Genomic DNA, 72,089 nt, shown 5'->3' with positions numbered 1-72,089 from the left:
AACCTTTTTTTTTTAACATCAGATTCCGTATGACATAGTAAGATTTGCGGTAACACCATGTAATCATAATCTCTAAATGAGTTGGGATGATTCTGAAAAGAATCGTAGGTTTCAATGGGACGTTTCAGTCAGTATGCTCTGATCGTCTTCTGGAGAATTCAAACTACATGTATATCGTATTTCCAACATGCAAAGTTTCAAATCCTACTTAGAATCTGTAGGGTTAGTTCTGTATGGCTAATTGCAACAAATGTGTAGGGCGTTTCACAATTGAGAACGAAGGTGAAACTTTTTTAGGTTGCTTGTGTTTTATTTCCAATTCTTTATGTCTAACTACATCCTCAGAATTTCTGAGTTAACCACAGTTTTAAGTAAACAAGTTGGTGTTTTTGTAGGGAAATTGGGAACCATACAGTAGCCCCTGCCCTTGATCGTGTTGATGGACAATCATAAAAGAATGTCCTGCGCCACAAAACACAATATTTTGTGAAAGAGATGAGGACGTTAACCGCTTCATTGATATTGAAAAATGAGGAAAGATTTTAACAATATGTTTTTGTATTTTTCAGTCTGGTCATGGTTGGTTCAATATTATTGCAATCAGTATACCTATGACGTTGGTTGAGCTCTGCTCTTATGAGACTATTGTCCACCAAAACTTGTCAAAAGAAAACTTTTAAAAGGCTGATACAAGTTACAAAGTGGAAGTAAAATTGAACTCCTTTCAATTTATTAAGTATGGCTAAAAGGCCATGTACAAAAAAACTAATTGTTTAGCATCCTTCCGGTTTAAAAATCTGAAGCTCAGGATTTTTTTTTTTTTAAGGGCAACTGGGCATTTTCTCCTCGGTAAAGGGTAACCTATGTATGAGGAAATTATAAATTTCTACTGGAGTATTTCAAGTTTCCAGGGCACAAAGGCAATGACCAAGGGGCATGGAGGCAATCGCGTGGTGTGTTGTGAACCAAGGCTATACTTTGTGACGGAGGTACGATTGCATGCGTACACCATCAATTGCATTGCCTGCAATTACCAAGCAGATGTACATTGTAACGAGTGCCTACGAAAACAATCTGGTACCCAGACTACCACAATGTAGAGAATCACTAGTTATAGTCAGGTGCTGCTATAATACAGTATGCTGCCAATCAAACAAGGAACACCAGGGCGTACCCCTTCTCTTTTTGATAACTTTAAGTGCACATGGGTTCTGTTACGCTCGTTACACAACACACGAGACAATCGGCTTTATGTCCCTTCCGAAGGCAAAAGGATACAAATGTCATGACTGGGACTCGAACCCACACTCTGCTTAACAAAAACACCAGTACTTGAGTCCGGTGTTCTTATCCGCATGGCCATGGCGCTCCTAAATGATGCTAGCCATTGGTAAAATGTACTGTATAAAATGTGCATGTATCATCCATTGCAGTTTGTACCAAGTTTCAATCTTTTTGTGAAAGGAGTTTTAATCATGTACAATACATCCATGACTGATACTTGCACTAAGGGTATAAAAAGGTCTCTTACCATTTGGAAAACATTCCTTCATATAATTTAAGTGTAATCAAAGATTGTGCATACACTAAAGCACTGAATACTCTACCTGTTTACTTTAAATTGATGGGTCAATGTGGAGCTCCTAACCATTGAAACTTGATGACCCCAAACCAACCGAAGAATGTTCTTTATTATGACTATGTGAAACTAGAGACCCATGCCTTTTAAAAGCCTTTTCTCTGAAGGGGGTGGGGGGTCGGAAAGAAATAGTCCGGGAGAGTAAATTAGAAAAATTCTTGATGTTCACGACCACAGGATGGTTGGTTTATTAATTCACATCATGCTGATTATTAGCATTAAATTAAAAAAAATTGTTAGTCCTGCATTGGATTAAACTTGTAAAGAAGTTTATTAGTCTTTAAAGGGAAGATGTTGGTAATCACTCGTGGAATCAATGGCACTAAAAACCTTTGTTAGAAGCCTACCTTTCGATTAGTAAAGCATTTTGAGAAATGTTTCTTTTTGAAGTAATGTTGTAATGGGAAAAGATACATTGTTTTGATCTCCCGGAGTTTGAACTGAGAAACAATTCTGTTAGATACGGTTCTCAGACTGTGTATTCCGACTGCAGATTATTCTCCCTGCGTGGGCATTTTTCGCTCCAGATTTTTCGGCAATCTCAAAAACGCTACCAGCCTGATAGCAGACCTGAGAATGTGGGCAAACCAACGGCACTTTGCTAAATCCCTCAAGAAAAAAGAAATTGGTAATGGGTGGTCCAAAGAAGGCTTATGGTATGATCATTGTGTTGTTGTTTTTCTCTAAAAAGGATTTCTGTAGCAAGTAAAAAATGCCACAAGTTGGGTTGTTAGGAAAGTTCATTTGTAGAGAAAAACTAATAAATTTGACAGAACGTGTAGGTAAGGCTTACGTGTAGATGTAGGTTTCTTTCATCCCAGATGTAAAAGAAACTTTAAAAAGCACACCCAAAAATCCCCCATTACAACCTGTTTCTTCACAGTCTCACTCTGTGAGCGACTAAACATGTACGTGTGTACATGTAGTAAAAGATCCATTTACTGCGGAAACAGTAAAGTTAGCACAAACAGCCTTGTTTTTACAGTTGGTGTTGCACTTGGGCTGCAGCACAGAAAGGCGTCCTTCTTTTTATAGCAGACAGCAGGGTATTTAGTCTGTCAAGTTGGTTAAGTCGGGCCATAATCTGGTTAAAACTGATCTGTAAGTGCCTTAAGTCTGGTGCCAAGTTATTTTGCTTTAGTTGTGAAATGTTGGTTTGCAAAATTCCTGGTTGTGCATCTCTCGAATTAACACCAAACCCCCTATAAAAAATTTTTTTTTTTTTTATAATTCATAATGTGCAGTGCTGGCCTGCATGCTTGATTTTTGATAGGGCAAGGGCATCGAGGCATTTTCTTCTTGGTAAAGGGCACCCTATGAGGAAATTGTAAATGTCTATTTCACGGACACCAAAGCAATGATGACCAGGGGGCACGAAGGCAATCGCCTTCGCTGTCTTCATGAAGTAGCAGGCCTGGCCAGTGCTTGAATCTTGTTATCCATATTGTAATTTCAACATTGATTCAAGAATTACACTTTAAACCCTCCCAGAAAAATAAGTGTTCTGTTTACCAATTGGGGATGTGTGCCGTGCACGGGCCAAATTTTGTCAAATCTGTATTTGTGTGCCCGCATTGTCAGCCGCCGGAACTGGTATTCTGTTGGTATGCTCGCTCTGTGGCTCACTCCAGTGTCAACGATTCTATAGACTTTGTGATAAACTTGATTGATAAGGACAGTCAGGGTCATCGAAAGATGTCATCCCAGCTATAGATTAAAAAATGTTCTTAGGCCATGTTACCTGATTGGTACACAGTGGAGTGGGATTGCATCTAATTAAAGGCACTGGACCTATTGCTCACCTAATTACTCAAAATAATTGTTAGCATAAAAACTTACTTGGTAAAGACCAATGGAGAGCTGTTGATAGTACAGTACATTGTGAGAAATGGCTCCCTCAGAAGTATCTTAGTTTTTGAGAAAAAGATAATTTCTCACTCAAATTGAATAAATTCAACGGAATTTTTTATGCATCGGAAAGCACACTAAGTATTGCACCAAGATTGTTTTGTTAAGCAATATTTTTTAAGCAGCTCTCAGTTAAGCACATTGTACCATTGGACTCAACAGTCATTTATACAAGTTTGTTATCAGATCTTATAAAATTTAAAATAGACATGAACTTTGTGTTCAAATATTAAACTTCCTCCCTAACCACTCCCCATTGATGTCTTTTAACTCTACAGAGTATAATATGGGGTGTACTTGTTTTGAACAGTGATATATGTCAAATTTTCGACTCAAGAAAATGGCCGACCGTGTTAGTTCACAAAGTAAAAGGAAAAACATGCAATTGCGAGGCATATTTGTGTGGATCAATATATTCTACTTTTAAAACACCTTTCTAACCATTATGTATTTTATAATAAACGGTTACAATCCCTTTTTTATAGACCAACTTGCCGATCCGTTGCAACGTGTCCCGTGCGCATGCTTAGACGTATATGCGCGCAATACTGAGCATGTGCGTGCACGCTCAGAGCCGCAAAAAGGACAGTTATGTCTGCTGCCGTCAGCGTCTCAAAAGTGTCCCATTGAGGTTGGCGTTTGAATGACAATGCTGTTGTTTGTTTTGTCAGTTCAAAATATGTACTAAAAATACTGTTTGCACATGTTAACAGATCTTATTTTGTTTCTGTCCTTTTTTAGGTACCTCCTGTGTGGTAACGCCATGCTTAAATAATGGTTACTGTGCTACCACTCCTGGAAGTGTGCCCCATTGCCAGTAAGTATTTTTTTTCTTCTTCATTTAATTGGTTAGTTTTTGGGTGAACAGCCACATGGTTCTTCCGATGATATTTTCAAAAGTTGGGGGGGGGGGTGGGTGCTGGGGCATTCTGAATTCAGAAAAGTTTGCCAAAGGGCGCTTAATTAATGGAAGACTTTTTGGGACACTAGGTGGCGGTAGACTCTCCAGGTAAATCCATTGTTCTTGGTAATGTGCGCAAGCTCAGAAATACTCTAGCAATGGAAATTTCCTTGAGAAGTCTGCTGCCACCTAGCGTTCCAAAGTCTCCCATTGAAACAAGTCCCTTGGAAAATTTTGTAATCGGTGTATTTTTTAATTTTTTATTTTTTGTAATCTGGGCAGTATTATCTTAATGATCTGTTGTGAATTTGATTTAATGTAGATTTTGTTTTCTTTATTGCCTGCAATTAATAAATTCTGCAAATTCATTCAACATTATTGGGATAGTGCCAAAACATGTTTATCGTACTACGTACAGATGCTGATGTAACTTTTTTCTTGCCATCATTTCCGTGATTATCCCACGCAATTAATTTTAACAAACAGGAAGGCGAACGATCAAATAACCACTTGTTTATTTGGAATTGACAAAAGTAAATTCATCCCTTCATATAGATTACTGACACATTTTATCTACAACATCCTGTAATGACCAGCAGGAAATGTCAACCATAATAAATTTGGAGCACATTTTACATAAAACTCTTATTAGTTGGTTTTGATCTTTCGTTTGTTAAATTGTTCCAGTGGAGTATCTTGATTTAATTATTTGTCCCGAGTCACATCTGCTTGTTAAATTTAATTGGCAGATTTCTTTAGCAATACCATAGTTTGCCTTGGAGTTACATGTGTCATCTAATATCAATTGACCCCCAGACTATAAGAGATCCCAAGCTTTAACCAATCAAATTTCACGATATATCTCATTGACAAACGAGTACATCAGTAAAGTGACTTATTACTCTGTTTGTTGCTCTGTTTAAAACTCTACTTTGAAGAGCCAAAATCGAATTTAATAAGTTCCCAAGGACGACCATCTATTAACAACATCCGCAATACGTGGTTTGTTTTGTTTACAAATTGGATAATGTTTATGACCTCAGTTTAGATGTGTACTTGCAATTTAATATTATCAGGTTTTACTTTGTAGCCTTGCACAAGTTTTGTTCTTCTTTAGATGTGACGCCAACCAACTTGGCGTCATTATTCAACACTCTATCCTGAAATATATTAACGATTAATTTTAGAAGCTGTTATAAAAGAGAGTCCTTCTTAACACCCACATGCTGGGATCAACTCCTATGCACTGCCCTTGTACTGGAGTGGAAATTTAACAATGCTTTTGATTGGCCTAACAATGACCTACTTACTACCCTTTCAAACCCCTAAGGCCAATTAAATAACCTCTTAAAAAAAAAGTTTCCACGTTCACAAGAGTTCATTGCGAATTCTCCTAGCAACTGGCTTGACTGTACTTTGTTATTACAGGATTATCTTTTTTTGTAACGGGGGATCCTATTGGCTGCTGGTCATAAAAGGCTGGTTTTCATTGGCCAGCTTTGTTGACCTTCTTTGTGAATGAGAATTAAAGTCCCAACTGTGCTGAATGGAAAAATTAAGCTGCTTTGATTTTGTGCAAATAGGGTCTTGAGTTTTTTTTTAAGTGCTTGCCAAGAGAAATTATCCTGACCTTAAAGTGTACAAGGACCAAGGTAATTATTTATTTAAAGCTGAAATGTGAAGAGGTGTGTCACAACTGACCACAATTCCGGAAGAAAATATCAAACTAGACACGTATTAGGCATCGTTGAATACAAATTTGTTATCAATGAATTTTCATAAAATGGGAAGATCAGACTTAAAAGGAGTAGGAAATTAATAAGTTTTAGTATCGTTCTCCAGTTGGTTGATCATTCGTAATCATAGCTTTATAGAGTTATTCATCCGAGTTCCATTTTGTTTTTGTTTGGTTTTTTTTGTTGGGGGGGGGGGGCTGGTAGGGTTGCAAGGGACTGCAATATTGCAGGAATTGTAGCTCAAAACTTTTACTGGACCAGAACTTTGTGTACAGACCACAATAAAAAAGAGAAGAAGAACAAAATACTTGCTTAGGCACTAAAAGAGAAGACTAAGAAGTTGTCAATATTCAACAGATCTAAAAAAAACAACCAAAAAACACAAGACTGCAGGAACTTCTCGTCTCGTCATAAGTTTACTGGCCCAAAGCTAAAAACACTGGCCTCGGCCTGCGGTCCGGTGAACAATCCAAGCCCTGATTCATGTGAAATTTATAAACCTAAGGAGTTTTCCCTAAATACACATGTTTTGATCATGACCTTTATTGCGTGCCTTGAGTTTTCCTTTTTTATTGTAATCACTACAATCATTGGCAAGGGCTTTCTTTCATCTCCGTCCACAAACATCCTGGTGCTTAAATTATGTGTTTTTACAATAACAGTGTCTTTTGTGTTTGTTCGGACATCCTTGTTTTTGTATTCCAGTTTAATAAAGTGCATAATGTAGACATTATGTTGACACAGACTGGTTAAATGAGGCAGTATCCCCACTCAATGCTGACGCAGCAAGTCTATTTGGTTAGGGGGAGGTCAGCTATAGTGTAGCCAGTGTGGCAGCTTTTCCTGGACATTCTTCGAGCTATCTGACCCTCAAATTAAGGCCACTATCACTTGGTCATTCATGGTCAGTCTCTGGTTACTGAACTCAATCAAGTCATTTCCAAGTTAAAGGCACATTACAGAATTAGGTTTTGCTAACAAAATAGTTGCTGGCAGTGTAAGCACTTTATGTAATCCACCTTTATACATGAACTGACAAACCTGTTGAAGTTTGAAACCATCTGGGTCACGACAAAATAGTGAAAAAACATTTTGCGCGACATAAATTTTAAAACAAAAAATGAATATAACACTAACTGAGCGATTAACTTCAAAAGGGTTTTGTTGATTTAAGACAGGCTCAAATCTCGCTCAAGTAAATTTGTTTTTGTTTAACCACAAATCCTAAAAAATTTGCATCAAGTCAGTTTCCCTTGTGGTTTATTATTTTGATAAACAATAAAAAAATTCATACAAATTGCACTTGTCACGCATAAAGCGTGGTCAAGACGACCCTTTTTAAGGAATTTTGTAAAAAGTAAAATGGCTGTTAAGGACAAAGTTTCAAAATCTGTTTTTATGTTCCAGACTTTTCAGGATATTAATTGACACCAGTGAAGCCCCTTTAAGTAAAAAGTCCCGCGCTGCGCTTGCACAGTGTGATACTAGCACAGTAGTCTTCGGTACTAGTGACCCAGAAACTTCATAATGGTACATTATAAAGGAGAAGTTTAGAAAGTATAACCTTGTATTGCATGAGTTCGGAGTGTGGGTCTGTGATTGCAATGAGTTTGTAATTTCCGGCTTCTGAACATTTGTCATGCAATCCAAACATCCATCACAACTAAATAAAAACCCACCTTTTATAAAGTAATAAACCACATTTTTTAAAAGCTGTGTTCCATTTGGTTTAATGCTGAGAAAAACAAGTTTTGTATCAGACCTCAAAATGACCCATGGTACAGCATCTGTCGTGCCCTTTGCAAAATTACATTTTTGCATAAATTAATTTCCCTTTTAAAAGTTACCCTTTTCAAAAGAAAATTACTATACCCAGTCAAAGCCTGCTATTAAATTTCATTTGGTCGAGTGTTTCATTCAAGGTGTTGAACAAAAGGGTTTGGTAGCTTGAGTTGACATTATCAGAAAGAAAATCCTATAGAAAAGAAAAATTTTAAAGTGAAAAACTTTAGTGGTTCAATTGTGAGTACTTGTTGTGGGTTCACTCGTGCATGAATGACAAATTTCTCTTCCACATTCGTATGAAAAGTACAAATTCCATTGCCAATATGCTTTATAGCTACATTATTGTATGAATGGATGCTGTTGTACAGTCTTCCACATTGTTTATTTTCCAAACATGTTGGTTGAGGTTAACCGCCAAAAATGTACACCACAGCATACAACTTTGGTGTGAAAAAATGTAATTTTATCGACATGTCATACCAGTCTCATTTTGATTTTTTTACCCATACATGTATACACCGATGTGTGTTAGCACTGTATAGGGCCTCGTCAGTACTTTCCGGACTTCTGTTGAAAAAAATCACAGGCATATTACCCGGGTGGGATTCGAACCTACTACCGTTGCATTCTAGAGCAGTGTCTTACCAACTAGACTACCGAGATTGTCTGGTAGCTACATCTAGAGGCAGTTCTCGAATCCTATGTTTTAGCAGCTGGTACCGCACTGATTTAATACTTGTTAAATTTGCATCTCCAGGGATAAGGAATCATTTAAGAACAGGTTTTTACGCTTGCTAGGGTTGAAATAGTTAATCCAATTTTACCTCTCCGTGTTTGTGACTATCTTTTTGTTTAGACTCGGGTTTTCCCCAATCGCTAAATATTTTTTATTTCAACTGATAAATGTCCATGAGATTCTGCTTACTGGACTCTTCTCAGATTCACCAACGCTCTTGTTATGAGATTAACAAGAATGTTGTTGTACATCTCACACATCCAAACCCAAGACTTGAAATGGATCGTTTTACAGACAATACATTTTGTTGTCTACTTTCACATAACATACAACCAACCTTTGGTCTATTTTTCGAGGCGATAAAAATGCCGGTTAGTTCTTACTTGTAATTGTCATAGACCAGTCTTCTCACTTGGTGTATCTCAACATATGCATAAAATCACAAACCTGTGAAAATTTGAGCTCAATTGGCAAGATAATAATGAAAGAAGAAACACCCATGTCACACGACGTTGTGTGCTTTCAGATGCTTGATTTCAAGACCTCAAATTCTAAATCTGAGGTCGCGAAATCAAATTCGTGGAACCGTTTCTCACAATGTTTTATACTATCAACAGCTCTGGTTTGCTTGTTGCCAAGTAAGTTGTTATGCTAACAATTATTTTGAGTAACTACCAATAGTTTCCAGTGCCTTTAAAGTTCAAGTGAGTTAAGGACGGAAGACAAGCAATCCAATATTATTCCAAGCAGACATATGAACTACATTAAGATAACAGTTACATTACAGTCCTATAATAATAACATAACATATCCGGAACACATGTACTAAGGACTCAACTTCCTTCTTAACAACCCTGTCATTAATAAGGCAGTATGGATTTAAAGGAAGGGTATTTATTTTGATAAGTGCTCCATTAAAGGCAGTGCACACTATTGGTAATTACTCAAAATAATTATTAGCATAAAAACTTACTTGGTAATGAGTAACGGGGAGAGGTTGAGAGTATAAAACATTGTGATAAACAGCTCCCTCTGAAGTAATGTACTTTTCGAGAAAGAGGTTATTTTCCACGAATTTGATTTTGAGACCTCAGATTTAGAATTTAAGGTCTCGTAATCAAGCATCTGAAAGCACACAACTTCGTTTGACAATTATCTCGCAACTTCGATAACCGATTGAGCTTAAATTCTCACAGGTGTGTTATTTTGTGCATATGTTGAGATACACCAAGTGAGAAGATTGGTCTTTGACAACTACATGTACCAATAGTGTGCAGTGTCTTTTAAAATGACTATAAAATTTACTTGCCTCGTAAGAAGCACTGCAGCCATTGATAATGTTTAACATTTTGAGAAAAAATTCCCTTTTTGTTGAAGGGAGTGGGCTTCAAAAACATTTTAATCTGAGAAACATTTTCTGCTCAAAACCTTTTTGGATTGTGTGTTCCAATAAGGTCTGCATGCTACAGTGCAGGGTTGGGACTAGTCCTAGGTCCTAAGATTAGTCTTACATGTAAGTTAGGAAGAGTTTTGTGAAATTGGCGTCTGGGTATTGGGGTTGGCATAGTGGTATCGTTCCTTGCCTTCCACGACCCGGTTCCAATCACATGTAGGCACTACGTGGATCCGGTTGTCAGTCCCCACCTGACTGCGTGGGTTTTTCCCTCACTTGAGTAATTCTCTGGGGTTTTCCTCCCACATCTAAAACTGAAACCACCTTCCTTGTCTTCTCACCATTAGGTCTGGCTAGTAACAGTGATTAAGTGCCCTTTTCAGAGAGTCCTTTGGCTTCACAACCAAATGTAATGAAATCTACACTTTCAAATAATTTTTTTTCTCTCTTGACAATCTTATATTTCCCTGTGAATTCCAAACTGAATGGGTAATTCTTTTAAGGGTTAGGGGTCTCTGGGGATTGATGTCAACAAGAGGAAGTAATTATTTAGCAATGAATTTAAGAAAGTATTTCTCCAATTACTAGTCACATGATCCAGGAAGTGTTTTTGAATTGTTGAGTAGATGGTGTCTAGTACGTGGGGAATTGTATTTAATGTGAACAAGTATATTAACCTAGCAGTCTGGTGTTGGGCTTGCAATTAACACTGGACCTCAGCCCCCGGGGCCAGTGAATTTAGCATTAGGCCAGTAAAAAATCGTGGTCGTGTGTTTTGCAATTGAGTAAAATGGGCTGATAACAAAGAGATCTACATGTTTAGTGATTGAATCTAGTCTTGTAAAATAAATTTGTACGTTCTACTATGAGTAAGACTATTTAGCTTCATGCCCTGTGGTACTGTTGACCCCCTCCCCCCACAAAAAAAAACAACAACCTCAAGTCCTGACTGTTTTAAAACAATTTTACAATTCTGCTACTGAATTAATCACAAAGTACTTTTAATCCCTTACATGTTGTTTTAATACATAGTTTTTAAAAGTAATTACAAAGTCCATCTTTTAATATCATGTTTTCAGGTAGACATTATCACCAAATTGTAGAAATACGTTTTGTTTTAATACAAAGTTTTTAAAAATAAACACCAAGTCCATTTCTTAATATTTTACAAAGGACCATGTTTTCAGGGAGACTTTTTCACAAAATCATCCGTTAAAAATGTATACTAAAGATTATAAGAAATGACGTCCTCGCAATGCAGACATTGTGCCGATTCTGTCAACATTTCAACAGATCAAGCTCCTGCATTATCTAGGTTGCTGAAACCCTGTGATACTCAACTCGCATCCAATTATCACCGACAAAATCATTCCATGAATTGTTTCCCGTTGATTTACGACGTCCAATGCCATGTGAAATGAGTCAATACCAGCCAGATTTACCGACCCTAGGGTTTGGGAAGAGTTGCCTCTTTGCCAACTCTCCCATGATATGTAAAAGCGCACAAGATTTATGCACACCAGTTGATAGTTGCTGTCGTCGGTGAAACTGTCAGCTATAAGTCTTAGGTTTCATTGTGCCGCAAGTTTTGTACAGACAAACAAACTAAATATAAACAGATTTGAATTTGCAAACAGCCTTTGAAACTATCATGTACACTGTAGTCGTACATTGTTTTCATATTAAAACAACAATTTTAGGATTGAACAATTTGTTTCTTGATACTTTGGACATAATTGCTATACATGGTCCACATTCAAGAATATCTCCCAAATGTATCATAGGTTTCCTTTGATATTTTTAAGAGGTAACAAATCTTAAACGAAACCGAAACTAAAAATCTTGGAAAAGAATCTGGTAAGAGCAGCCCGGGTGGATTTCACAAAAAGTTAAGACTAGTCTTACCTCGAGTTAGACTTAGGACTAGCCTTAAGTTTTTTATAACTCCTAGGACTATAGTCCTTAACTACATACGTACATGTACATATGACTATCTTTGTGTATGCGATATTAGAGCATCCTTGTAAACTAATACATGTATGCCTGTGGATATTTGTACAAAACAAAGTACCAAGTATGCTTATTACATTGCGTTGTACAGGCGTAAGGGTAACACAAAGCAATAGATATTAGAACGATACGCAGTTAGCATATTTGTGCGGATGATCGTTTTGAATGTCACACTAATAATGATTTACATCTCACTCATATTACCTCTGGATGACATCACTTAAAGCGCTGATGAATTGTGATTGGTTAACTGGCCCGTGTACATTCCATTCATACAATGTATTAATATTAATAGTCTAATCGTAGGTTGGATACAGTGTGCCTTGTCACCCGACTCACAGGATTGGAATTCAGTTTGAGATATGACAGGCCAGGCCCAATAGTGATACTTAACAAGAACGCAGTGTTAAAGGCATTGGACACTATTAGTAATTACTCCAAATTAAATTGTTAGCATCAAAACTTACTTGGTAGCAAACAATGGAGAGCTGTTGGTTGTATAAAACATTGTGAGAAACGGCTCCCTCTGAAGTGACAAAGTTTTTGAGATAGTAGTTTTTTAATTAAAAAATATTTGAATTGAATAAGAGACCTCAGCTGAGGTCTCGAATTCAAGCATCTCAAAGTGAAAGCACACAACTTGTGCAACAAGGGTGTATTTTCTTCCAGTCTCTCGCAAGTTTGTCAACCAATTGAGTCCAAATATTTACAGGTTTGATATTTTTATGCATCTGTTGAGATACTCCATGTGAGAAGACGGGTGTTTGACAATTACCAAAGTTGTCCAGTGCCTTTAACCATGGTTTAACACTGTACGTGGTTACCATTCCAACTTATCATTGCCAAGTCTAGACACAAAAACAAGGGGCCAGTGGGTTAATGGAGCATAGTGGGGTCTGATGTAAGACAGATATTATAAGTTACTGGAAATGCACAAAATTGTATTTATTGAGTTCTTTTTAATTGCAGGACTCGAAATAACCAATGGCACCCACAGCAATTGATAACAGTACTACTACTACTAATAATAATAATGGGCATTTAATTTAAAGATGCTCATGGCGCAGTGACACAATAAACGAGAAAAAGTTATGAGGTCCTCATTAGATGAGTCTTGAGAGGGATGTTTTGAACAAAGCTATTGATGGAGAAAGTTTTTAACATGATCTGGCAAGTCGTTCCACAATGAAGGGGCAGCAGAAGTAAATGATCTTTCACCGCAGTGCTTTGGCTGTGGTGCTCTTCTTTGCAAAGTTCCAATACAAACTTACCAGAGGAAAATGTTGGTGTCCCTTCAAGAACAACATTCAAGGCCTTTAGTTGTACTGATTTTGTTTATTGAACCATCATTTTTTTTCAAGTATCCAGATATCAAAGAGTCATAAATGTATTTTTTTTTATGACAAGTTGACAAAAATTACTTGTGGATTACATATTTTTGAGTGCATTTTTTCAAGTCCAATACTGGACTCTCAATAAAAATTCTGCGTCCCACAAAACATTCAATGGAAATCTGATCGGCATAGTTTTTTATTATGACTCAAAATTGTATTAGTTTTTATGATTCCTTTTTGTAAGACGAAGTCTTCATAGGTTTGCATTGTAGACTCCGTTTGTTGTGCCGTCTTCCTTTCAATTAGACACAATTTTAATACATCGTTTATAAATCCATTTTGTTTAATCACCACTAAGTGGATGATGAAATTGACTCAAATATTATACTGGTTCAAAACTTTCAATGGTACAGAGGATTAGTTAATACTTGCTCAATACAAAGAGCAAGCTGCTCTTTATGTTTCCAAGGGAGTGATTTTCCGTCCAGCAATTTTTCATATGCTCAAGAAATTTTGACCGAATGCTTATATTGAGCAGCAACTCCGGAAATTTTAGTAGCATTTGAAACATTCCTGAAACATTTTACTCTGATGTACTGACAAGGGAAATGTTCCATTGTTTACCATGTATCCACTTCAATTAAGATTTTTGAAAATATATACGCAATTTTATTTGATTGTGAAAATGATTTTATTACCATACTGAAACATTGGATCTTTGAGTGTTTGCTTGCTCGTTTTAAAGCAATGGAGAGCTTCTGTAACACATGTACACTAACAAAGCCAAACTATGTATAATACATCCTGTACCAGACAAACAATTGCCATCCTGAAACACACTTTTCCCGCTCGACCCAAAACAAAACAAACTTGGCCCATGGTCAGAGAAGCAATCAATGGCGGCAAACAAAGGAAGGAGTCTCCACCCTATGGTTGTCTTTGTCAGGGTTGTCTATATGCCTCATCGGTCTTAAACAAAGACCCCACTGACTAGGGGGCCGCCGGTGGGCCCAGGGAACAATCTCATGCCTTGTGCGGTGAAATCCTTGAACTTGAGGGCGGCCCCTCGTCCAGTGCAGCTGTGCACGGTTGATTTTCACAGGAGATGGTTTTGGTATTAGCAGAAAGCCCCTTTTGGGCGAAGTGGTGGCTCGTATGGCCTGCCAAAAGGGCAACATGTTTGTGTTTTACATCACTGATGTGAAGTTACTTATGAAGAAACGTGTTTTTTTTGGTTGGGTCTGACTAGAGACGGATGAACTCAACCTGCTGCCGATTTCACGAAATGCTACGATTTATCCTATCTTGAGTTAGTTTGAGTTACTCGTCCTAACTTAGGATGGGTTCAATGCATACTAACGTCTATGGATACGGAACTTAACTGGTCCTAAGTCCTTAGATTAATCCTAAGTAAGGAAGAGTTTGGTGAAATCGTCGGCTGTACCTATACCAGTACACGGTATTGGAAGTTTGAGTATTTTATATTGGTTAATCGATATTGTGATCACAGATGTTAGCATGGTATATGAACACCTCCGTTCTGGTTGGTATGCCGTAATGCGGGAATCGTGACACTAGCCATTCAATAGCGACGATCAGATGTGGCGGGGTTTATTGAGTGGGGGGGCGATCGTACAACGCCGGCAAGTGCGTGTAATCAAGTCCGTTGCCATTTTCTCATGAGTCCCGGCCTGTTAAAAAATGCGTGTAATCGTGATCGCTAGTAGTTTCCCATCAGTAGGCATGTGTTTTAGATATTGGACATTCACGCAGCGGGTATTGATCGCAAACAATGTATTGATTAGGAAACAATGGTGATTAGTTCAGCGAAGTTTCATCTTTTGATCGCTGTGCTGGAAAAGTAGATTGATTAGATGGGAGGGTAGGCTCTTTGACTATTATTGTTGATAGTCTCTGTGTTTTTACTGAAACATGCAATAGCGGTGCAATAATGTTGTTCTTTAAAGTACACTGGTCGTTCACTCTGGGAATTTTAAGATTTGGTAATCACTCTTTAAATAATAGTGGCAATTAAAACTGTTGGCTTGAGGTAAAGTCACCTTTCAATAGTATCGAGGATTTTAGACTTATTTCGCTTTGAGGTAATGCCGCTATTGACAAATTTATCAGTTTGTATGCCCAAATATTTGAATCTGAGATTCATTACTTTTAGTAATGTTCACAGATTGTGTATTGCAATTGCGTATTTTTTCTTCGTGCATGGACACAATCGCTCCTAATTTTCGCGGATTTCACATCAAAAAAAGACCACCTGATATGAAACGTTCACAGGCTTAGTTTTATTGTATCTGTATTTATAGGGGTCGATGATAGCATAACAAAAATCGGGTGTTGTCTGTAGACCATTCATCCATGCCAAAACCAATGGTATACTTTGCCTTAAAATCGTACTTTCCATTGAAGTAGTTTCTTATTCTTTGATCTCATTCAAGTATGAACTGAAAAATAGTCTGACACACACAAGACCCAATGTACTCATCTGACACTTGTAGAGTTGTACAACATTTGGCTCTTCATATAAATTGTCATTATCCTTGGCCCTCCGTTACGCACAACCATCTTGTATTCAGTTTAACTCCTAATACACTGAGATACCTATACCAGGGGGACAAAAATAAAACCATGAATTTAAAGGAGTTTGAAACGATGAGAACAAGTTTTCTTGTCTGATCTTGCGAGACCTCTGAACAATCCATCTGTTCATGGAGGGATAATCCAATACATTCACAAGACTAATCTGACGGAGGGATTTCCATATGGGGGTGGATATAAGACACATCCTGAGTGAAGAAGACAAGTTGGGATCGGTGATTGACGAAATCTGAAATGCAGGCAGACATACATGTACAGTAGGGCCCCACCACGCAGTTTGTCCAATTATTGTCCTATGGTTGGAGCCGAGAAATCTTTAGATCCCAGAATTTTTTTTTTGAAGTGGCTAGTTAAAAGAAACTCATGCAGTTTGAAAAGGAAGACCAAGCAGTTGTCCAATTGTTGTCTGATACAGGGATAGTGTAGAGAAGAAATCCTTGTAGATCCCAGAAAAAAGTTGAAGTGGCCATTTTGAAAAGAACTCTTGGAGTTTAAAAATGGAAGAATTAGACAATCAGTATAGTCCCATCCAAATAGTCAGTCTGATCCAATCCAGGGACAGTGTAGCTGAGTAACCTCTGTAGATCAAAGGAAAAAAATGCTGAAGTGGCCAAAAGAACTCTTGTAGTTTGAAAATGGAAGACCCATACATGTACAATCAGTGTGTTCCCACGAAGCAGTTAGTCCAATTGTTGTCGAATGCAGAATGGGTGTAGCCAAGAAATTGTGTAGATCCCAGAACAAAAATTGAAGTGGCCATTATGAAAGGAATTCTTGGAGTTTGAAAATGGAAGACTTATACATGTAGAATCAGTATGTTCCCACGAAGCAGTTAGTCCAATTGTGGTCAAATGCAGAATGGGTGTAGCCAAGAAATTGTGTAGATCCCAGAACAAAAATTGAAGTGGCCATTTTGAAAAGAATTCTTGGAGTTTGAAAATGGGAGACTTACATTGAGCCAAGTTTTAGTAGCAGTTGCAAGTTTAGAAGATTATCATCATGCAGGTATCATTTCATGATAAAAGTGATGAGTGCTTTCTTAGGCTGACTTTGAAACGCAGTGTAGTTATTTCCAAAGTTTGCAAGCAGTCGAAGTTTGACAATCTGTCACACAATGATGGAAACGGAGCCCTAAATACAATATTCGCCTGTTTTTAAACCAACAAACAACCACGAGTGATACATTGTGACGGCACGTGTTGTCTGAGAAATAATTTAAAATTTTGATTGCATCGCAACAAAATATTCCCAAGGTTTTATTGTGCAACAGGCCCACGCACTTGATAACATCAGTCCCTGCTAAGCTTAGCATACAAATTGAAGAACATTCTACTAAGCAGGTATCCCATTTAGCTGATACTCGGCTGTTTTTTTTTAGGTTAACATATCTGCTTAGCACGATCTACTTAGTTTGATAACAAGTGTCTCTATGGACACAGCTGTATGTGCTACCAGATGGTAAAAGGGCTTATCCCCAACACTGTATCAAACCCTATTCAATTTATCAAGGTAAGATGGATTTGCCGCAGAATAAATATAGGTATTTTTTTATTCAGTTCACAAAGTATTGTTCACTCAAAAAATGTGGTACAGATATCAGTGGTGGAAATAAGATTAAAGGAACACGTTGCCTTGGATCGGTCGCGTCAGTCTTTAAAAAGCATTTGTAACTGTTTGTTATAAAATGCATCTGGTTGAAAAGATAATTTAAAAGTGGAATACAATGATCCACACAAATTTGCCTTGAAATTGCGTGGTTTTCCTTTTCCTTGGCGGACTAACACGGTCAGCCATTTATGGGAGTCAAAAATTTGACTTCCAAAAAAATGGCCGACCGTGTTAGTCGATGAGGTTAAAGAAAAACCACGCAATTTCGAGTGATACGTGTGTGGATCATTGTACTCTACTTTTAAAATATCTTTCTAATCAATGCATTTTATAACAAACTGTTACAAACGCTTTTTAAAGACCAACTCGACCGATCCAAGGCAACGTGTGCCTTTATAGGAAAGTTTGCTAGGCTGAATGTTGTGCGTGTTTGGTTTTGACTACAAACAGTTTTAATGTAGTCTCATGCTGGTAGCCTGGGGTGTGACTGGGTGTCTTTTGGACACACTATCTTAAATTTGGACACCCTGTTCTGTCCGTCACTTACACATGTGAACAATTTGGACTCCCAATTTTGAAATTTCCATCAAATTTGGACACCCTTTTCAGGCTAGTCCTAAGTTAGGACGAGTAGATAAGACTAGTCGTTTCTCTTTGTGAAATCAACCCCTGATTTATTAGGGAAGCACCTTTAAAGACTGGCTCCGACAGATAGCCAATAAGGGTACAGGAATGTCTTAAGAGTCAGACAAGTGTTGCCACATGCAAAGTGAAGGAGTGATGCATTCGTTACCGCTGAGAGCACGAGAGCGACCAACGGCCGGGGGCGCGACACGGGACCCTTAGAAAGCCGAGTTGACCCCGTAATCAAGAGTGCATTGCCACCACTAAGAGCTCCTGTTGGGGGAACTTGGGGGGAGGAACGTTCAAACTGTCACCATAATGTACCGTCAAGTCTTGATGTGTTTATGGGCTGTGTAAAAATGGTTCACACAAAGAGTAACCAACCTTAAAGGCACTGGACACTACTGGTATATAAGGCCAGGTAAAAAAAGAAACATGTTTAGAGTCTGGGTTTCTCAGAAAAAGGAAGGAGGAGGGGCTTTTTAAGATGGTCGCCGTCTGTCAAATTCCATTGTTTTTTTCGACTGCTCAAACACACAATGAAATATGTTGGACAAGAGGAGGGGCTTATTTATTTTTTTATTTTTTTCAAGATGGTCGCCATCTGTCAAATTCCATTGTTTCTTTCTACTGCTCAAACACACAATACATAAATGAAACATGTTGGACAAGACATATACAGACAAGACATTCAGATTGTTTTAGTTGAGATCGTTTAAAATAAAATTAAATTGTTTTTTCAAAACAACTTTAAATACATCTCCAGCTGCCATTTGTGATTTGGTTTACCAACCGCAAGGGGCAAGTGTAAACTGGAGCAAGCACTCTTGAGTAAACACTGTAATTTTTTTAACTTGTGGTGTGTCTTTTTATTTGTTTTTAATTCATTTTTAACCTTTGGAGATCTCTTAGAAAATTTAACATGAATTTGTGAAAGTAGCACATTTTGAATTAATCAGTAAGGTGTTAGAAATTGTTGAAATAGTTTATTGAAAAGAAGTTACAAATGAAAGGGATTTGGTAATCACTCTTATTTTTTTTTTTTTTAAGTTAATGGCAATTATACAAACTTTATAATTAGAAGCCTTCAACAGCTTTTGATAGATATCAAGCATTTTGAGAAACATTTTCACCCCAGAGTAATGTGGTTATATAATAAGACATTATTTTTTTTATCCCCCAAAATTTGCACCTGAGAAGCATTATACTCACAGTATCGCTTCTCAGATTGCGTTTTCCTATTCAGTATTATTCTTCCTGCAAGGTCATGCTCCACTTTTTCAGCAAACTCTTAAAAATGTAACTAATTTTTGATACTATATTTTCACAGGTTAGTTTTATTAAATACATTTATCTTTACATAGGATTCAAACAATTGAACGGTTCCAAAAAACAAAAGGTAGTACTTGCTTTTAAGAGCATTTTACTCTGTAGTTGTAACAGAGAGTTTCTGAGAATACCCCTGCACACCCTGTGGTTGTCCAAAATAACTGATAAGAGCAAAGGTTGCCATCTGTGGGACATGTTGGAATGTTTAGCACCTTGGTGGATCTATAGGTTGATGTTGATCCACTAAGGTTCAACTACAGTCCACACTAAAGTCCTACCCAATGTTTTGTTGAAACCGTTGAAGTAGGTTACCAACAACAAACAGTTTGTAAGAAAGTTAACCAACAGATGCCATGAGGGGAACAAAGTGCTCATTTGCGACGTTGTCCGATGTTTTAAGAGCCACTTTTACAAGCAAATTTAATTTCTTACTAAAATTTGACATATAGAGTTGGCTCCAAATTTGGACAGTGCACTAATGAAATGCAATCTTTTTTATTCTTAGATGTGTTTAGGGGAACAGGCCTGATATTTCATGGAGGCAATGCAGGTGATTGCCTCCAAGCACCCCTGGTTATTGCCTTGGTGCCCTTGAACCACAGTAGAAATTTACAGTGTCCTCATCATAGGGTGCCCTTTACCAAAGAGAAAATGCCTTGGTGCCCTTTCAAGTGTTTGTTAATGGTACCTTGACAGTGAGTGTATAGCAAATAATTATGGAAGAAATTGTTATCTTTACCGAATCCATAAATCATTTCATCGCCATTTGAAATTTATATTCCCAAGTTTGCTATTATATGACAAAGTTTTCTAGATGTTTGCCTTTGAATGACCGTGGAATGACTAATAAAAACAAACCGTATAAACCCAAAGAACAAAGTAAACAGTTATACTAGGATAACAATACACACATCGAGAAACAAAAATAAGGGCTGATTGTGCCTCATTCCAAAAGAATTCCTTGCACTTGTCTGCCATGACAATTGAGTATTGTTTGAAGTGTAGGAATTGCTCAATGACGATGCTGTGAAACTACTCTAATGTAATTTTCTGAAGTTTGGTTGACTTTATAATCCTAACTTGATTTTTTCTACTTGGTAACTACATTGTAGCAATGGAGAGCTGTTGATAATAGTATAAAGTATTGTGAAAACTGGCTTCCTCTGAAGTAACGAAGGAAGAGGTTTATTTCTACTTGCAGCCCTGATACTTCGGCTTTTAAGGGGCACGGCAGTTTTGCCTTGCCTTTTTGTAAAAATTTAGGGCACCAAGGCAATTTTCAAAAATTTGGAAGGGCATCACGGCAATCATAAAAAAGTTGCGAAGGGCACGACGGCAGTTTAAAAAAAAACCTGCGAGTTGCCTGTAAAAAATAGTTCTTCAAATTTTTCCATTTTCTAACTGTTACCCAATGAAAAAAGAAAGCATTCATCTAACTCAACAAAATAAAGAACAACTACTTACAATACACAATAAATAATTTTTGTTCATACGTAATCCGTCTGGTCATGCACGTTGTGTAGTTTTTCGTAGAGACGCTAAAATTCCCACGTAACTGCTCCATTTTGACACGATGTTGACAGAATGAATGCATGCGGTGCGCGACGACTATGCTGTACATGATGGTACATCACATGTACCAAGCATGGGGAAAACCACTATCCCAGCATGCACAGACACGTCGAGTCTTCGTCTCAAGGCGTTTAGCGTTGGTTTGCGTAATTTTACCACTAGAGGGCGTTTAATCTCACGCTATCGCTTTGTTCCGAAACGCCCTCTAGCGTTCGATGTTTCAAGTATTTTTTTGTCGCACGCAAAGAACAACGACTAACGGGCCTGAAATCTGCTGTTGTGCCTTAAGTGCGTGAAATTGGGGTCTATTTCTTTGCGTAAAAATTTACACAGACATCGGGACTTTTTGGCTTATTTTCGAACTTGGGCAACGTTGAATATAATTTTTTTTTCGGGAGGAAGGGCACGGCGGCAATGATGAGAAAAGGGCACGGCAATCATTGCCGTGAAAAATTGGATTTTTGAAGGGCATTGCGGCAATCGGTAGGGGCAACGACGGCAATTGCCGTCGTTGCCGTCGTGAAGTATCAGGGCTTTACTTGAATATTAAAAGACTTCAGGCCTGCAGCTTTTTGTTAGGCATCTGAAAGCACACAAACTAACTTCTGCAATAAGGGTGTTTTTTTTCTTCCATCATTCTCTTGCAACTTCGTCGACCAATTGAGTTGTGTGCGTAATGTTGTGGTACACCAAGTGAGAATACCAGATTGGCCTTTGACAATTACCAAAGGTGTCCAGTTCCTTTAAATGTTGCAGATATGTAAACTTGTGAAATGTGCAACATAAAAATCACTGGTTCTGAATTCGCATCCAGTCCGCAGCCTGATATATTAATACAAATCCAGCACTTGCCTAGTAAAGGGCACCTGTTCTCTATTGGAGCAACTCTCATGTCCGCTATCACAGATGCTGGTGACTTTATGCATACAGATGTTGACTAATATATAATTGCATTGCGGATCTTTTAACTCTGTCAAGATGCGATGCACAAGTTGCTTAACATGGGGTCCATGATTCCCTTGAACAGGTTGCTGACCCAAGCTGAGCATTCCTTAAAGACACTGGACACGTTTGGTAATTGTCAAAGAACAGTATTTTCACGTGGTGTGTCCCAACATATGCTTAAAATAACAAATCTGTGAAAGTTTGGACGCAATTGGTCTTTCAAGTTGCAAGAGAATATTGATAGAAAAAAAAACAGCTTTGTTGCACACATTTGTGTACTTTTGGGTTGCAAGTGCATCCTCAAAGATATTATATTATTAGTATTGTGATCTGTTCTTTTAAAGAGTTAATGTGGATTTGATAGTCTCTAATATAACAAATAGTTATAAAAACTGGTTTAAATATGTCAATCCCCGAAATTATTGACACAACTTACAGACCTACATGTACATGTACATCAATATAATTAACTTGTGTTAAACCAACACGGCCATTAATCATCGTCCGTTTCACAAAGCAAATTATCCAGGGTAAACGACGTGATTAGCGTCTGATAATTGATCGCTCTAGGCTTTTCCGCTTGTTTTTTAATCAATCGATGAAGACCTTGTATGACGGGGAGACTGAAATATTCAATTGTTACCGAGTTTTGTAATGTGTGGAATAAATGGGGTGTACTACAAACATCTGTCGCTTGCTACCGTCGTTATAGCGCACAGATGTGTCTTCGCTTCAGACAGTTCACTAACTTTTATCAATGTTGAACTGTGGTTCAACCGAAGTTTAAGATGCCTGCTCTAATCAGAAAAGCGGTCTAGTTCACCGGACCCAAGCTCTGGTGTTGTCTGCAGCAGAGTGTGGGTTCGAGTCCCGGTCATGTCACTTGTGCCCTTGAGATACATTACATGTAGGCACTTAAAGGCAGTGGACACTATTGGTAATTACTCAAAATAGTGATTAGCATAAAACCTTACTTGGTAACGAGTAATGGGGAGAGGTTGATAGTAAAATTCATTGTGAGAAACGGCTCTCTCTGAAGTGACGTAGTTTTCATGAATTAAGCAATTTTCCCCAAATTTGATTACGAGACCTCAAGTTTAGAATTTGAGGTCTCAAAATCAATCATCTGAAAGCACACAACTTCGTGTGACAAGGGTTTTTTTTTTTTCATAGTTATCTCGCAGCTCCGTCGACCAATCGAGCTCAAATTTTCACAGGTTTGTTATTTTATGCATACTGAGATACACCAAGTGAGAAGACTGGTCTTTGACAATAACCAATAGTGTCCATTGTCTTTAACCCTAATTGCTTCGTAAATAGTTGGGATACTGGGAAAGTAGTGCATTCTGCTCTACCAGCCAGGCTCCTAGTGGATAATACCCATGACTACATCCTTACGGACTGTGAAGGGGGTAACCCTGTTTCAGCCTTAGGAGTAGGTGGCAACTTGCCCCTGGTGACAGTTGATTTGGGCTTATAAAGTATGATTGGGAGATTGGAATGAACATTTGACGTTATCTTTGTCTTGTATTATGGTCTTCATAAACCCGGTATCATCCGTTTCCCACGGCGCATTCGCGCCAATGCGAACTTGAAACTTAGCATTACAACTGAAGTTCACCGCACAGGTCAAAATCCAAAATTACAACTGTCTATAATTCAAATCAAAGTTTTTTCAACAATACTTCAGTTCTAAATATTTTGTCGTAAAAAGAATGACATTTAATATTCGTGTAAGATATTTCAACGATTTTGTTACAATTGTTTTGTCATGATGATTGAGCTTCGTGATTTTCATCACATGGATCGCACATGTTCCTTTGAATGAAATTAATGTGAGAAATAAGTCCGCAATGTATGTGGAGGTTCACGGCAATGAACTCACTGTTGTCAACAATTGTGGAAAATTATAACAGGCTAAAAAAACTATATCAGGTCCCAGTTTCATAGAGTTGCTTAAAGACACTTTGGTAATTGTCACAGACAAGTATTCTCACTAAGCTTGGGCGATATCACGATATTATCGAATATCGCGATATTGATTTGGAAACGATTTCGATATCGGATGGATTTGGTTTTAATCGAAATATCGATATATCGCGATATATCGCGATATATCGCAATAATCGCGATAATCGCGATGTATCGCAATATCGATTAAATATCGCGATGTATTTGCTAGCTGAGACATCTTGCACCCCATAGGTTTGGAGTAAAAGCAGAAGAATAGGTCATTAGAACACCTCTCTTAAGCTATGACTGTCTCTTCTACAACTTTCACTTGGAATTTCATTAATCGTGATTATATCGAATATCGCGATATATTGTCGGCGATATATCGTGAATAAAATAAATCGATATCGCCCAAGCTTAATTCTCACTTGGTGTATCCCAAACCTCAAAATTAAAATCTGTTAAAAATTTAACTCAATTAGGTTATCGAAGTTGCAAGAGAATAATGAAAGAAAAAAACACCCTTGAGTCATTACCTATAGTGTCCAGCAGCCGATTTCATGAAACGCTAGGGTTAATCTTATCTCTAGTTAGGACGAGGTGCCTCGTCAAAATGTACATGTACAGTAGGACGGGTTCAATGCATCCCAACGTCTATAGATATGGAACTTTACTTGTCATAAGTCCTAAGATTAAAGGTAGGACTAAGGTAGGACTAAGGTAGGACGGGTTTGGTGAAATCATTTGTGAAATCGACTGCAGTACCTTTAAAGACACTAGACACTATTGGTAATTGTCAAAGACCAGTCTTCTCACTTGGTGTATCTCAACATATGCATAAAATAACAAACCTGTGAAAATTTGAGCTCGATTGGTCGTCGAAGTTGCGAGATAACTATGAAAGAAAAAAACACCCTTGTCAGACGAAGTTGTGTGCTTTCAGATGCTTGATTTTGAGACCTCAATTTCTAAACTTAAGGTCTCGAAATCAAATTCGTGGAAAATTACATATTTCTCAAAAACTACATTACTCCAGAGGGAGCCGTTTCTCACAATGTTTTATACTATCAACCTCTCCCCATTACTCGTTACCAAGTAAGGTTTTATGCCAATCATTATTTTGAGTAATTACCAATAGTGTCCACTGCCTTTAACTCTGCTTGTATACGTATAGCCGAGCCTCAAGATAAAACTAAAGTAGTATAACACATTGAGATGACTTGGTGTTTATATAAGGATACATGTTCTAAGGATACCAACCTCCCCCACTGTGACATCTGTCTCTCTAAGTGCAGGTGGAGGAACATCGAATGAGTCATCTCTAAGACGTCATGTCACGAGATGGACTTGTTGTTTACCAATCGTAGCTCGTCCTCGCAGTTTTTGTATGCAGCTCTGCTTTAGTTAAAAGCATTGGACACTTTTGGTAATTACTTATTGTTACCATAAAAACTTACTAACGGGTACGAGCAATGGAGAGCTGTTGACATTATGAAAAATGGCTCCCTCTGAAGTAACAATGTTTTTGAGAAAGAGGTAATTTTTCCACCAATTGAGTTCAAATTTTCACAGATTTGTTATTTTAGGCATAAGTGGGGGCACCAAGTGAGAATACTGGCCTTTGACAATTACCAAGTGGACACTATTGGTAATTACTCAAAATAATTATTAGCATAAAACCCTACTTGGTAATGAGTAATGGGGAGCTGTTGATAGTATAAAACATTGTGAGGAACAGAGCTCCCTCTGAAGTGACATAGTTTTCGAAAAAGAAGTTATTTTCAATGAATTTGATTTTGAGACCTCAGATTTAGAACTTGAGGTCTCGAAATCAACCATCTAAAAGCACACAGCTTCGTGTGACAAGGGTGTTTTTTCTTTTGTTATTAGCTCGCAACTTCGACGACCAATTGAGCTCAATTTTTCACAGGTTTTATTTTTTATGCATATGTTCTTACCAAGTGAGAAGACTGGTCTTTGACAATTACCAATAGTGTCCAGTGTCTCTAAGAAAATTTGTCTCTACAATGTACCTTCATGTAGGACTTTGTGGATAAAATATTACAGACCTCAAAATAACCCACGGCACCCACTTCAATTAGTGATGTACCCTGTGATTTTGCTAGTTATAAATTGCCCTCATAACACAAGTGTCCTTTTCCTGAAGAAAATTGCTAGTGCCCCTTCATGTCTAAAGCAGTTAAGATTTTAACCTGACAACACAGCTTGCAAAACCTTTTAGAAAGGTCAGCACTTTTACCATTTTCTTGAAGAAAATGGGATAATTCCTTGAAGCATCTTGAGCAGTTAACCTTCCTAAGAATACATAAAGCAGACTGTACAAAAGCCAAAAAAACCGCCAAGATGTTGAAAGCAAGTCATTTCACCATCCCTCCCATTCCCTTGTCTTGTTGGAACCTATTATGGTACACTGTTATTGATTAGGAGTAACAGGGCCGGTATTGCCATATTTAGGCATGCTTGCCACACTGCTCCAACACACTGTTTTTCAACACCAAGGACAAACGCTCACTTTCACTTCTGATCTTGTATGCCTTGCAGGTACATTTACTCCAAAACTGGTTTCTAAATTAATTTTTTGGCGGGAGGTCAGGGGGTGAGGGTCTTTGCTTGAGATGCTGTTTAAAGGCACTGGACACTATTGGTAATTACTCAAAATAATTGTTAGCATAAGAACTTTGTTGGTAATGAGCAATGGAGCACATACATTTGTGCAACAAGGGTGTTTTTCCATCATTATTCTCGTGTAACTTTGATGACCAACTGAGCCCAATCTTTCACAGGTTTGTTACTGTATGCAGATGTTTGGATACACTAAGTGAGAATACCAGTCTTTCACAATTACCAAAGTGGGTCAGTGCCTTTAAAAGCACTGGATTGGTAATGAGTCAAATATTTTTGAGTTTAAAAAACTTACTTGGTACTGAGCAAACTGGAGAGCTGTTGATAGTATAAAACATTGTTAGAAACAGCTCCCTCTGAACATGCTCTGAAGTAATGTAGTTTTTGTGAAAGAGGTAATTTCTCATTCAATTTTTTTGAAGATTTCAGGCTTGAAGCCTTTTTCAAGCATCTGAAAGCACACACAAATGTGCAACAAGGCTGTCTCAAAACTGTGAAATTTTCTTAGGCTAGTCTATATTACATACTTGCATGTAAATAGGATTAAAACAATCAAACAGTTCCTGAAACCAAAGGTATAGGCCTACGTACTTTCCCTTGAAGTCAATTTGGTGATACTGTATTTCCCCCTTTTCTTTGAAGGGAATGCACAAGTTTGTTTTCATGAATTCCAACATGTACGCATCAGTTAACTTCGTTGCGAGGGGATCTTCTTTGGCAAGAGGCCAATAAAATACCAGTCCGTCTTTTGCATAGACAAAGAAATGGTCGTTCTCATATTTGGCATTGACAAAGACACATACAGAATCCAAAACAACATGTCTCAGTGAGTGTGAATACAGAGTATGGTCTGTGCTGCCATATTTACTTTGGCCTCAAGCCTTGTTTTTATCAAAAGTCAAAACTCTTGATTTGCTTTTGGGATAACAACGATCTTGCTGTCCGTTAGGGTTTTGTTTGCGTTCTGCCTGCAAATAAACTTTTCATGAGCGAGTGCTTCGTATTATTGTGTCATTTATGTCGGGGTTTGTTTTAGTTAAAAGGTTCATTGGAAAATGGAAAAACACCCAAAGGCAAGACTTCAGGAGCCTCGTAGAACATTATTTGAAGTGTTGAGGTTTATTGAGTAAATGTTTTACTTAGGAACACTTTCGGGCATCAACCCCTTAAAACTGGGTTTTTTTTTGTGAAGGGTTCTGTTCGCCTATGAGAAAGATTCTTAGAGAAAGACTCCGCTAGGGTCGATACGTCCGGCCATTTGTTTTTGTTCTGGGTTTTTTTATATATAAAAAAATATATTTTATTTTTGGTTTAATGTTTTCTTTAAACTTCGTAAAAGCCTTAATATTTGGTTGTATGAGTGTCGTATTTGTGGCTTTTACTCACACTACGGTAAAATACTGATTTGTGAAAAGATTAGTAAACTTTTGTTTGTATTTGTCTGTTTTTTTTCCCTTCTTTGAAAAGTAGGCCTTTAATTGGTGATAACAGACTTGCCTTTTTTTTTTAATCCAGTGTGAAAATTGACATTGAACCGCGTCCAAATTTCTGCATGGGTAATTGCGATAAATGTTTTCCCACGACTTTTTCCAAAGAAGTACCGTGAAAAGACAACCACGCAAACGTCAGCGGCTTTATTTATTATTAAAAACGTTCTATATATATATATTTGTAAAGGTACAATGTACACTTGACTGATTACCTTTTGATGCTGGTTATGGTGAAATGTTACTCTCTTTGGAAGAAAAATGTTGTTCATCGGCAAACAACAAACATAAAATTCATGGGGGAAAAATAGACCCAGTGCCCGTTAAAGGGGAGGTATATTAAAAAACTGGCAAAAAAAAAAATGGCAATAAAAACCTTAGCTAGAAGCCTACAGTAGCTTTCGATAGTATAAAGCATTTTTTTGAGAAATATACCCTTCAAAGTAACGGGGTTATGTGAAAAGATAACACTTGTTATGTCTTAAATATTAAGTGGGTTTCCCCCTTTGTAGTTTTCTAACGACGTCCGAAAACTGAAAATTTCTTCTCATTTCCTATCCATTCTGTCATTGGAACTAACTGTGTAATCAAATAAATAAAAAAATAACTGACCTTAGTTGCATTAAAAAGGGCTTGGCCATAAAGAATACTGTCTCCTCAATAGTGTCAAACTATTTTATTTATTTCATTTCCAGTTTAAATCCATAAAGTAATTCCATCAATTTGTCACTTCATACATTGTGAATTGACAAGATGACATATGCCCCAAAATGAACAGCAGTCTCCACAAACTGAAAACCTGTCGTGCGAAGTGTGTTTAGTATTTCGCATCTAAAAACACCTAAAGGGATGAGTGATTTTTGGTGGTCAGATTGACATAATTTGGATTTTTGTAATAAGCTTTTGACCGTATAATTTAGTCCGAGTGAGTAGACATTGGCCAGCAGAAAAAGAAACAAAAGGGGACGAACATAAACAAGAATGTTTATGAATTGCAGCATGTATATCAGATATAGGCAGGAGATAGGTCATGAAGAGCTTTGAAAATGAGGAGATTCAAAGGCAGTGGACACTATTGGTAATTACTCAAAATAACTATTATCATAAAACCTTACTTGGTGACGAGTAATGGGGAGAGGTTGATAGTATAAAACATTGTGAGAAACGGCTCCCTCTGAAGTAATGTAGTTTTCGAGAATGAAGTAATTTTCCACGAATTGATTTCGAGACCTCAGATTTAGATTTTGAGGTCTCGAAATCAAGCATTTGAAAGCACACAACTTCTTGTGACAAGGGTGTTTTTTTTCTTTCATTATTATCTCGCAACTTCGACAACTGATTAAGCTAAAATTTTCACAGGTTTGTTATTTTATGCATGTGTTGAGATACACCAACTGTGAAGAGTAGTCTATCTACCGATAGTGTCCACTGTCTTTAACATTAACATTAATTGATGAACAATTTGATCGGGAGCCAGCGGAGTTCTTGTAAAAGACAGGGTTTATATATTGAAAACGAGGTGTAACTACATGTATATCTGTGTACATTTTTGTCAGATTTCTTTCGGGTGCATACTTTGTGATTCTAGAATAGCTATGAAGTATTATTTTTCTGACTCAAAGGTGTTTGAGTCCCCATTACATACCAACACATATCCCTAGATATTAAAATAAACACCATTAATCTCTGTCTCTGACACCCATGTGGTTGGCAGTCACTTCGGTATGCGCAATGTAAGCCAGTTTGCCAGCGTTATTTATGCATATCAGTCTCTGACATATTTACAGGCTTCTGTTATTGGCATGTTTTAAATAACGAAATTTTCCAGAAAATAAAGGATGGGAGAGTGAGAAATGTGACTCTAAAATGTTTACAATGAATTGGGATTCTTCAAAATGTACATGAAGGAATTTTACGAGCAAATACTACATTCAGTTTATAGAGCGAGGTCGAGGGGGTTGGATTTCACAAAGAACCTAATCTTAGCTCGAGTTAGGACGAGTTTCTTGTCAAAGTTTAGGACAAGCCTTAAAGCCATTGGACCCTTTTCGGTACAGAAAGAAAAAACAAAGTTCACAGATTTACAAATAATTTACAGGGTTTACAGAAGGTAATAGTGAAAGACTTCTCTTGAAATATTAGTCCATGAAATGCTTTACTTTTGAGAAAACGGTAAAACAATATAAATTCTCGTTAGCGAGAATTACGGATTTGTTATAAACACATGTCATGACACGGCGAAACGCGCGAAAACAGGAGTGGGTTTTCCCGTTATTTTCTCCGGACTCCGATGTCTGATTGAGCCTAAATTTCCACAGGATTGTTATTTTATATATATAAGTTGTGATACATGAAGTGTGGGACTTGGACAATACTGTTTACCGTTTTTCCCGTTATTTTCTCCGGACTCCGATGTCTGATTGAGCCTAAATTTCCACAGGATTGTTATTTTATATATATAAGTTGTGATACATGAAGTGTGGGACTTGGACAATACTGTTTACCGAAAGGGTCCAATGGCTTTAAACACATTGGACACTATTGGTAATTTTGAAAGGAAAGACCAGTCTTCTCACTTGTTGTATCTCAACATATGCATGAAATAGCAAACCTGTGAATTTTTTTTTAAGCTCAATTGGTCGATAATTTTGAGATAATAATAAAAGTAAAAACACCCTTGTCACACAAAGTTGTGCGCTTTCAGATGCTTGATTTCGAGACCTCAAATTCTAATTCTGAGGTCTCTAAATCAAATTTGTGATTAATTACTTCTTTCTCGAATACTACATCAGTTCAGAGGGAGCTGTTTCTCACAATGTTTTATATACATGACCTTTCAACAGCTCCCCATTACTCGTTACCAAGTAAGGTTTTATGCTAATAATTAATTTAATTACCAATAGTGTACACTGCCTCTAAGTTTTGAATGACTTCTAGGATTGGTCCTAAGTTAGGACAGTTGTCATGAAATCGACCCAAGCTCAATCAGATATATGTGTATGTACACAGGTTTTTTTTTCAAAACTGAGGAATTCTGGACCCAAATTTGTGGATGTTTGGCTGTAAAAAGCAAGCTGACTGGAAAAAAGGTCATTGGAATGTTTTGTGCTTGGTGTTTTTACCTTTGGTTTTAAAAGTCTTACCGTGCAATTTGGTAGCATTCTATGGTTTTCTCTAGATTATTATTGTAATGTTAGATTATTTTGAGTGTATCGAAATGCAGGAAAACCCTGCAGATGTTACTGTGAACCAGTTCTAATGTGATGAAGTTTTTCCTCTGAGTGACAGTCTACAAAGAATTAACATTTGGAAGGACAGTCTAAGCATGTCTAAGACACTTTAAATAAGACCTTAGTCGTGTACTGCCTGTTTTCTCAATTTATTAAGGAATTGATGTCAATATTTAAACAGGAACCTCGTCGATTATTTCAATTGTTTGTTAACAATCAAATACTTACCACCTATTTAGAATCAACTACTTCCTGGTCAAACCTCAACCAAGACCTCTACTAAGTTTAAAACTTTTTTTATTATTTATAAATCAGAGATCTGTTTGTGAGGTCAGCCGATACATGTAAGTCCAGGGTCTTGAGTAAATACGCATGTCAATGATAGGTCAGATATTCAGGGCCGTCATTAGATAGCATGACTGAGGTGGAAAACAACACGGTTAGTAATCTGTTGAAACAAGAGCGTGGAGGAGATTAACAGTTACTTATTGAGCAGAGTTCTTTCTGTTAAAGCCATTGGACCCTTTCGGTTAACAGTGTTGTCCAAGGCCCACACTTTGTGTACCACAACTTCTATATCAAATAACAAACCTGTGAAAATTTAGGTTCAATCGGTCATCGGATTCGGGAGAAAACAACGGGAAAACCCACCCTTGTTTCCGCGCGTTTCGCAGTGTCATGACATGTGTTTCAAATAAATCCGTAATTCTCGTTAACGAGAATTTATATTGTTTTGCTGTTTTCTCAAACAGTAACGCATTTCATGGAATAATATTTCAAGAGAAGTCTTTCACCATTGCTTGCCTTCTGTAAACCCTGTAAGTTATTTGTAAATCTGTGAACTTTTTTTCCTGAACCGAAAGGGTCCAATGGCTTTAAGTAGTGAGGCCTGATTCTTTATTGAGGCAATGAAGGTGATTGCCTCGTGCTCCCTGGTCATTGCCTTGGTGCCCTTGAAACGCGACAGCAGAAGTTTCCTCATAGAGTCCTAGGGTGCCCTTTCCTTGCTCTATGCCTTTTACCAAGTAGAAATTGCCTTGGTGCCCTTTCCCTTTCAAGTATGAAGCACAGTCTTTATCGATTTATGCGATTTGGTTTTGGCTTCAAATGGAAGGTTTAAAGTAAGACTCTAAGACTCTAAGAGCCTGTAGTTATTACTTAGATAGAACAACACATATCTTATAGTTTCCTTGGGTCTGCCATCAGCACTCACACTTTACATTTGAGTGGCTGGCTTGATTTAACCATATTTTGTCATCGCAGCCCATTTTGGTTCTATTACCTGTCTCAAACCACGTACCAAGTCTAGGTATAATTAATATTTTACGTTATCAGTGGGTTATCTAGCTGTACACACACAGCGTGGAACTCCTCTAAAGTCCAAACGGCAGCACTAAATCGGCTTATAATCTTCCCCTGCGACACCATTATGCATGCAGCACGTGCCTAACGCGGGAGGGTGAAGGGTGCCTTACGCCCAAACAAGGCTCCGATCAATACCAAGCAGGAACACAGGGCTTTGTCCTGACCCTCTTCACCTAATTTAACAGGGGGCCCAAAAGACTCCTCTAAAGCACTCCCTGTATTGATTAGTTACCCTAGCCCCTGATCGATCCGGGATCGTGTTCTAAAGCCGCCAGAAACAAAGATGGCGTTGCTAATATGTGGTTTACTACATGTGTTTTATTGATTGGGTTAGGGGGGTACGGTTAGGACAAACAGAGGCGGAATTTCTTATACAATCGTGCAATTTCTTGCACCTGCCTAACATGAGGAATTATTTTCGGTACCATTCAGCCTGTTGTTGTAAAGATGACCAGTCATGGATTTTTATTATTGATCGAAATGTTGGAGTTAACTGCAGTTCACCTGAGACGGGTTTTCATTTGAAATTTAAAAGAAGTTTTGATATTTCATGTAGTAGTGTCCAGGCCTGCAATGCTTCATTTTTGAAAGGGCAAGGGCACCAAGGCATTTTCTCCTTGGTAAAGGGCACCCTATGAGGAAATCGTAAATATCTACTGGAGCATTTCAAGGGCACCAAGGCAATGACCAGGGGGCATGGAGGCAATCGCCTGTGTTGCCTCTGTGTAGTATCAGGCTTAGATGTCAGCCAGATGGGTGTCTGTGTGTTGTATGGACACCCTGTTTTAAATATACAACCTTGTTTCTGCCTTAAAACCTCGTTTCATGGTAAATGTTTAAATTGACAACAGGGGGTTTGAAAAAGCAGGATAATTTATTTTCATAACCGAGGAGTCTCCCGAATATCAAAAGTCAACTTCGCTGTAGTAGAATATAAAGCAATACAGTTCTCTAACTAAAGAACAAAATCTACCTTGCACGTGAATATATGGTGCTACCGCAAACCAAATTAGGGCTTTTATCATTGAGGAAATAAGTTTGCTTTTGAGTCGATAATCATTAACTTAAAAAAAGTCAGTCCCCCATCGAAAATAATCATTTTGAACTCATCGGAAGCAGCCATTTTCCCACGCTTGCTACGATTCCCGGGGCTACATCAAGTCTGTTCAATTCCTTGCATGCTACCTTGTATTTTGAATGAAAACATTTAAAAGTATAGGGACTGCAGCTCTGTCAGGACTATATATCCACAGCCAAACTTCAAAGAAATTCGGTCTGACAAAAGAACCAAGCATGGCGCTGACAAAGGATGGTTGCTGGTTTAGTTTGTGGAATACAAACACACCTGAGATTGGGTGTGCATCGAGGCAGAACTCAGTACCAAAACGTGATGCCTACCTGTACCCTGGGCCAAATAAAAACAAATACTAGTTTATTGTTCCCCTCTCTCGCCCTTTTTTTTAAGGCATCATTTTTTTTCTTTTTCTTTTTTTACTACATATTTTTCTTTTAAAAGACCAATCTACTTAACTACATAAAGTAAGTTGTGACTTTGAACTGAAGAATCGGTGGCGCGTTTGAGTTTAAATGCATATGAGCCACCTTTGAAAGAAATAAAAAATAAAGAGGTCCCCATCCTCCTCTTTTTGCAAAAAAAAACCCAGACGATCAACTGTTTTATTTTTTAACTTGGCCATAATGGTGGCTGTAGTGTTGTAGCTTGTTTGAAATGCAGACATGTTAAATTGGTAACAGGTACTATTCTATTCTTGCTGCAACAGGTGTGCACGATGTGTGCCTAAGGTAGCGTACCTGCTCAGCGGTTCCAATTTTAAATCCTTTTCGCCATTCAATGGCGGCACAGTAGAAGTACACATGTACAGTGTGATCATATGCAAATTATACCCAGTGAACAATTTCCCTTGTATAGCAGAGCCAAATGGCATTGAGTTCTACGCAAAACTTGTTCAGTCTTCGTATTTTGATCTCAAAATGATTTTATCCAGCACTTCAGCGCTTGATTAAATCGTTTTCTGATACCCAATGTGAAATTCAGTCATCGTATAAAAACAGAATTTTTGTCTGGTCAAATCAGAACATTCAACAGACAATGAAATCAGGAATGATATCAAATTTCGATGGAAAGTTGTTTTTTAAAAGCTCTGCCATGCCTATCATGTACTTTCATGAACATTTCATTAACTTGGGACAGCTTCTTTTGAGCAACTTTCAGAAACTGTTGAACATATGTTTCTCCTCACAAGTTCAGCCTCGAAATAACCATGGAGGAAGAAAATGGACTACGGCACTCACAGCATTTGCCGTGGTGCCCTGTGCTTTTGCTGTGGTGTCCTTTGCAAAGTTCCAATACAAAAACAAAATTATTTTCCTCAAAGTGCCCCTTAGCCTCCCGGAAGGAAATTGCTGTGGCCCTTGAAAAACGAACTTCAAGGGCTGAATTTTTTTTTTATAGTCCGCACAGCAGAGAGCTTCAATCTGCAGACAGAGTTGTTTCTGGGGCTATTTTGTGTCGCCACCTGTTCCCAAATAAAATTTTCCGGTAACTTTTGATCAGCAACAACTTTTGGAAACCCTATCCATGCATTTGAAGGCATTGCACTTTACCTAAAATTACCTTCGAATTTAAAACTGGGTTACATTAGGCCAAATAAAAAAAACATGCTTAGCGTACTCCCATTTTGAAAAAAGAAAGGGGCCCTTTTTTTTTCTTTCTTACAAAATGATCGCCTGACACATTTTTTTCAGACAGTTGACTTGGTTGTTGTTTTTTTATTGCTGAGATCTTAAAAATATATCCTCTTATGTCATTAAAAAAAAATTATTTTAAGAGGCAGCCTCTAAAAAAGAAGCGGGCGGGATGTTAAACATGTTTTTATTTTGATTTGGTCTTAAAGAGACTGATATAGAGTAAAATCAGTACGTCGGGTTTGAGACAGTTTTGCTAGTATTAAATAAAAATACACAAATGAATCGCAAGAATATAAGTTTTAATATTATGTTATTTTGTTTTCATTTCCTTGTATTTGTTTCACTTTTTAATCAAAAGTACACTCTTCATTTTTCATTAAATTTAATTTGCAATAAAGTATTGTTGATGTGAAACTAAAACAATTAGTCTCTCTTATGTGAAAGAGAATTCCAGAGTTTCATATCTGTGGATGGTGATGACAGATAACTGGGAAGAGGATTTTAATAGGAATTATTGTATAATGTTGCACGCACTTCACACGCGGCGACTGTGCATTGCTCACCATTTTGGTTGTCACTAGGTTTACGGGTAAACGCCGCGTCGCCTAAAATGTGCACTGCACTGAATAACGCAGTTACATTGCCCACCAATATGGTGGTTCCAAGATTATTCTGAAGATGACGTCAGGTGAATTGGGTCAAAACTGTGTATTAGTCTGGACTTTCAACCCTTTTTAAGACACTGGAAGCCTTTTGTAATTGTCAAAGACTATTCTTCTCACTTGGTGTATCCTAACATATGGATGAAATAACAAACCTGTGAAAATGTGAACTCAATTGGTTGTCGGGGTTGCAAGAGAGTAATGAAAGAAAAACAAAATTGTTTGTGCTTTCAGATACCTGAAAAAAGGTTTCAGGCGCGAAGTCTTTTTTTTTGAATCAAATTTTTTTGTGAGAAATTACCTCTTTCTCAAAAACTACATTACTTGAGAGGGAGTCTTTCCTCACAATGTTTTATACTATCAACAGCTATCCAAATTGTTGCTTATTTCCAAGTAAGTTTTTATGTTGATATACCGGTACATACATTTTCTTTGAGTAATTACCAAAAGTGTCCAAAGGGATATACGTGTACAATCGCTCACCACTCTTAAATTGAATGCCAGTAAAAATGTATATGTTTTTTTAAACATGGAAAGGACGTGAACTTGTAGAGTCGATGGCGATGGTATTGACCTAGATTCCTTGCATAAGTGAGTTTCATGGAATTACTTGAAGAGCCTACATGTACACGTACTTCAGAAATCTCATTACTATTTGAAGACTATTTGGGTTAAAGGGAAGGTACACAGATACGCTTGGCACTCACTGACCCCCATTAAAATCAAAGTAAATAAAAACTTACTTGGGTGGAGTGCAGCAGCTTTCAATATTGTACAGTATTTTGATTTAAAATATTTTATTAAAAACAAATATTTTGGACCTAATGCCTTTTATCGGTTACCTGATACACACACATTTGTGCAACAATTGTGTGTTTTTTTCTTTCATTATTCTCTTGCAACTTCGACGACCAATTGAGGTTTGTTATTTTATGCATTGTGCTGGGATACACTAAGTGAGAATACTGGTCATTGACAATTACCAAAGGTGTCCAGTGCCTTTAAAAGCAGCTCTATGAAATTGGGGCCAGGTCGTTTCCCAGTAAAAAATATAACATCCAGGATGTTAAGCTTATGTAAATCAAGCATCAACACTCTTAAAGGGATACCACAGTTGAGTAGAGATTTTGTCTGTCTTTAGGAGTTATATTTCAAAAGGGGACCAGTGGGTTCCTTAAATTGACCCTAGGGGTGCAGCCTGTTCTTTGATAACAAGCTGGATCAAGTGAAACTCTAGACTGTCATATCCATAGGGTCAGTGGTGGGTTGGTGGGTGGGTGGTGGGTGTGTGGGTCCAACCATGGTCCAACCATGATCTTAGGCTAAGCATGGAGGTAGTAAGTTAATAGGGAGGGTTCATTCTACTAGTAGCAGTACTGATGGTGCCACCATGGTCCCCTAGTTTCAGGATATTGTAAAGTAGGCAGGGTTCATTCTATACTTTGGTCTGGAGTCTGGTGTTATGAGTGATATAGATACATCCCACCCCCCTCCACATCCTCCGGGTCACTGTATGAACCATAGAGCAAGGAAACCATGGACCAGTCGGTTCCTTATTTTCAGGCTAAGTTAAGTTGGGAGGGTTCATTCTGGTCCAGTGTATACATGAGTTTGATTAGATATCCCCCAACCCCTCGGGTCAACACTTGGACCATGGAGCCCTCTGCTATTAATACCCTCTTCTGACCCAAAAGTAACCCTCTATTGTTTTTGCTGTACCTATTACATGGCTCTGCTACACCGTATAAAGCGAAGAATTGGCATTTGCGGAAGTAGGGAATTCCGCGCTAATAATAATATGTCAAGCATATTTGGTTGGATTATAAGGATATTAATACCAAGTAACAACTTGTTGTTAATTGCTTTGAGTAAGTAATGTAGGCGTATGTCTTAGTGTATAAAACAATTTGGAGGAAAACTCCAAAATAATCCAGAACAGAAAAAGTGTTCTCACTGCTTCAGATAAGAGAATCATGGTAGGGGACGAATTTGAAAGACATTTTGACTTGTTTTTGTTTCCATTTTGTTTTTTGTTTTCGGAGGAGTGGGAGGGTGACTGCAGTTGAAAAGAAAATTACGATTTGGCGATACTTTATGCAGGCAGAAATTCCCATCATTAAAATAACATAGCCTGGGGCCGTTCCCTTATTATTACCATCACTAATGAAGCAGGATGAAGCCCCTTATCACCAGAGTAGATCTTTGATAATGGGTGGGAACAGGCTAACACATCCTGGGGGCCAAAGCCAGGCTTTCTCTGCCTCTCCTTAAGTAGTGAGAACACTCTGTTTTGGATTATTTTGAAGTGTTCCCCAAAATTGTTTTAAAAACTCATTACTGAAAAGTAAGGTGTTTAAGTTTCATGCATTACAGGGGATTTTTTTCTGTATAGTTAGCCAAAAACAGGCCTTAATTTTGGAGTGTCGTCCAAAATTGTTCTAGAAACTACTTATTGAGAGGTACCCCTAAAAAGTGAGGGGTTAAGTTTCATGCATTTAAAGGGATTTTTCTGTAAAGACAAAAATAGGCCTTGCACTTAGCTCTGGAAAGGGCACAGTAACTTCCCTCTGGTAAGGGCACCTCTTTCGGGAGAAAAAGGTTAAAATTGTATTGGAACTTTGCAAAGGGCACCACAGAAAAAATACAGGGCACCACGGCAAGCGTCGTGGGTTTATTCCGAGGCCTCTCCAAAAAAGTTCATAGACCTGTTGCAACATGCGTTCCTTTGGAATCAAACAAAAACCTACAGAACGATTTTGGACCGCAGTCTGCTCCGCACTGGGATCTGTAATAATCGTCGTCTGGCACTGAAGTCTCCATTCCACTGATTTTGATTTGTACACACTTTTTCTTTCCATTGTCCATCACGTACATGCATCAGTTCCTCTGGGATTAAAGTTGAAAGAGAAGACGAAGAAAAAAAACGGGGACTCGCACAAATAGTATTTCTTCTGCCATTTTAAACCCATTGTAGTTGCTTGCCTGTATTTGTTCACTGTGCCTAATTTTTATTATGCAATTGCATTTCTTCCAATGTGTTCCTTTCTCTGTGGTTCATGCATGCCTACCCTTTTTCAGGAACTATATTTTTTTTTATCAAGTGTGGTGGTCTCTCTCCCCCCCCCCAAAAAAAAGTTCACCCATAGGGTTTGCACAGGCCACCATAGGGGAGTAAACAAGCTCATTAAGTATGCGCACCTGTCCTTCCAGCTCGCGACCCCTTTGCACCCATTGGTCCATGGAGCTCATGAATAATTCAGGAGGGAGGGTGGCTATATGTAAGCAATGGGGCAGGTTATTATTGGTATTGGTTTGTTTGCAGAAAAACCTGTGACTGTACAGTACCTACTGTAGAACCATCACCCCATAGATAGAAATCTCCTCGCTATATTCCTAGTGCAAGCTCTGAGCCATTGAGTTAATGCTATAAATATAATTTACAATGTTCTGTAGGCCTACTTGGTTGCACTTTTTGCAGAGTATCTTTACTTGAGATGTTTCACTGGATTTCAAAAAGCAGAACTTAAAGACCGTGGACACTATTGGTAATTGTCAAAGACTAGCCTTCACAGTTGGTGTATCTCAACATATGCATCAAATAACAAACCTGTGAAAATTTGAGCTCAATCGGTCGTCGAACTTGCGAGATAATAATGACAGAAAAAACACCCTTGTCACACAGAGTTGTGTGCATTTAGATGGTTGATTTCGAGACCTCAAGTTCTAAACCTGAGGTCTCGAAATCAAATTCCTGGAAAGTTACTTCGTCCTCAAATACTATGGCACTTCACAGGGAGCCGTTTCTCACAATGTTTTATACCGTCAACTTCTCCCCATTACTCGTCACCAAGAAAGGTTTTATGCTAATAATTATTTGGAGTAATTACCAATTAGTGTCCACTGCCTTTAAAAGATACTTGCATTGCTGCGTGTCCTCTCTGGTTTTTTAAACACAATTATAAGAAATACCTTGGGTTTTTTTTGTAACTGTAACTTGTAAAATTCAAAACCTTTGGGTTGGTTTAAAGTACAACTTTAGTAATACCATTTAATGTGTATATTTCTGTTAGGTTTATCATTTTGAAACTGGAACTTCTGAAACTGTTATTCCTTTTTTCAATTCCATTTAGGGTTCAGCTAATTTTATTTCCCATTTCATGAAATATTTGGCTTGTGTAGCAACTTTAAAGCGAGCGTCAAGCAATGATAAAAACAAAATAATTCTAATTCTATTTTCATTTCATCCAAAAAAAAAAAACTGTAAGAAATATTAGTTCCTCCTGTCCAACTGCTGTTGGGTGCTATGTAAGGTCGTTAATTGCAATTTCTATCTCATATTTAATCCAAGAGTCGTTTAGTGAAAAGTTCAATTAGTTTTGAAAACAAAACATCTAAGTCCACAAGTAAATGTTTTTCTTAGAAACTGAATGTTTATTTTTCCGACAATTACTTTGCAGACCACTCTCGACCACTCTCGACCATTAAACTCCACTTACAAGTAGCAGTAGCTCCAAAATATGCAAAAGCAATTTTTAGAAATCCATACAAACCTAATTACCTTTATAGTCCTGAGCAGACTACATGCACATGTGTAGTTTCTGCATAGAAACTTGTCAATTTGTGTAACAAAAAAACTGCTTTCAAAAACAGAATTATCGTTGTGAATGATGCCAGATTGTTAAATAATGACACCCAGTATGTTTGCCCCTCTCTGACTGTGCATAGAAACTCGTCAGTTTGTGTTAAAAAAATACTTTCTAAAACATGGAATTATCTTTGTGAATGACGCCAGATTGTGTCATAATGACACCCAGTATGTTCCCCTACTCTGGCTGTGCGTGGGAAGACCTCAACCCTCATCCTCCCATGTTTAAGATCCTTAGTGAAAGAATATCCGTATTATCGCAAAGCGAGGATACATCATTGTGTGTTCTCTACCCTTGCTACTATCCTGAAAGCTCCGTTCAATAGGCAGCTTAAATTTCCCATCTGTGCTCGTCGAGCGGGAGATCATTTTGGATTTGTCAACAAAAACAGGATTTGGAATGTGCTTTGTTGCAATACACTCATAAGGATCAGTTGCCTGCCTGGGTTTTTATTTTGTGCTGAATCTCGTTAAAAATCCCCCGGATTTTTGGATTATTATTCACAGAGTTTTAAGAAACGCTGATGATGAATCGTATAATGTGTAGATTTATAAAAAATAGTTAGCCTTGAGGTTTTGTTAAAGGCAGTGGACACTATTGGTAATTGTCAAAGACTAGCTTTCACAGTTGGTGTATCTCAACATATAATGCATAAAACAACAAACCTGTGCAAATTTGAAAATCTCTCTTGTCACACGAAGTTGTGTGCGTTTAGATGGTTGATTTCAAGACCTCAAGTTCTAAACTTGATGTCTTGAAATCAAATTCGTGGAAAACTACTTCTTTCTCGAAAACTAATGCACTTCAGAGGGAGCCATTTCTCACAATGTTTTATACCCTCAACCTCTCCCCATTACTCGTCACCAAGAAAGGTTTTATGCTAACAATTACTTTGAGTAATTACCAATAGTGTCCACTGCCTTTAAAACTTTTGCTCCGCGTGTTAGTTTGTTTCCCCTGTTTATTCTATCTATGTCTGCTAATGGCGACTTAAGACTAAAAAAGGCCCTAAATGACGTGTATTTGTTTATTTGTTTATTTGTTTTGTTATTATAATTATTTCATATGGGGTTAAGGTTGGGTTTACATACATGTAGGTTGCTGGCTGAATAACAATGTAGTTGTTGTTGCGTTAGTTTCTGGCTTCTAAGAAACTTCCATCTAATCAGAGATCTAAAGTTTAAAATGAAGGGATTTGTAAATTACAGTATGTCTATAGTCTCTTTCCCTTCTTTTTAAAATTTCCTCTTTGTAATTGCAGAGCGAACACATTTGTTGTGCAACATGATGAACTCCCCTTTTTCCGCATTATCATAGCTACATTGTTTTGAGTTTCTTTATAAAAAACATCGTGTAGCAATATTTTCTGCTTTTTAAGCATCCCTATGAAATTAGGTCCAGGATACCAAAGAATTTGTTATTGAAATAGAAATGAGGGAATAAAGAAACACTGGCGACGATTTCATTGCTTTTTCCTTCTCTTCACAGAACTCAGGAGAGTACTGTGTATACAGTGCTCAATACACATCGTTTTAAAGGTTAAAACAAATTATATTCTTTATCCACGATGCCAAAAAAAAAAAGTTCCACGTTTTGTTTCTCTCATTCCAGATGCCCCAGTAGTCATGTCGGAGACCGCTGCCAATATACTGACCCCTGCAACGCGCTCCCCTGTATGAACGGGGGAACATGCGTCGTGGAATTCCAGGGTACTGGCGACCCAATCTTCAGATGCGAATGTTCCATCCAATGGGGGAACTCTGTGTGTGAGCTTCAGGTCGACAATGTGTGCCAGAACGAGAACCTTTGTCTGAACCAGGGGCGATGTAATCTACTGCCGGACTCGCTGACCGAGTACACATGCGCATGTAAAGCTGGCTTTACAGGTAAGTTGGACAACCTATACCCTAGGGGATTGGATCTACGTAAGGTATCTTTCCGACCCCTACAGCCAGTTTCACGAAACGCTAGGATTAATCCTATCTCGAGTTAAGATGAGTAACTCATCCTAACTTAGGATAAGTTCAATGCATCCTAACGTCTATGGATACGGAACTTAACTCATCCTAAGTCCTAAGATTATTCCTTAGTTAGGTAGGGTTTGGTGAAATCCACAGCTGATAGCCTTGATTGAACTCTTCTTCAATCTAATTACAGGGTTCTCGCTATGCAAAGTTCTCTAAAAGTTCTTTAATTTATGCACAGGTGACAATTGTAGTATGATTGATTACTGTGTGGGTAACTCGTGTCAGAACGGAGCAACGTGTAACACGCACGCCACTGGCTACACATGCACCTGTACAGAGTTCTACCGCGGTCCGAACTGCACCACTGATATCAACGAGTGCACAGAGAACCCACTGCAGTGTAACAACGGCGGAACGTGCATGAATCAGATCGGGACCTTCGTATGCCGATGCCCGGTAGACTACACCGGTAGGAGATGCGAATCTATCTTCGTACCGTGCCAGCCGAGCCCGTGCTTACATGAAGGGATGTGCATCCGTCTGTCTGGACAGTATAACTACGAATGCTCATGTCTTGCAGGTAAGAGTTTCCTCAAATCAGTAGAATTTTATTTTGAGAATAACAATAATTGAACGTAATTACTTGTTAGAAAAGATGGATACATGATATACTGACATTGTTTCCTTTGGTTAGGTTATACTGGATACCACTGTCAGACTGATATTGATAATTGCGTCGACCACGGTTGCTTTCACGGCGGCTGTGTTGATGGCGTGGACATGTACACATGTGAGTGTGACTCCGGATACACAGGTATGTATGTTTCATTTCACTTATTCGGGGACCAATTTCATCAAAGCTGTTCAGCAGAAAAATACTGCTTGTAATTTTTTCTCTGCTGAGCAAAAGTTTACTCAACTCACACATTCGGGATTGTAGCACCGCGGACACATTTAAAGACGGATTGAAATTTCGTTTTGTTTCAAACAGCTTTTCAGTAGTCTTTTCTTTCTTTTCTCTCACTTCATCTTACTGGTCCCTCTTCATCTTTCTATATTGATGCTATTTTTCTTTTCACGCGCTTTGAGCACCTTATTACGTAGGTGGATACTGCACAATATAAAGGCTTGCTCGCTTACTTGCTTAAGTCAAGTAATGTCCTTGAATCACGATGATTCCCCATTCCTTTCTGTCCCCCATTGCCGACTTGAAATCTGCTGATTCCAGATCCGTATCCATTTTGAGAATGTCATTGTACGTTAGTGCAGGTCTACCAGGTTGCCTCTTCCAATGCTTAGGGGGTCCACAGAACAATTTTGGACTATGGTTCGTCTTTGCTCCTGTAGCAGTGGCCACCAAATTGACCTTCTCTGTTCGATTTTTGTTGACGGCAATATGAATATTCAATATTATTATTATTTTTGGTTTTGTTTTAATGATACAGGCCAGTACTGCCAAACAGACATAGATGAGTGTAGTGAGCAGCAGAATCTCTGTATTAACGGAGCTACATGCCGGAATGTGGACGGCGATTACGAATGTCTGTGCGTGTACGGGTGGGAAGGAAAGAATTGCCAACTCAACATCAACTCATGCCTGCAGAATCCGTGTCGTAATGGAGCGACGTGCCAAGATCTCGACGACAAGTTCAGTTGTGTCTGCGCCACTGGATATACTGGTAGGAAACACTGGCAACAATAGTGTACATCTGCAATAAATTGAGATATTAAGCCTAGTTACTGGATTAATGGGGTGCCAGAATTCAACCAGCGTAAATGTGTGACGCGCTCATTTGACGTTACACGATCATTCTTACATCATGTAGTGTTTGAGCTCTTTTTTTTAAGGGTCCACTCACATTCCTGTTAACATTACTCAATCTTTTCTTTTCTTAATTTTATTTTATTTTATGCAAGTCGCCAGACACACAAGCCCTGAAGGCTACTTCAAGGTGTGGGCTACAATTCTTTTTTCTTTTTCCAGAGGTCGTTGGTTGCCACCTACTCCTAGGGCTGAAACAGGGTTACCCCTTTTGCAGTCCATTATGGATGTAGGCTTGGGTATCAATCAGTCCAAAGCCTGGCTGGTAGAGCAGAAAGCACTCCCTCCCCAATTTTACATAGCAAGTGTCACGACCGGGATTTGAACCCACACTCTGCCGATCAAACAACAGAGCTCGAATCCGGTGCTCTTAACCGCTCGGCTATGACACCGCACAAATATGCCAGAGTCGGAATATTCTCTCATTAGCAGCTTCTATTTTCTTCAAAGGAATTCTTGTCATCTACATCTTTACGTTATTATGATTTTCTTTTGCAGGGATATATTGCCATCTTGAAGATGCCTGCGTCAGTAATCCCTGCACCCAAACGTCAACGTGTCACACAAACCCTAGCACCGGGGAAGCCGACTGCGAATGCCCGAGGGGTCTGGAGGGGAGTGACTGCTCCATCGACTTGGACGAGTGTATCTACGGTAAGTTTACCCTCTGATTCAATGCAATTATAATTTATTAGAGCCCCAAAAAGTAAGTTCAAATACTCCCATACAGTCGAAACATTTAAAAGATTAAAAAAAAATAGTTGTAGGGCTATTTATAATTACAAGAAAAACCACTAAAAAGCGATACATGTAAGTATCTTAAGCCTCACTTAGCTAATCTGCATCAACAGTACTTAATCAGCATCAGCGTCGAGTTGACACCAACGGTTCTTTTCAGAACCACCCCCAACTCATTTAGAGATTATCATTACACGGCTTTACCGCAAATTACTATAGCGTATTTCCACCATGCAAAGTTTAAAATCCTACTGGAGCCTTACTTGTTTGATATCCTCTTTGGTTTTTCATTTTTTTTGGCTGTAGCACTTTGTAACCCCTGGAAAAAGCTGCTTTACCAAATGATGTTAGCATTAACAACAATAGTAGTTTTAAATTTATATATAAGGTGATCCCCTGTCTGCCGCTTCCCAGGTTGTATCGTTACCTGGGTGTGATCCCTGGCTACACGGCAGTTTGCGGTTTAATGGCTTCTGACTGGCACCCCCCCGAACAAAGATATTGACAAAATTGGGAGACCACCAACATAGGGCTAGATAGCTCAGTTGGTAGAGCGCCGGCACATTAAACCGGAGGTCGTTGGTTCAAATCCCGCTCTAGTCAATTTTTCTTTGTTCACCCCAAAATCATTTTAAAAATGTACCCAGTCAGTTTCCCTTGTGGTTTGTTCATCCCAAAATCATTTTAAAAATGTACCCAGTCAGTTTCCCTTGTGGTTTATTGTTTGATATATATATATATATATATTGTATGCAAGTCGCCAGACACGCAAGGCCTGAAGGCCACTTCAAGGTGTGGGCTACAATTGTTTTATTCCAAAGGCCACTGCCACCTACTCCAGCTAGGACTAAAACAGGGTTGCCCCCTTTACAATCAATCCACCTCCCAAATCTTATGTAGCAAGTGTCACGACCGGGACTCGAACCCACACTCTGCTTATCAAACGGCAAAGCTTGGAATTCGGGATCTTAACCGCTCGGTTATGACACGCTGTAATCAATGTTGGATTTATTTTCCTTTTTTTCCTTCTTTCTTGTCAGGTCCTTGTGAGCAGGGAGGAACTTGCGTCAACATTTTTGGCTCCTACTTGTGCAACTGTCTGCCCGGTTTCAGTGGCACCCGCTGTGAACTCAACATCAACGAATGTTCATCACATCCGTGTGTCAACGGCGCCACATGTTTGGACCTGCGAGGGCTGTTCCGATGCATCTGTGTCAGAGGTTAGTTTGTCATGTCTAAGGTCAACGGCTTACCCAGATCCTACAATAATAATAATAATAATAATAATAATAATAATAATAATAATAATAATAATAATAATAATAATAATAATAATAATAATAATAATAATAATAATAATAATAATTGGGCCGAAGTTGGGCCGAAAGAGTACAAGAGGGAAAGGAAGGAGGAAAGACATCAAGATTGGAGGAACAAACCACTTCATGGCCGGTTCTTGAGGTGTACTGAGGAAGTGGCCAGCAGCAAGTCATGGAATTGGTTAAAGAGTGGAGAACTAAAGAAGGAAACAGAGGGCTTGATTACTGCGGCGCAAGACCAGTCTCTAAGGACAAATGTAATGAAGGCAAGGATAGAGAAAGCAAACGTCTCTCCTATGTGTAGAATGTGCAATAAAGCAGAGGAGACTGTATTTCATATTGTTAGCGAATGCAGTAAGATGGCCCAGACGAAGTACAAAGGAAGACATGACAAGCTGGCCAAGGTGATTCACTGGGATCTGTGTAAGAAGTATGGTGTTAAAGTACTTGCGAAATGGTACGACCATGTTCCGGAGAAAGTTGTAGAGAACGACCAGGTCAAGATCCTATGGGACTTTAACATTCAGACCGATCATGTTATACAACATAGGCGTCCGGATGTTGTGCTATTAGATAAGACGAAGAAGATGTGTCATCTCATTGACATAGCGGTGCCAGGTGATATAAGGGTAGCTTCGAAGGAGATGGAAAAGATCGAGAAGTACCAGGACCTGGCCAGGGAACTTCGTAAGATTTGGCAGGTAAAGGTAAAAGTAGTCCCCGTGGTGGTTGGAGCACTTGGCACCATTCCCAAAGCACTGGGGAAACATCTAGATGAAATAGGGACAAATGTGAGGGTAGATCTATTACAGAAGGCAGCGCTTTTGGGAACAGCGAGGATCCTGAGAAAGACCCTTGAGATCTAAGGCTACGGGACGTAGCCCGGCTCGAGGAGTTACCGGCACAAAGGAAAATGAGATCTTTCTTTTGCATGCTGTGATAAAATGAAATAATAATAATAATAATAATAAAGACATTTATAATGGGCAAAAACATCCACCCAAGGGGTATAAGTAGTAGTCCCGGCTAGTAGTCTCCAGAAAAATCCAAATATATAGCAAGCCAGTTCTCTAAATAACAAACTCTACCTGGCAAGTAGATACACACGTGTTGTTACCGCACACTAAATATATATTGATACCTCATGTTACCGCACACTAAATATATATTGATACCTCACCATGCAATGCCTCAAATCCCATATAAGAGAATAACTGTTGCACAAATTTACGCAGGTTCCTGACCTTTAACCTCTCGACCTTTTACCCCTCAGGTTATACGGGTCTATTCTGTGAGGAGGACATCGACGAGTGTGCCAACAGTCACTGCCTCAACAATGGGATCTGCATCAATCGGATCGGTATGTACGAGTGTCAGTGTCTAGAAGGGTTCCAGGGTGACCACTGCGAGACCAACGTAGACGAGTGCCGGTCGGATCCGTGCGTCAACGGAGCCACTTGCCACGACGGCAGGAATGAATATTTATGCAGCTGTCTGCCAGGTAAGTGTGTTAATGAATATTCATGTATTGCTTTCTGAGTTTGTTAATGAATATTCATGTAGCTGTCTGGGAGGTTAGTGTAGTGTATTAATGAATATTCATGCAGCTGTCTGCCGGGTAAGTGTGTTTATGAATATTCATGTATAGCTTTCTGAGTTTTTTAATGAGCTGTCTCGGAGGTTAGTGTAGTGTATGAATATTAATGTAGCTGTCTGCTGGGTTGGTGTGTTTATGAATATTCATGTAGCTGTTGTCTGTTTGGTTGCAACTATTTGAGGTGCGAGTAGTAAATGTCACTAGTCACCCAGGCCTATCCAATACCAATAGAGTATTATTTCTTACTAGTTTGTTTTTAATAATTGCAATGTATAACTCTTGCATTCAGGTTACACTGGCGATCACTGCGAGAATGATGTCGATGACTGCGACGCTGACACGTGCCTACACGGACGCTGCGTCGATGGCCTCAACAGTTTCATCTGTGATTGCAACGATGGATACGAAGGAAGACGTTGTCAGAACCTCATTGATGAGTGTCTAGGTCAGCCGTGTCAGAACGGGGGTAGATGTATCGGCATGGTCGGCACACACCAATGTGTTTGCGTTGCAGGCACAGAAGGTAAGATGTTATTTTTTGTTTTTCGACGTGGACAACTATTTCTAGAATGCTTTCATTTTTTTGTGTATTTTCGCCAGAGTAAAGCCAGGTTCATACTTCCTGCAAATCGAATGCGATACGAATTTTGACATCACAAATTCACAATAGCTGAGCTGTGCTCAATTTCTCCGATATATTCACCGCGAAAAACAACCTTTGTAACGTCATAATACGCTTCGCATTCGCGCTGGCTTTAGCGAGTACTCTACATGATTTCACTTAATGATGACGGATGAAACCCGTGCCTAAAATCTTATGGACTGCGTAGGGGACAGCCCTGTTTCAGCCCCAGTCTCTGAGCAGTTGGCAACGTGCCCCTGGTGGCAGTTGATTTGGGTCAAAAGCCCAAATTGGTTTAGTGTAGCCCTCACCTTCAAGTGGCCGTCCAGCGTTGTGATGTAAATAGATCCCTCATATTATATATTTTTTTTTACAGGGAACTTGGAGAAACTAAACCCTCATAAACACACAAGAAAATAGACAGAACTTGATTCAAACATCACTGGCTGTATTAGGAATTTATGAAAATCGTACTTTAGAAAGTGATACAAAAATTAATGTATTGTAATTTTCTGTTGATATATTTCTTCCTTAGGAGCCAACTGTGAAGTGAATGTGTACGAGTGCTCATCGAATCCGTGTCAGAACGAGGCCAGATGCATTGATTACATCAACGGCTATGAATGTAGCTGTATACCCGGCTATGAAGGGGTACACTGCGAAGTAAACATCGATGAATGTGAATCAACTCCGTGCGCGAACGGCGGAACATGCCTCGACGACGTCAATGGTTTCATCTGTTCGTGCCTTTCTGGATATCACGGTCCGCACTGCTTATCGGGTATCAACGAATGCGAGAGCAACCCGTGTGAAAACGGCGGTACGTGCCAAGATGGCGTCAACGAATACGAGTGCGAATGTCCGAGAGGGTACGGTGGCACTCGCTGCAACACCGACATCGACGAGTGTAGTTCCAATCCGTGTCAGCACAGTGGACGATGTACCAGCGGATTGGACTCCTTCACGTGTGAATGTCAAGTGGGTTACACCGGTCCCAATTGCGAGATCAACATCGACGATTGCGTTGAGAATGCATGTCATAATAACGGGACTTGTATCGACCACGTGAACTCGTACAAGTGTGTGTGTATCCCGCCGTATACCGGTGAGATATGCGACGACATAGTTCAGCCGTGTGAGAACCATCTCTGCGAGAATGGAGCTACGTGTGTTGTGTATCCGAATTATGGTGGTTACCGGTGCAAGTGTGCAAGTGGCTATACTGGTAAGTTTTCTGCTAACAAAATTAAAATTATTTACTGATAAATCAAAAGTATTGCCAACTCTTTTGCTAGAACTGAGTAAGTTCAACTATGCAACTATGTGAATCAAATCTCTCTGGGGGAACTTGAAGAGTGTGCTCTGGGCGCCAATTTCTTAGAGATGCTTATCAGCAGAATACATTTCTTACTATTTTCCCGCTAAGCACAATTAAGCAGGATGCCAGTTACATTTTGTACATGTAAAATGGTACTTAAGCTGGTAACCTCATTCTGGTAAGCATAATTTCACTTTGCTTAGCAGGTTTTTGTGCTAAAGCAAGCTCTATGAGATTTTGCCCTGCTGTTCAGCAGTTGACGTTATCAGTTTTTGAGTGTATTTCATTGGTATTCTGAAATGATGAGTGTCTTCTTCTTCTGTCGAGTTGGTTTTTAATAGTTATTGTGTGTTGTGGCCGAGCGGATAATAGCTCTGACTCAAGCTGATGTGTTTCTGTTCAGCAGAGTGTGGGTTCAAGTCCCGGTCGTGACACTTGTGTCCCTGAGCAAGACACTTAACCATTATCGCTGTTTCTTTGGATTGGAAGCACCTTTAGGGCCACTGAGTGACGAAGTGACGGATATGAGCGCTTTATAAGAAACCACTATTATTAGTTATTATAGTTGTGAGTCGAATGAATAACTGATGGTTTTATGTTGCTTTGTAGGTGAATACTGCAATCGTGACATCAACGAATGTGAATATCCACCGTGTCATAACGGAGCTCAATGTAATAATACCTTTGGCTCTTATGAATGTATCTGTCGACCGGGCTATGGTGGGAAAGACTGCTTCCTGAACATTAACGAATGTGCATCAGGTAAGAGGCTAGCATTCAAGAAAACTGTTTCAGTTTATTAAGTTTTACTTATTATTATAATATTGTTATTCTCCGCAAGGTTATTATGGGGTCTGTTCCAGTTTCGGAATAAAAAAAAACACAATACAATACAATACAATTAAAGGCAGTGGACACTATTGGTCATTGTCAAAGACCAGTGTTGTCACTTGGTGTATCTCAACATGTGCATAAAACAACAAACCTGTGAAAATTTGTGCTCAATCGGTCATCGAACTTGCGAGATAATAATGAAAGGAAAAAACACCCTTGTCATACGAAGTTGTGTGGTTTCAGATGCTTGATTTCGAGACGTCAAATTCTAAACTTGAGGTCTCAAAATCAAATTTGTGGAAAATTACTTCTGTCTCAAAAACTACGTCACTTCAGAGGGAGCTGTTTCTCACAGTGTTTTATGCCACCAACCTCTCCCCATTACTCGTTATCAAAAGAGGTTTTTTGCTGATAATTATTTTGAGTAATTACCAATAGTGTCCACTGCCTTTAAGAACAACCTGTTGTCATAAAACTTGTGTACATCAAATGCAACTTTGCAGAAACACAATCATGGGTGATACACATTTTGTGTGTGCCCATTTTACGAATAACAGTTTGAAAACCACTGATGTAGCCGTTATCTCAATGTTATGTATATTGGCCTGTTTTGGCATGTTTCTCCAAATGCAGTTCTAGAGCAGATGTCTAGGCGCAGTTCGAATCCTATACTTTAGCAGCAGGTACTGCAACGATTTAATATAAGGAAGGAAGGTCCGAATAACTGTTTTGCAAGATCGCACCACATATGTCTATCTTATTCTTGTATTACGTGTTGTTCATCTGGGTTTTTTTTTTTTTTTTCCTTCTATTTTTTCCTAAACCAGCACCTTGTCACAACGGAGCAGTCTGTTTTGACGAGAACAACGATTACACCTGCGATTGCGCAGCGGGGTTCGCCGGCAAGAATTGCGGGACCGAGATCAACGAGTGCGAATCGAACCCGTGCCAGAACGGAGCAACGTGTCATGACTACGTGGATAGTTTTACATGTGCCTGTGAGGTCGGATTCAGCGGAGTGTTCTGCCAGACTAATGATATGGACTGCACAGACAGGTAATTAATAAACAAGTTTTTATTGATGATCAAATTTGATAAAATCTCCCTGATTGTTGCACAAAATCTCCCTGATTGTAAGATGCAAATGTTCACAGCTCTGATTCTCATTACAAAACGCTAAGATAGTAAGTAAAAAATCGCCAATAACCAGCCCTATGAAATTAGCACCAGGGTTCAAGACTTCTTGTATTTTTGTCTTCACAGTTCGTGTTTGTATGGAGGTACATGCATCGATGGACTCAACGAATACACCTGTCGCTGCCCTCCAGCCTATACCGGGCCTAACTGCCAGTACCAGGTGGATGAATGTAGTTCTAATCCATGCCTAAACGGCGCTACATGTGTTGATCATAATGGATACTATACGTGCAACTGTGTACTGGGTTACGTAGGAGAGAACTGTGGGGTGAGTTAAAACAGTGTAACTTTTGTTTTTTACCCATACACCGATGTGTGTTAGCACTGTTAACTCAGTACTTTCCCGAGTCCTGTGAACAAATATCACAGGCATATTTACTCGTGTGGGATTCAAACCCACTACCCTTGCAATTCTAGAGCAGTGTCTTACCAACTAGACTACCGAGATTGCCCGGTAGCTAGAGGCAGTTCGAATCCTATGTTCGAAACTAAACATTAATGTTCTTTATCCCCGATGCAAATTTTAACGTCTACTCTGAATATTTGTTTACTTGGTGATTCCTAATGACCTGTGGGTGATGATTTTGATCATCTGTACTGACTAAATCAGTGATGATGATCTTGTGCATTCTGAAGTGTAAGTTAAGAGTTTGCGGTAACACCATGTAATAACACTCTCTAAATGAGTTGGGGTGGTTCTGAAAAGAACCGTTGGATTAACTCGACGTTTCGATCAGTATGGTCTGATCGTCTTCTGAAGCGTAAGTGTTGTAGCCACGGTGAGCAGTGCTGGGCGGGCCTGCCCAGAACTAACAAGTTTGCCCAGCATTCTTAGCAAAGTACTTAGCTGCCCAGCATAGATTTCCCCCAGATTGCACTTCAGCAATGATGGCCCCTATATCTAAACACGAATAACTTTGTTGAACCGCTCCCCCTTGGTAGACTTAATTGGATTTATAAGCCCATCAATAAAATTAGGATACTTTTATTGTTTTGCCCTTACCTTCTTTTTTTTTTTTTGGGGGGGGGGGGGGGCTGTAATTGGGGAGTTTATAGCCCTGGGCTGCCGTGGTGCTCCAAAGGTTTTTTCAAACGCATGGCTTTTTCAAAGACAATATCAACCTCTAAAAGAGAAGGGGGTTCGTCAAGGTTTTCCTGGTTTGATTGGCTGCATATTGCCCATAGCACCTTGTAAACCATTACACGATGCTTAGAAAAGGAATAGGTCCATAACTTTAAAAGCGTTGCTCCACAATACCTTCCAGGAAAGTAACGAATGTTGAAGGGCCTTGTGCATCTCTGAGAGACGGGTATGAGCCCTAATTAAGACGCCATAATTATAATGATTATTTTTGTTGTCATACAGGGATGGATCGATTGGTGTAGTGAAGACAACAATCCTTGTTTTAACGGCTCAACGTGCTCACAGAATGATAATGGGTATTCCTGTGAGTGTAGATCAGGGTGGACTGGGTCTCTGTGTGACGTCCATCAGGTCTCTTGCGAATTGGCTGCCGCTGATAAAGGTAAAACTTTATGACTAACCAATTAAAACTCTTGTCCTTGTTTATGCCTTTTATGCTGGTGAAAAAAGGCACATACAAAAATGTGTCTGTTGCAGTGATCCATAATTAAAGTTTGCCCGAAACTTTTTCAGTGACTAGCCAACAGGACCAGTGCCCAATTTCATGGCGCTTACATAAGCAGGGAGTTCAGCGCTTATGTCAAGCGTATTTTCCAGCTTATGGAATTTTTCCTTGTGCTCGTTCATACACCATGTTTTTCACTTACACAGCCAGCGCAGAAATTTGGCATTTGCATAGTAAGCAGAGAGTGGTGATTGTAAGCAGGGCCATGAAATTTTGCACAATGTTCGTTTCACTAGTCTGACAATTATTTCAAATTAAATAGGATTGCTTTTTAACCCTTTGTATTTCTATCATCAGGTATACATGTTGAGAACCTGTGTCTGCATAACGGAACGTGCCATCCTCAGGGAGCCAGCCATGTTTGTCAATGTATTCCGGGGTACCAGGGAAGTTACTGCGAGATTAATATATACGAGTGTGCGTCGGCTCCCTGCCTGAATGGTGGCACATGTCATGACGAGATAAACCAATACAGGTGAGTCGAGTTTAGTAATAAACACTTTCATCAGTTTGATGCCAGGTTGACGAAGTGGTTTCAGTCCCCGCCTTTCAAATCTGTGGACCCTGTTTCGATACCCGGACCGGAGCCTTGCATGTGGATTGGGTTTTTCTCTCCTTACCTGACTGCATGGGTTTTTCCTATAGAGGTTTCCCTCTCACGTCTTAAACTGAAAATTCCTTCATTGTCTTCTTTATAATAAGTTGGTGTGGTGTTTCCATTAGGGTGCATATATGATTAGCTTCCCCGGGTTAATCTGGCCCCGGTACGTTCGAATAGCTTTTACATCATTCCAGGGGCTCATCCCGATCAGCCCCAAGTGCCCTGCTTGTGGAACTGGTCACTTGGGGCTGGCCCGAGGTGCATGACGTCACCACAATAGGGCGTATGATCAGCTGATTCGCTCTTTTCAGGGGCTCACCTGAATGAGCACTGTGGGGGTCGGCACAGGGAACGCACCCGAACGCACCCTCAGATTCAGATGTAACTGCTGATGTTTGTATGGCACGCTGAGTGGGTGGATAAGGACACTGGACTCAAGCTCTGGTGTTTCTGATCGTTCGAGTTCCGGGTGTGACACTTAAACAGTATTGCTGCGTCCTTAGGATGGGACATAAATTCATTGGTCCAAGGTGTTGTGTAATGCATGTACAATAACCCAGTGCACTAAAGAGAAGGGGGTTGCCCTGGTGTTCCTGGTTTGATTGGCTACATATTGCACCACTGCCATTGCCTCTGTGAAGTACCAGCAGTCGATTTTACGAAATGCTAGGATTAATCCTATCTCGAGCTAAGACGAGTAACCCAGCCTAATGTATAGGATGGGTTCAGTGCATCTTACGCCTTTGGATACGGAACGTAACTCGTCCTAAGTCGTAAGATTAATCCTAGGTTAGTGAGAGTTTTGTGAGGAAGAGTTTGGTGACGTCGATGGCAGGCCTGTTTAAATTAGTTCATGGTCAGTTATTATCATCGTAATCTTTGACCCGATCAATACCATTAATTTTTAATTGCAATTCTTTCTTACAGGTGTTCGTGTGTACCTGGTTTTGCCGGACCCAACTGCGAGATAAACATTGACGAATGCCAGAGTTTTCCCTGCATGAATGGTGGGGTCTGCCACGACCTCATTAATATGTACAGCTGCTCATGTCACGCTGGCAGTGAAGGTAAGCTAGCGTCTCTCAGTGTGGTCATGAAAAATCCTAGAGTGTTCTTGGATTACTTATGTTCCTAAGAGACATCCTGCCACAGTACTTGGTAAACCATTGCATGGTGCTATGTAAAAGAACTGGGGCCAATTTCATAGAGCTGCTAAGCACAAAAATTTGCTTAGCATGAAATTTTACCCTTGATAAAAACAGGGTTACCAACCGAATTTCCATGTGATTTTAAGGATAAAGCAAACAACAGCTGAATACCAGTAACAAGCAATATGCAACAAACGAAAACTTGGTTGATAATCCTGTTTTTATCAAGGAAGAAATTTCATGCTAAGCAAATTGTTGTGCTTAGCAGCTCTATGAAATTGGGCCCTGGGGTCGGTTTCACAAAGAGTTTAGGACTAGTCCTAACTTAGGACGTTAAAAACCTTAGGATGTTCGGATGAGTAAAGCCAGGTTCTTACTTCATGCCAATGCGAATGCGATACGAATGTTGTTGTCACAAGTTCGCAATGAAAAATTCGCAGCAGTTCAACTCTGGTCAACTCACTTGCGAATATCGCTGCAAAAAAAAGGATGGTTGTGACGTCAAATTCACGTCAAATTTGCTTCGCATTCACATGAAGTATGAACCGGGCCTAACTCGTAATAAGAATAGTCATAACTCTTTGTGAAATCACCCTTGGTCTCATACTTCATAAACTCGGCTCCACAATACATTAACGGAAAATACTGAACGCTGAAATTACATTGAGCGTCACTTAGTGACGGACATGAGCGGTATATAAGTCAGTCTCCTGACTAGAGCAAGCTAGATGAAAAGTTGAGACCAATTAAGAACTCACTCCGTGGTAGTGACGTTAATAGCAAGAAGTCCCCTCGATCCACTAAAGCCAAAGTAGTAGTCCCTTCCACTTTTCTTCCAGTTTTCTACCTACAACCCATTACTATTATTATTATTAACAGGTGTTAACTGTGAGGTTAACTTGAATGATTGCTTCGATGGGGCGTGCTTCCAGAACGGCACATGTAGAGACCTCGTGGGTACATTCATCTGTGACTGTCCGCCGGGCTTCGTTGGTCAGCGGTGCGAAGGAGACATTAATGAATGTCTAGACGATCCGTGTAACCCGAATGGAACGTTGGATTGTATGCAGAAGAGTAACGACTACGAATGTGTCTGTAAACTGGGATACGAAGGTAAGTTTATAAATAATTGAGAAAGAATTGCAATTTAGAAAGACTAGATGTAAAGATGAACTAGATTTTAGTTGCTGTGTGGCCAGCTGTCGATTTCACCAAACTCTTCCTAACTTAGGGTTAATCTTAGGACTTAGGACGAGTGAAGTTCCGTATCCAAAGACGTTAGGATGCATTGAACTCATCCTAAGTTAGGACGAGTGACTTTCCTAACTCGAGATAGGATTATTTCTAGCGTTTTGTGAAATCGGCTGCAGGGATCACACCCGAGTTTCAAATACAACCAGGGCTCAATTTCATTAAGCTGTGAAGCAAAAACAAAATGCTTAGTAAATATGTCTTTGCTTAGCAAAAAATTGAGTGGGGCACTTGTTACAACGAGGTAAACTTTATGGAGTTTTGGCTGGTAACCAGTTTCTGTTGAGCAAGACTTATCGTGCTTAGCAAAGTTTTATGCTTACAGGCTTTTTTTGAAGTTGAACCTTAAGAAGCGGCAGCCAGGGGATGACCTTTAGGGGATACATCTTTTTTATTAAGATATATTTTTGCTGCTTGATATTAACTGTTTCTCTGACTGGTAATTTTGTTTGACAGGGCGTAACTGCGAGATTGAAGTACATCACTGTGAAGATAACCCGTGTCGGAACGGGGGCACTTGTACACCAACACGTGCTGGTGTAACATGCCAGTGCACAGAGGTATGTATTCTATTCAAAATAAACAAAAAGTTGTTTCCGAGTTTGAAAGTTATGAACACAGTTTGAAGCTTTGCATGGTGTGGATAAATAAGAAGAAACTTAAATAGTAAACTTGCGGGTTCAATTATGTGATAATCTTCTTTGTGGGAGTGTTGGCTCTGAAAAGAGTGTGGTCTCGACGTTTCGAACATACTCTGCTCGTCTCAAGAAAGCCTTTCTGAAGACGAGCAGAGTACACTGTTCGAAACGTCGAGACAACACCGGCTCTTTTCAGAGCCAACACTCCCACATAAAAAAGATTTACACATGATGCTACCTCAAAAACCCTCAGCCGACCATCATCAACCAGTTATAGCAAGCAACAAAATAAGCGTTCCCCATTCTATCCTGTCTTCCACTTGTCTTTGAATCTATTTATGCGTACAATGTAAAAAGGCACACATTGTTGGGTGTTAAGTGACCTCTTTTGACCCCTTCCCCTCACAGGATTTCAAAGGTCTGACTTGCATGGAACCAGTGACGATGTGTGACATTAATCCATGCCAGAACGCTGGTACTTGTCACGTTACCGATGACAACGAAGCCGGCTTTATGTGTTCCTGTCCACCTGACATGACCGGATTCAATTGCGAGACTTACGATCCGTGTGACTCGGCGCCGTGTCATCACGACGGGACATGTATAAAGCTATTCGAGACGTTCGCCTGCCAGTGCCCGCCAACATGGAACGGACTTCGGTGTCAAACGTACGATCGGGATTTCTTCGGTGGAATTGGTTCGGACCCGATTATTCAGATTCCATCGACCGTCCGACCTGTGACGACGTCGAGAGTTGTCGTAGTCGAAACTACGACCGTCAAGCCTACTACTACAGAATCACCCTACATCGGGATATATTGCCCTAGAGAGTGCACAGACAAGAGCGGAGACGGCATCTGTAATGTAAGTATAAACATTAATTAAACTTTTTTTTAACTACATTAAAATTTCTCCAGATTCATCTGTCACATGAAGCAGTGTCATTTATTCCTACTTAAAGGCACTGGACACTTTTGTCAACTATTCAAAATATACAACCGCATTAAAACTTACTTGGTAATGAGCAATGGATAGTTTGTGAGAAACGACGCCCTCCGAAATAACCTACTTTTGAAAGAGGTTACTTCTCACTTTAATTTATAAAGACCTTCAGGCCTGGAGCCTTTACTATGCATCTGAAAGCACACAAACTTGTGCAACAAGTGTGTTCTTCTTTCATTTTATTCTCTTGCAATTTGAATGACCAATTGAGACCAATTTTTTTACAGGTTTGTTATTTGATGCATTTGTTTGGATACACCAAGTGAGAAGACTGGTCTTTGACAATTACAAAAGGCGTGCAGTGCCTTTAAGAGCGGAGCTCGGCCTAAGTACAGAGCACACTGACATTAACATAGTTACTTACTTACTTAAAGGCAGTGGACACTATTGGGTATTACTCAAAATAATTATTAGCATAAAACCTTTCTTGGTGACGAGTAATGGGGAGAGGTTGATAGTATAAAACATTGTGAGAAACGGCTCCCTCTGAAGTGCCATAGTCTTCCAGAAAGAAGTAATTTTCCACAAATTTGATTTCGAGACCTCAGATTTAGAACTTGAGGTCTCGAAATCAACCATCTTAACGCACACAACTTCGTGTGACAAGGATGTTTTTTCCCTTCATTATTATCTCGCAAGTTCGATGACCGATTGAGCTCAAATTTTCACAGGTTTGTTATTTTATGTTTATGTTGAGATACACCAACGGTGAAGGCTAGTCTTTGACAATTACCAATAGTGTCCACTGCCTTTAAGCTGCTTAGGACTGGGTGTCCCTTGACCTCCTTGGAAAACCGTCCCCATTTAGGTCTATTTATAGCTAAATGCTCTGCCGTCGATTTCACAAAACTCTTCCTAACTTAAGACTAATCTAAAGACTTAGGACGAATTCCAACCCTGCACTGTAGCATGCAGACCTTAAGATTAATCCTAAGTTAGGACGAGTTACTCTTCCTAACTCAAGATAAGACGAGTCCTAACTCGTTGTGAAATCGACCCCTGCCTCATAAAGTGGAATGATGGCAACATCCTGAATTTGCGCCTTCCAGTGAAATGGTGACATTTACATGTACATATGACCATTTAAAGGCAGTACACACTTTTTTAATTGTCAAAGACTAGCCTTCACAGTTGGTGTATCTCAACATAAGCATAAAATAACAAACATGTGAAAAATTTGAGCTCAATCGGTCATCGAACTTGCGAGATAATAATGAAAGAAAAAAACACCCTTGTCACATGAAGCTGTGTGCGTTTTATAGATGGTTGATTTCGAGACCTCAAGTTCTAAATCTGAGGTCTCGAAATCAAATTCGTGGAAAATTACGTCTTTCTCTAAAACTATGGCACTTCAGAGGGAGCTGTTTCTCACAATGTTTTATACCATCAACCTCTCCCCATTACTCGTCACCAAGAAAGGTTTTATGCCATCAATTATTTTGAGTAATTACCAATAGTGTCCACTGCCTTTAATCCTTACTACAGGCGGAATGCAACATTGATGTATGTGACTGGGACGGTACAGACTGCTCCTTAGGTGTTGATCCGTGGGAGAGCTGTCCAGTGACTTCAGTCAAGTGTTCTCAGCTCTACAATAACGGCCAGTGCGATCAGATCTGCAACAGGAAAGAGTGTCTGTTTGATGCGTTTGACTGCGAGAACACACTGCCTCCTTGCAAGTAAGTGTAACAGTAGAGTTGTTGGGTTTGTGCCCTTGGTGTCGCTAAGATTTAACGGGGGACTTTGAGAAACTCAAATCATAGATAAAAAAACATAAGCAGAAAGTAGTCTGATCTCTACAATAATGGCCAGTGCGATCAGATGTGCAACAGGAAAGAGTGTCTGTTTGACGCCTTTGACTGCGAGAACACACTGCCTCCTTGCAAGTAAGTGTAACAGTAGAGTTGTTGGGTTTGTGCCCTTGGTGTCGCTAAGATTTAACGGGGGACTTTGAGAAACTCAAATCATAGATAAAAAAACATAAGCAGAAAGTAGTCTGATCTCTACAATAATGGCCAGTGCGATCAGATATGCAACAGGAAAGAGTGTCTGTTTGACGCCTTTGACTGCGAGAACACACTGCCTCCTTGCAAGTAAGTGTAACAGTAGAGTTGTTGGGTTTGTGCCCTTGGTGTCGCTAAGATTTAACGGGGGACTTTGAGAAACTCAAATCATAGATAAAAAAACATAAGCAGAAAGTAGTCTGATCTCTACAATAATGGCCAGTGCGATCAGATGTGCAACAGGAAAGAGTGTCTGTTTGACGCCTTTGACTGCGAGAACACACTGCCTCCTTGCAAGTAAGTGTAACAGTAGAGTTGTTGGGTTTGTGCCCTTGGTGTCGCTAAGATTTAACGGGGGACTTTGAGAAACTCAAATCATAGATAAAAAAACATAAGCAGAAAGTAGTCTGATCTCTACAATAATGGCCAGTGCGATCAGATATGCAACAGGAAAGAGTGTCTGTTTGACGCCTTTGACTGCGAGAACACACTGCCTCCTTGCAAGTAAGTGTTAATGTAGAGTTGTTCTAGTTGTTGGGTAGTTGGGTTCGAGCCCTGCATGTCGCTAAAATTTAACTGGGGACTGAGAAACTGAATTCATAGATAAAAAAACGAAAACAGAAATCAGGGCAGAACAGATTCACAACAGGAACGAGTGTTTGTTTGATGCGTTTGTCTGCGAGAACACACTGCCTCCTTGCAAGTAAGTGTAACAGCAGAGTTGTTGGGTGGTAGGGTTTGTGCAGTGGTATCTTTCCTCGCCTTCCACCTCTAGGAGCCTGGGTTCGAATCACGCTGGTGCACTACGTACATTTGGCTTTTAGTACCTACCTGTCTGTGTGGGTTTTCATCCCACATCTAAAGTATGAACCGTTGGTTTCAACTCAACGTGTCAATCAGTATGCTCTGAATGTTTCAGGAAGAAGAAAAGAAAAGAAAAAAAGATCCAATGTTCCTACTTTTTTCCAAGAAACCAATATCATGCCTGGTGTAAGGAACGATCTGTCATTAGTTTGTATTTCAAGTCAAAACGGTTGATAGTGTTTTAATTCTGTCTGATTTGGTGAAACTTACTTAATTTTTCTGTTGCAGCCCTGTGTATAACGCCTACTGTCTGGAGAACTACGCAAATGACGCCTGCGACGGTGGATGCAACACCGCGGAGTGTCTCCACGACGGACTCGACTGCAACGAGAACGCTCCGAAGTTCGCCAAGGGCGTCTTGATCATCATTGTCCTCATCCCCGTCGAGCAGATGCGAACGGACAACGTGAGCAAGACGTTCCTGAGGGAGGTCGGACACATCCTGCGTACGGTCGTCGTGTACGTGAAAGACGAGAACGGCAACAATCGCATAGAGGAGTGGAGCTCTAGTGAGTCCGGTGATGTGGGGATCTTCAATCGATTCAAACGCCAGGCGTTGTACTTGTCGATGTCTGACGATCATAAACCGATTCTGTCGCGCAACCGGAGAGCAGGGATGTTGAGTGGGTAAGTAGGGAAATGAGGCGAACCCACTCCGTGGAAGTAAAGTTAATAATGAGAAGTTCACACTACCCAGTTAATTTCCAACATTTCACCCATGGTAGTATGAGCAGGACAGTTTTTTGTGTAGCAGGAGAGAAGTCTCCCCAATTCCAAAAAAACTATTTTGTTGCAGTAGAATATGTAGCAAGTCAAGTTCTCAAATGAAGATAGTTTATCCAGCAAGTAGATAAACACATGGTGTTACCACAAACCAAATATACATTGATCTACGGTGTTGAGGCTTTCTTCCTGTTTAGACCTATGCAAAGTTATTATTGAACTCTCACAATAATGATCACGACTTTATTTTAAACGAGAAGTTGCATTTTTTTAACATCATTTCAGGTCGATAAACTATCTGCACATTGACAATCGAGAGTGCGTCTCAGACGGACATACATGCTTTGATAATACCGGGGATGCTGCGTCCTTATTGGCAGCTGAGGCATCACAAGGACGTGGTCCCAAAGATTTCCCCATTCATGCTGTCGGAAGTAAGTGTTTGTAAACTTGGTGTATATAAACCTCTCACTCCTAGACCCTAGAGTTGCTAAGCACGAAAATTTGCTTAGCATGAAATTTATCCCTTAATAAAAACAGGATTACCAAACAAATTTTCTTGGGATTTTCAGGATAAGCAAACAACAGCTGAATACCAGTAATAAGCAATATACAATTGGTAATCTTGTTTTTATCAAGGAAGAAATTTCATGCTAAGCAATTTTTGTGTGGTTAGCAGCTCTATGAAATTGGCCCTAGACTAGACTCATGCAACTCTCTTCTTATAGAGGACTTTCTCAAATTCAACGTGTTCAGGACACTGCTGCTCATTATTGCCACGATATATTTGGTGTCGCGGCCGAGCGTATAAGAGTATTGGACTCAAGCTCTTGTGGTTCTCTTCATCAGAGTGTGGGTTCGGGAGTCGTGACACTTCTGTCCTTGAGCAAGACACTGAACTATAGTTGCTTCTCTCCACCCAGGGGTGAATGAGCATCCGTGATGGCAGAGATGGTTCTTGTGATTGGTTTAGTCGAGTAGCGCATATTTGTTGCATGGGGAGTATACAGATTGTATCTCAGGTTTGAGGAATGAATTAAGGCCCAGTGACCAGGGGTAATAATGTTGGAAGTGCTTTAAAAACCGGGTATTATTATTATTATTATTGTTATGTCTTATCTGAATTTTAACCCTTGATGTGATCGTTGAATTTTATCTTGAAGGTGAGCCCGATCAGCCCGGTTCCGGTAATGGCTACTACATCGTGCCGGCCGTGGCGATCATCGGGGTCATGATCGTCCTCTCGGCGCTGGTCATCGGCCGCAAACGTCTCCGCTCCGAGGGCATCTGGTTTCCGGAAGACTTCAAATGGCGCAAGACGAGCACCGGTCGGGGCGTCCCGCAGCGCCACGGTCCACAGGGGCGGGAGGAAACGCCCGGGGCTATGGTCGACGGTCAGATTATGGTGACGATATCGGGAGCGGCGGGCGATAATAACGACAGCGACGCTCGGGACGCTCTAGATTGGGACCGAAGCCAGACAAGATGTCACGCTATCCAAGACCAACAAAGGGTGAGTTTCAACTTCAGAAGCGTCTCCCTCTGAAGTAACATAGTTTTGAGAAAAGTTAATTTCGCACAAAAATATTTGAATCTCAGAAAGACTTTCTCAGGCATCGGAAAGCACACAAATTTGTGCAACAATGATTTTTTTGATTGAGCCCAAGTTTTCACAGGTTTGTTATTTTATGCATATGTTGGGATACACCAATTGAGAAGACTGGTCTTTGACAATTATCAAACATGTCCAGTGCCTTTAATGCAACTTTAAAGAACTTGCCTCATTTTTTCTCAGTTTAATAAGATCGTTTCTATTTTTTTTCTTTTCCGGTAGCCATTGACAAGGCGGCATCTGAGCCCTCACACTGACAACTCTTTCACAATACCAGACTTCCCTGAGAATGACGATTGGAATAACATACACACCGGCACGGTCACACCACCTCATCAGACTGGAGACGCTGAAGGAGTGGATGACCCAGGTCAAGGTAGGTCATAGGTCAAGGGTATGTCATGGTCGAGCGGTTTAGCGCACCAGACTCTGGTTTGCAAGTCGTCAGGGTGTGGTTCGAATCCCGGTCATGACACTTGTGTCCTTAAGCAAACGCATAAACACAATAGGAGACTTTGAATCACTAATTTTTCTCTACGCATTGTTACATTATTGTAAAACACGTTATATAAGAAGAAGTTATCATTATCATGTAAGTTTATACCTTCAGAGATCTGGGCTGTATTTCGTAAAGCCTGTAAGCATAAAAACTTGCTAAGCACAGAAAAGTCTTTCTTAACATAAACTGGTTACCAGCCTAAATTGCATAAAGTTTGCTAGAAAAGTAATTTGCTAAGCATTATTTTTTACTAGACTGCTTTATGAATTTGGGCAGTTGGTGGTTAGTTGACTCTTTATACTCAATGCATATTTTAACTGAAATTGTCCCCTATCCTCAGATGGTATGACCCCGTTGATGTGCGCCGTAATCAGTTGCAACAACGACCGGGACAGCGACGGGGAAGAATGCTCGACCAACACGATCGAGGAACTCATCGCTCAAGGAGCCAAGGTCAACGCTAAGAGCGACCGTCTTGAAGAGACGGCTCTCCATCTCGCGGCTCGGTTCTTACACGCCGCGGCGGCCAAGAAGCTGCTGGAGCACGGGACCAACGCTAACGCGCAGGACAAGTCGGGGCGTACTCCGCTGCATACGGCGGTCGGATCGGATGCTATTGATGTGTTTAGGGTAAGATTTTACTGCTCAAGATAGCGGGCCTCGAAATTATCCCATGGCACTCACAGCTGTGGTGCCCTGTGCTTTTGCTGTGGTGCTCTTTGCAATGTTTCAATACAAGATGTACTATTTCCTTGAAGAAGTGCCTCTTGCCAGAAGAGGAAAATTGCTGTGACCCTTCAAGAACAAAGTTGAAGCCCTGAGATGTATTCAGTTGGTGATTATAATAATTTCTTCAGATCGCCAAGTGCCAGGGCCCAATGCAATAGAGCAGTTTAAAGGGTCTCTGTACTCTTTCCTAAAACAAAACACAATGTCCACAAATGTACATTAAACTTACACAGTTTGAAGGTTATGCTAGTAGAAAGCTTCCCTTGAAATTTTACTTACTGAGGTGCTGTAGTTTTTGAGAAACAAGTAAAACAATTAATTTTCGTCTCAGTTTTAGCATGTAAAAACGTATAATCAGTTATGCTAGGGTTTTGGTATAATATCATAACTGGTTAATGGGATTTTACATTTTACTTCCTAAGACGAAAATTATTTTGTGACTTGCTTTACTCATTTCTCAAAAAGTACACAACGTCAGTTAGTAATATTTGAAGGAAAGCTTTCCACTATCATTCTCTTCAAACCCTGTCAGTTTAATGTAAATCTGTGGACATTTTGAAAAAGTACCTGAAGCATTTAAGAAGAAAGAGAAGCTAAACAAAACAAAATTATTGGTGCTAATTGTGCTATTGGATGTGTTATATAAAAAAAAATATGAATAAAATAAAACTGCCTCTAGCTACCTGGCAATCTCGGTTGTCTCGTTGGATAGGCACCGCTCTAGATTTGCAATGGTTGGGGTTCAAATCCCACCCAAGTGATACGCCTGGGTTTTTGGGGTTTTTTCACAGAACTTGGGAAAGTAGTACTGAGTATATAGTGCTAACACATCAGTGTTAATGGGCGAAACCAAAATTAAAACCATTTCCTTGTATTCATCGACAGATCTTGATCATGCACCGAGCTACAAACGTCGACGCCAAAGACCACCGAGGCATCACCCCGATGATGATGGCTGCAAGGCTGAGCAGTATTAATATTATAGAAGAACTGATCGAGGCTAATGCTGACATTAACGCCGCCGACAAAGAAGGAAAATCTGCGTTACATTGGGCCGCGCAGGTCAATTACGTAGAAGTGGTGAAATTACTGCTGGAGAGGAAAGCTAACAAAGATATGCAAGACAATAAGGTGATTATTGGGCATTAGTAAATGGAGGATCCTGCTGTCGATTTCACCAAACTCTTCCTAACTTAGGAATAATCTTGGGACTTAGGACGAGTTCAGTTCCGCATCCATAAACATTAGAATGCATTGAACCCATCCTAAGTTAGGACGAGTTACTCGCCTTAACTCGAGATAAGATTAATCCTAGCATTTTGTGTAATCGGCTGCTGTTTTTTTTCTGTTTTTTTTTCACTACAACATTACAAATTGTTTCATAAAAACTCTGTTTTTTTGTCCTGGTGAGACAAGCCTCAATAGAGGTTGTTTTAAAAACCAGGGCCCAATTTCATGATGTTTAAAGGCACTGGACACCTTTTGTAATTGTCAAAGACCAGTAGTCTCACTTGGTGCATCCCAACACATGCATACCAAAATAAATCTTTGAAAATTTGGGCTCAATTGGTCATCAAAATTGCAAGAAATCAATAAAGGACTCGTGGGATAGAGTTTTGTGCTTTTAGATGCTTGAGAAAGGCTTCGTCATGACTGAAGAAGCCTTTCTCAGATTTCAAATTTTGGGGTGAACAATTTTCTCTCCTTCTCTAAATTTAGATTTAGTAATTGGAGTAACGACCCTCCTTTTAAGCAGCTCCATGACATCTGGCCCTGCTTTCTGATTAATGTATTCTCATTCTGTTTACATAGTTGAGCTTCACCTTAGTAATGACTAATTCTTTTTTCTTCCCTTAGGAGCAAACACCGTTATTCCTAGCCTGTAAGGAGGGTCACGTCTCTACAGTACGAGTCTTATTAGACCACTACGCCAATCGGGAAATAACGGACCATCTGGACCAATCGCCTCGTGACATGGCTAGCGAGAACCTCCATCGAGATGTCTTGAAGCTCCTGGATACTTACAAGGTCGTGCCGAGCCCGAGTGCCACTCTGCCGACGGTATCGAGCCCAGCGAGCATGGGCAATGGAGACATCGGTCTTGTCAACGGCTACGGACATCCCGGCTCAAAGCCAAGTGCAAAGAAGAAGGCGAATCGCTCCAAGTCCACGGGACACCATCATATTCCAAATGGGGACGTCGCGTCGGGAGGGCACGAGAAAGTTGAGAAGAAGCCACGCTCGCGGAAAAAGAGGAATTCCACCGACGCCCCGACGTCTGCGTCACTGTCGCCGGCAGGTTCTTTGGAATCGCCGCGCGGTTATGAAAGAACTTCTCCGCCGTATTTGTACCAAGGCCAGCCCTCGGCGGGCGGCATGGTTGATCCCACAGACTTGCATTTCCATGGGATGACAAACGGCATGCATAATGGTATTCATCCTCACGCGCCGCGGTACGTTGAGGGCGCTACAGCCATGAACGGCGCTCCGCATATGAGTCACAGTATGCAGAGCTTGAACCGTAAGACTGTGGTCCCAAACGGGGAGATTGGGTCGAACATTGGGGCTGGAGCCGTCGCGGTGGCATGTCAGCCGGATCACCAGTGGGGCAATGCCAACAATCATACCCACTCGCAGCAGAATCACAGACCAAGAGAGCAAGGCCAACAGGGTATGGTCCCCCAGCAGCAAGGGACTTGCGCTTCGTCTACAAGTCTACCTCCTCTCCTCCAGCAACACAGTCTGTCAAACGGTCTCGCCCCTGCAGCCGCAGTCTCGGTGTCTAGTCCGCCGTCTGCGCAGTACACGTTATCACCGGCGAAGGGCTACCCAAGCCAACCCCTCGTAAATCATAACCACATGAGGCATCATAACCTCCACATGCCCAGGCATCATTCACAGTACGGTAACGCCAACGGCGAGGTGCACATGAACGGACACATGAAATCCCCGATCCATCGGGCGCACGACCGCACCCAGCAGAACATGCGCAAGCAAACTCAGCCACACCCGACTCACATTATTCAGACGCATCTGCCGAACCCGACGGTGGTGAGTATCATGTCGGACAAGTACCCAACTCCACCCTCCCAGCACAGCCAGGGCGGGTCGCCCTGCGGCGGGGAGAACACGCCCCACATGACCGCAATGAGCTTTCCGGAGACCTACCTAACCCCGTCGCCGGAGTCACCCGGTCAGTGGTCCAGCTCCTCCCCGCACTCCTCGGCGCATTCTGACTGGTCGGGATCGGAGGGGATTTCCAGTCCACCTGGACACACCCAGGATCCGTTATCGATGCAGTTCAGCCAAACTCAACAGGTTTATATCTAAAGATTTAATCACGGGAAGAGAAAACTGTATTCTTGATAAACCGCTGCTTGAAAATTGTAAGTAAATTGGTAAATTGCAAGGGGAAGAAACTAAAACCCGAAGGCTGTTCCCATTGGACTTTCTAGCAGCCCTGTTAAGTTACAGTGGCTGCAGGGAAAGTCTTCCGCAACCTTTTTCGGCCTGTTAGTTTTACATCACGGTCGCAGTTAGTCGATAGGGAGGGCAGTTTACCATGGGTCTCCATTAGATTTAATTTTGTCATTCTACAGAAAAGTCGCGGTATTTTAACAAAATTAAGTACGATGGGAACACCGCTTTAGACTGTTAATCGATCATGAAATCCTTCTGAGTTCTAGTTGTTATTTCAACCTGCATTCAAAAGGTTGATATTACTAAAAAGTATTATTGTTAATAGATTAAAAAAAATGAAGACAAAATATTTTTTTAAATTCGTACTTTTTTCCATCGCCTTACTGTGGCCGGTTCACAAACTCAAATCATGTATTAAACAAATTCCAAGTTAATTCTGATGATTTTTTTTTTTTTTTTAATTGTGAATAATATTTACATATTTTCCAAAAGTTAACGGCACCAAAAGAAAATCAGATCAGTAAAAAAAAAAACTTGAGAAGTTTAGAATCAATTTTTTTTTTTTAAAGGAAAGGAAAAGGAGAAATTGTGACATTTTGAAGCATTCCTTAAAATCTATCTTTGATAACCTTTCAATGTAATTTTAATGCAGCTACTTATTTATGAAAACAACAAATACTTAAATCATGACTAGGATTGGACCAAAAACCTATAATTCTGAAGTTAATTATACAGTTTTAAAACCCTTTACGAATGTTTACAAATGAAAATTAGGATTATTTTTGATATGGGGAAATTAGTGGTAGAATCATGACTAAAAATGGCATTTCTTTCTTTTTTTATATATTTTGTGTTATATATTGTATTAATTATGTATGCTTGAGGAGGAAAATTGCTGATTTTTTTGTTATCTTTTTCTTTTGTAAGCACCCTTTGTAACCAGCAACAAGTCATTGTATTCGTTTGCATAATTATTTATAGTCTAGGCAAGTTGTAGATCTTTTTTTCATGTACAGTGGTGTTTTTCTAACACTAGAGGACGCACTATAATATCTTTAAAGAAGTACAAAATGGCACAATTTTTGTCAAGACACCATGTATACAAGTTTAAACTCCCCTTTGCACCCGTTTGTAAAAATGTTTACGTTTGCCAACTCTTGCATTATAAAACTGCACTTGTGAGAAAAATTTTAAGCAGTAAGCAAAAAATAAGCAGTGCTGTAAATATTTTGAGATGAAGAAGTTACGTTTTTCCCCCTTTATGCATGAAAAGTTGTTGGCAAATTAAGAAGTACTTAATATTCATTGACGTGTATTTAAGTGTAAGAGTCCACTGTGGAAAGTTTTGCTCAGAAATATTATTCTGTCAATCATCAAAATAATCACACTATTTGTCCCTTCACAAAGTTAAACCTTTTTATACCCATACTAAAAATATAATTTTTTAAAACAAGTGCATGGTTTTGCTACAACTTTTTAAGGCACATATTTATACAGTTCAAATCATGAGAAAAAAAAAAAGGAACAGTTTTGGATCCCCTGTAGATTTTGATCATGATGAAAAATTCTCAAATTAAACGAAACGATTTTTTCTCCCCCCACATTTTTTAGACCCTCAAAATTGCCATGTAAAGTTAACGTTCTTAAAAATGTAAAAAATTTAGTGTACAAATTATGTGCCCTATAGATGGTGTTATTTCATGCGGTAACACAGTTTGTAAATCCTGATTTAAAACAACATTATGTAATTAGATTTAAAGGTGTTTTTTTTTCCTTCCAACTTACAGGTGTTTTTTTTTTTGTCTACCTGATATTGGATTATAATGTGTTAATTAAATTTCTGATTATGTTGAAACTATAATGTATAAGTTTTGTTACAAGTTTAGAGTTGATTTTTTAAAAAGCATATTTAGTATTTAGGAATTTTATGTATCCGGTTTATTATAATATTGCACTGTATTGTTGGGCCAGATACCATAAGCCACTTTTGTACTTAAGCAACATAGAAAGCACTGCCTACAACTATATTAAATAGAGCCTATTGATCTTAAAGTGGTATTAGTGTTCAAAGTTTATGTTAGATTTCTTTAAGTTGTTTACTTTCAAAGATGCTCATCGTTGCGTATTGAAATGTGTACTTCGCAACTCAAAAGGTACACATTTTAATCAAATATGTTTTATAAGGTGTCCTTATTCAAATAGAACATTGTACTTAATGCAAAGAATCTTGGAAATATTCAATGAAACGCATGGTTTGGAAGAATTGGCAGAAGCCATTACTTTTCTGAGTTATAGATTTGTGGATTCTTTGATGCATTTTCGCAGTCGTAACCAAGACTGTTTCTGTTGAATTAGCCATTGGTTAAAGGATTTGGGTACTTTTTGTACCCCAAACGCAATGTCCACAGATTTACATTAAACTTACGCTGTTTGAAGATAATGATAGTAGAAAGCAGACCTTAAAATATTAGTCGCTGAGGTGCTACAGTTTTTGAGAAATGAGTAAAACAATGTCATGAAAGTACGTTTTTACATGCTGAAATAATTTTCGTCTCATGATCACTGAGACAAAAATTATTTTCATGACATTGTGTTACTCATTTCTCAGAAACTACAGCACCTCAGCATGAAATATTTCCAGGGAAGCTTTCTAGTATAACTATCTTCAAACTGTGTAAGTTTAATGTAAATCTGTCGACATTGTGTTTTTTGTCCTACAAAAAGTACATAGACCCTTTAATCACTGGCCAATATGAGCAAACCGGTGATTGGTTACAGCCGCGTAAACATTATACCTTGTAATGTTTTTTTTTGTTAAGCTGATTATGTTTTGTGCCTTGTTATACCAGCCTTAAATCATCCACCATTTACCTGTTATTAAAGGGAAGGTATACCTTTGGTAATTACAACAAAATTACATGACCATAAAAACGGACTTGTTGAGAAGCACAGCCGTCGATTTCACAAAACTCTTCCTAACTTAAGACCAATCTTAGGACTTAGGACGAGTCCCAACCTTGCACTGTAGCATGCAAATTAATCCTAAGTTAAGAAGATTTATTCGTCCCAACTTGAGATAAGACGAGTCCTAACTCTTTGTGAAATCGACCCCTGCATCTGTTAATAATAACATTTTTAGGAATAATTTCCTTTTCAGAAATGTGGTTTTAGAGAGAGGGATTCAAAAACATTTCAATCTGAGAAACTTTTCTACATGAAATGTTTCTCAGCTTGTGTATTCCAATTGCGGATTATTCTTCCTGCATGTAAATTAACCACTCAAGATTTTCAGCAGTAACTCAAAAACGGGCGGTATCTCAAAAATGCTACCATCATTTGAAATGAAACTTACACAGGTTAGTTTTAATGTATATTTCTACATTAATATATAATTAAAACAAACAGTTTCAAATACCAAAGGTATACTTTGCCTTTCATCCTTTCTTCAGGTTGTCTGAAAGTAGTGTCCAGGATGATTTCAATCTCCTTTTTTCCTATAATTTCTTTAGATGTTAAACAACCTTTCACCCTTTGATTATAGGTTTTGTTAACGTTGTCTTTTCATAGTAATTTAGATATTTTAATAAGGCATAGCTGTCCCAATTTTAGTTTTTTTTTATATATTATTATTGATTATCGAAAAACAACTTTCCCAAGTGCCTGTAGAAAATGTGGTAAAACACTGACATGATTTTTTTAAAAGAGATT

General features: G+C 39.4%; 1 protein-coding gene and 1 non-coding gene across 2 annotated transcripts; both read left to right on the top strand.

Moving 5' to 3' along the window:
• Positions 1-42,437: 42,437 nt before the first annotated feature.
• LOC117302924 (neurogenic locus Notch protein-like) lies at positions 42,438-70,812 on the top strand. The gene is made up of 26 exons (XM_033786911.1): positions 42,438-42,714; positions 43,034-43,375; positions 43,490-43,609; positions 44,241-44,474; positions 45,116-45,271; positions 46,396-46,575; positions 47,948-48,175; positions 48,561-48,794; positions 49,429-50,118; positions 50,821-50,973; positions 51,873-52,101; positions 52,309-52,510; positions 53,609-53,768; positions 54,189-54,366; positions 55,420-55,559; positions 56,520-56,753; positions 57,348-57,451; positions 57,938-58,393; positions 60,017-60,210; positions 61,627-62,025; positions 62,407-62,555; positions 63,285-63,634; positions 63,956-64,109; positions 64,573-64,862; positions 65,847-66,092; positions 66,819-70,812. Exons 1-26 carry the CDS (start codon positions 42,504-42,506, stop codon positions 68,289-68,291), a joined length of 7,506 nt encoding a protein of 2,501 aa, XP_033642802.1. The 5' UTR covers positions 42,438-42,503; the 3' UTR covers positions 68,292-70,812.
• Trnan-auu lies at positions 45,886-45,958 on the top strand. The gene has a single exon. It is a non-coding gene; the product is annotated as a tRNA-Asn (tRNA).
• Positions 70,813-72,089: the final 1,277 nt, after the last annotated feature.

This window comes from Asterias rubens, chromosome 19 (genome assembly GCF_902459465.1).
Source record: "Asterias rubens chromosome 19, eAstRub1.3, whole genome shotgun sequence".
Classification (NCBI taxonomy): Eukaryota; Metazoa; Echinodermata; class Asteroidea; order Forcipulatida; family Asteriidae; genus Asterias; species Asterias rubens.
This window is presented reverse-complemented; position numbering and strand designations above follow the sequence as displayed.

What these genes read in the sequence shown, in the direction of transcription:
- LOC117302924 (XM_033786911.1), top strand. Translation starts at nt 42,504, where the DNA reads ATGAACGGGGGAACATGCGTCGTGGAATTCCAGGGTACTGGCGACCCA. An exon ending in CCGATGCATCTGTGTCAGAG is followed by an intron (nt 46,576 to 47,947) that starts GTTAGTTTGTCA and finishes TTTACCCCTCAG; the next exon opens with GTTATACGGGTCTATTCTGT. An exon ending in CATTAACGAATGTGCATCAG is followed by an intron (nt 50,974 to 51,872) that starts GTAAGAGGCTAG and finishes TTCCTAAACCAG; the next exon opens with CACCTTGTCACAACGGAGCA.